Source organism: Prosopis cineraria, unplaced genomic scaffold (genome assembly GCF_029017545.1).
Source record: "Prosopis cineraria cultivar Desert tree isolate PC_DT_omini unplaced genomic scaffold, ASM2901754v1 PC3, whole genome shotgun sequence".
Lineage (NCBI taxonomy): Eukaryota > Viridiplantae > Streptophyta > Magnoliopsida > Fabales > Fabaceae > Prosopis > Prosopis cineraria.
Window position 1 is genome coordinate 14,153,117 of NW_026555334.1, and position 71,751 is coordinate 14,224,867.

General features: G+C 33.2%; 6 protein-coding genes across 7 annotated transcripts; 4 read left to right on the top strand and 2 right to left on the bottom strand.

Annotated features, from left to right (window-relative positions):
• Positions 1–18,205: 18,205 nt before the first annotated feature.
• On the top strand, positions 18,206–22,817 carry LOC129304573 (uncharacterized). The gene is made up of 4 exons (XM_054944281.1): positions 18,206–18,599; positions 19,384–19,518; positions 20,748–20,834; positions 22,438–22,817. Exons 1-4 carry the CDS (start codon positions 18,471–18,473, stop codon positions 22,594–22,596), a joined length of 510 nt encoding a protein of 169 aa, XP_054800256.1. The 5' UTR covers positions 18,206–18,470; the 3' UTR covers positions 22,597–22,817.
• Positions 22,818–28,217: 5,400 nt separating this feature from the next.
• On the top strand, positions 28,218–33,177 carry LOC129306577 (transcription factor VOZ1-like). Of its 2 annotated transcripts, XR_008592230.1 has the most exons (6): positions 28,218–28,395; positions 29,070–29,326; positions 29,534–29,683; positions 31,531–32,026; positions 32,155–32,766; positions 32,880–33,177. XR_008592230.1 is itself a non-coding variant. In XM_054947254.1 (5 exons), the coding sequence occupies exons 2-5, from the start codon at positions 29,099–29,101 to the stop codon at positions 32,706–32,708; spliced, it is 1,428 nt and encodes a 475-aa protein (XP_054803229.1). In that variant the 5' UTR covers positions 28,219–28,395; positions 29,070–29,098; the 3' UTR covers positions 32,709–33,177. The 2 variants fall into 2 exon arrangements, 1 of the variants encoding a protein (XP_054803229.1); XM_054947254.1 differs by having other exon boundaries at positions 28,219–28,395; positions 32,155–33,177.
• A 584-nt stretch (positions 33,178–33,761) lies between these two features.
• LOC129306342 (transcription elongation factor 1 homolog) lies at positions 33,762–36,608 on the bottom strand. Its single transcript, XM_054946886.1, has 5 exons — positions 36,474–36,608; positions 35,604–35,726; positions 35,318–35,388; positions 34,128–34,149; positions 33,762–34,038 (listed from the first exon to the last, which is right to left on the bottom strand). The coding sequence occupies exons 2-5, from the start codon at positions 35,714–35,716 to the stop codon at positions 33,978–33,980; spliced, it is 267 nt and encodes an 88-aa protein (XP_054802861.1). The 5' UTR covers positions 35,717–35,726; positions 36,474–36,608; the 3' UTR covers positions 33,762–33,977.
• A 3,254-nt stretch (positions 36,609–39,862) lies between these two features.
• LOC129304894 (uncharacterized) lies at positions 39,863–45,319 on the top strand. The gene is made up of 8 exons (XM_054944731.1): positions 39,863–40,365; positions 40,755–40,958; positions 41,108–41,599; positions 42,447–42,557; positions 43,515–43,700; positions 44,239–44,469; positions 44,696–44,816; positions 44,907–45,319. Exons 1-8 carry the CDS (start codon positions 39,961–39,963, stop codon positions 45,017–45,019), a joined length of 1,863 nt encoding a protein of 620 aa, XP_054800706.1. The 5' UTR covers positions 39,863–39,960; the 3' UTR covers positions 45,020–45,319.
• A 9,815-nt stretch (positions 45,320–55,134) lies between these two features.
• On the top strand, positions 55,135–63,218 carry LOC129305024 (leucine-rich repeat receptor protein kinase HPCA1-like). Its single transcript, XM_054944923.1, is given in 22 exon segments — positions 55,135–55,603; positions 55,919–56,018; positions 56,779–56,899; positions 56,983–57,053; positions 57,435–57,509; positions 57,670–57,741; positions 57,926–58,087; positions 58,196–58,270; positions 58,448–58,519; positions 58,619–58,690; positions 58,801–58,828; positions 58,830–58,870; positions 59,078–59,152; positions 59,316–59,387; positions 59,529–59,666; positions 59,796–60,004; positions 60,142–60,279; positions 60,373–60,519; positions 60,612–60,748; positions 61,128–61,347; positions 62,035–62,270; positions 62,549–63,218. Coding segments are annotated over 20 exon segments (2,544 nt in total). The 5' UTR covers positions 55,135–55,603; positions 55,919–56,018; positions 56,779–56,872; the 3' UTR covers positions 63,026–63,218.
• A 6,453-nt stretch (positions 63,219–69,671) lies between these two features.
• Positions 69,672–70,771, bottom strand: LOC129305412 (ubiquitin-like-specific protease 1A). Its single transcript, XM_054945447.1, has 5 exons — positions 70,687–70,771; positions 70,296–70,613; positions 70,103–70,206; positions 69,924–70,014; positions 69,672–69,839 (listed from the first exon to the last, which is right to left on the bottom strand). The coding sequence occupies exons 1-5, from the start codon at positions 70,753–70,755 to the stop codon at positions 69,672–69,674; spliced, it is 750 nt and encodes a 249-aa protein (XP_054801422.1). The 5' UTR covers positions 70,756–70,771.
• Between the last annotated feature and the right edge of the window lie 980 nt (positions 70,772–71,751).

The window sequence follows — 71,751 nt, forward strand, 5'->3', positions numbered from 1 at the left end:
CAAACTCTTGAGTAAGTTTCCTGCCCATCTCTTCTATCTTTTCATATCATTTTCCATAGGATTTGGAAGAGTGAGAATTTAGTCTGATTGGATTAAGCGATAAGTCTATGTTTTAAAGGTTGCTATTGACTTTAAAGGTTTGATTAAGTTTATTAATCTTAGATACATAGTAATATGAAGCTACTTTATTGTTTGATAAAAGTTGGATCAAGCCCTAACTTAATCATAAGGTTTTGATGTATGATAAGTTGAGATATTAAATGTTATGTTGTGAGAGAGTTAGGGGGAGGCTTAAAGGGATTGTATAAATAAATTCTAATCTTAACAAGCCTCTTTGTTGAGAATATAAGTGAGAAGTGGGAGAATTGGGAGGTTATTAGTAGCTAATAGTGCTTGTGTTAATTTAAAATTAACATATAGTACTTGTTGATGTAGATTGTGGTATGAGAAGACTTACCTTGACATAAGAAGAAATTTAGTACCACGGGTAACCCTATTAGTAACAAAAGGGTTGAGGTAACTAGATAATTTGCATTATTTATTACCTTGTATAAGTTATTCTCAAGTTGCTTTTCTATAATTTATTGAGTATATATGTATAAATTCTTTAAAGGTTAACTATTTTAGAAAATGAGTGAAGTATTAGTTTGTGAAATTCTATATTTTTGAAGTAAATGGTAAGATTTGTTATATTTATTTGAAAAGTTGTTTATGCATGGTCAAGTGAAGATATATAGTGAATTGTGACATATTAGAGGATATGAGGTCACCCTAGTGGAGTTAGTGAAGATTAATTTCATATGGCACTGCTAGCACCTTGGGACGCCAGGTGCAGCATTTACTCTCTTTAGTGCCCGAAAATAGGTACGGTGTTGGAGACTTACTCTCCTTAGTACCTAAAAGGGTACAGAGTTGGAAAATATGCTCCTTAGCATCCGTAGGATGGAGTAACGACACCCCAATTACTTGTAATAGGGGGAATCAGTAGTCCAGAAGTGACTTAGGACACCTTGGCCGGGTAGTCCGACCATGAATGGTGAGCTTGGGGACCATACATATAGTTTGGTTTTATAAAATAGCCTACCGATTCGGTCGAGAGTATTGGAGGACCGAGTGGTTAGGGATCATACATGTAACTTGTGGTGATTTTATATATTGTGCTTATTTTACTTAATTTATGGTTTGTCTATAACTTAACATGTTAATCAATAATGTAGATTATCTTAGTTACTAAGATTTTTATCTCACTCCGTGGTTATCATTTTACAGGTTCTACTGCTGAGACTGAGCGAGGGAAGGAATCGGGCAAGGATTAGTAGATTTGCTACATCGAATAGTAATGCTCGATTTTGATTTGAGTGGTGTACATAAACTTATTATATGATATTATATATTGCTAACTAGGAATGCATATTATTTTGATTGGTTGTACTTGTTTCATACTATGTTGTTTTGTATTTTAGCCGAATATTGTATATGATGTGAATATGTGAAAATTTTTGTGGTGATGGGCTAAAATGCTATTACAAGTGCAAGGAATGTTTTATCTACGTGGTGATAATGTATATGTAATGTATTATATGGCAATAGAGGCGAAATAGTCCTTGTCATGTTAATTGTGTATTCTGGCCATTTTGAGCAAAAGCGCCATTGAGTGGCCAAGTTTTGTGTTTGGTATGTTTTTGTGTATTTGATTAGTCACTCAAGTGTATTTTAATCCATTGGACTTGGTTCAAGTCTCACAATGGGTTAATGGTATAAGTTATGAGTTTTGGGTACTTGGATGGTTGAATTTTTTTTTTAAATTGACTTTTGAATCTAAGTGTCTAAAATTCTCATACGATGTCGGATCGTAACGAAACTTATACCATTAGTTAGCATTTTGAATAAGCTTCGTGTGGGTACTTGAATCACTCTAATTGGACATCAAATGCGAAAATGGTGCACATATGAATTTCGTCCAGAAAAGCTGTCATTGTTGTCATGGACACGTACGCCATGGCACATTTCGCACAAGCCACGACGCATGGTACAGCGAGAAAACTTGACTTTTTGTGTCACCTGCCCGGTGCATGGACCAAAACACTCAAAAATGATATTTTTGGCCCTCTTTTGAAGTGTTTTACTTCCCAAAACTTTTTCATGCTTCCAATGCCTTTATAAATCATTAAATTTGAGCTTAAACTATCAATTTAAAGGGTTTTTAAGGGATCTCAAACATTTCATAATTATTTTTAAAAGATTATTAGTTTTAACCCTTATATAGATAATGTGAGCTTAGGAGCAATCATTGCTCCTAATTATGAATGTTTGTTATAATTATGTGGTGAATTTTGATAATGTTAAGGTGGATATTACACTTAGAACAGTTCTTTAGGCAAGATATTGTAGGCAAATTCCACTTGTCTGAACTTTAGCAAACTTGGAGCCTTGCCTTTCTAAATTTCTTAGTGATCAAGATGGTGGGTTTCATACCTAGATGACAAAGAAGAAAAATATTCCAAATCCTCAGAGATGGAAGCAAAGGATGTGTGCGCTACCTTCAAGGCATTATTGATAAAGAATGAAAGTTGAGAATGAGATTGTGAAAGAGAGAGCTTGAACTTGTTGAAGCTAGTGGTGTTTAGAAAGTAAAGAACAGAGGATTTTGAAGGCAAAGAAGATGACAAAGTAAAAGTAGCTGGAAAGGAAGGTTTGATTGAAGTAGCAGTTGTGGCACTCATAGCATCTCTTTGGGCACTCATGCACTGGATTCTTTTAAGGATCGAAAGAAGCCCCCTTAAAGGTTCAAGCAAGAGTTTAAAGGCAAACTTGGTCAAATTTTTTACTTTTTCACCAACTTAATAGTCAAACATTTAGATTTTAAATGGTGGAAGCAATATTATTCTAATTTAATTAATTTAAAAATTACATTACTGAATAGTTTAAGAATAACATCATTCTTTCGTGAATAGGTTTAGGATAAAGATGCAGCTTAAATAAATATCCACTCACAATTTCACCCCCGGCCAGTTCTTCGAGCGACTTTCTTGATTTTGGTCCACCCTTGGCTTCCTCTACCTTTGATATAGAAATACATGAAAGTGGCCATGACAATCCATCCATCAAATATAAGGTAAATTACAATTTATCTCCTAATGGTTTGGCCTGGAATCAAATAACCTCTTGCGGTGTTAAAAGGGTGCCCTAAATAAAAATTTAAATCATTACACTAATCATAATTAAATAAGGACTAACCCAAAAGAATTATCCTATCAGAGATTAATCTAAACAAGTCATTACCATGTATTTTCATAAACTATTTAAAACAAAGAGATCTCAGTTTTTAAATTATTTCAGGAAATCAAATCATTCAATTAAACCTGTGTGGAAGCATGAGATTGGTTAAGCATTAAGAAACACATTTCAAGATGAGATAAAAATTCCCCCTTATTTCATCGTTATGCCCTACTCCACATAGTATATATATTCACCAACATAAAATTTGGCCATTCAAACCTATCCATAATCGGCAGAGGGGACCAAGGTCTCAATCACATTTATCACAATGACTATGACATAGTCATCATACTATATATATCATCTGTTCATTAATAGCTCATCACATGTATGAATTTTCCTTTTCATTCATTTATAGTTAATATCAACTACTCACCTTTGGATGTAAAAAACACAAGGAGAGACCATAACAATAATTAAGTTCTCAAATCATGCATATAATTACTATTTTCACTTACACAAGTATTTTGACCCACTAATATAAATATAAGTACCAAGACACATTCCCAAGGGCCCTAAATACATTTTCACCAAACACAAAAACCCATAATATAAGTGGATTAAAAATATATTGTCCTAGTTAGTAATATCATAAACTAAATACACATATCAAAATAAAAATTAAAGGCCTACAGAAGTAATTATTATTGTTTAGCCTAATTTTTCTTTCCTCTGTTCTTCCTAAATGAGCTAGCTCTTATAATATATTAAAAGAGAGGGGTGAGTACAAGTACTCAGTAACCAAGGCTAAGTTATACAAATGCATAATAATTAATCATGAATACAAGTGGCTAATAAAGTAATCAAGATAACCATGTAAACAATTATATTAAGATCATGTTAATCATATTAACATCTAACTCATGTGAATAATCTCAAGAATAAAATTAAGTACAAAATTGGCAAGACTACTCACAAGTACTAAATGTTCGTATAAAATTTGCACAAGTGCTCGCATATACATTACTCACATATTTACCATATGTTCTCATTTTCACAATTACAATTATAATATCAAACATAACAATAATGAAATGCATGATCAATCTCTTCCTTATATCCTCCCATATTTCCTTTGACGTGAAATCCTTGGGCTAACAATTAAAAGGGATCGTCCATGTGGTGAGACTACCTAAGCCCTTAATTATATCGTGAAGGGCTACTAGGCTATGGTTACCTTACTATAAATACAGTTTCCTTCAAATTATTCAATATGGAATGTCATACCCAAGAAACGCTATAGTATCCTATAAGGTAAGGAGTAGCTATGACTCTTAGGATTAACTGTTAATAGTTAAGTATGATATGGATTTTGCACAACTGCTAACTCCTTTACTAAGGCAAACTCTCGCCATATGATCATACTCATGAGAAAATATATTTCAATAACTCTTATATATGTAATTCATAATTGTCCCACATGTTCATCAATTTTCATGCACAACAAGCATTAAGAATCATTGTATCTCAATCATGCCTCATGCATCAATTTTCATATTACCACATAAATCACATTAGCATCATATGAAAACTCAACATGTTCATATACAATTCATCACCATGTATAATCCACAATGTATGATCAAAAGTATGTACATCATCATCAACCCTCAATCTCGTTACTCAAATCTTGTCACATTATCCCATGATAGCATAACTGATATTAATATTCCGCATTACAAGCAAGCTTTCATATTCATTTTTTTTCTCCACATACGGCCATCACATTCAAATTCTTTACGTGTGTTACAAATAACTTTGTCACAAATCATATAATTTTAACAAGACCACATATGCATTACAAACAACAATTTCAAGATTTAATGATACATATATATATATATATATATATATATTTGTTTGTTTTACAAACACAAACAATTAATTAACATACAAATACATTAATTAGATTTTTTCTAGTTACCTCAACCTTTGAGAGGTCAAAGATTACCCCTCAAATCATTACTTTTAAAGCTTTTCAAAGATTAAATGGTTCTAAATGACAATTATTCTATAATCAATCATATTACAATGTGTCACTAATATTATTAACACAATTTTCACTCATGTTCCAACACTTAAGCATTTTTTTAAGACCTTAATTTAACCTCTTGTTCTAAAATTCAATTCCACATAATTGAATCTATCTACTTAGTTCAACAGCTTTCTTTACCATAGTTTCATTGAAGTTTTACCTAAAATTATAATTCAAACAATTTTCTAATAGCAAAAATTCCATTTTTATTCCAAAAATTTACACCTAAAAATATCCAAAAATTGAAAACTTAATCTTAAGGCTAGAATCATCATTTTATAGCCTTAATATTATGTTTCTACTCCTAAATAACCTTCTAGCCATTAATAAATCAACTTATAATTTTAGATTTACCAAAAACCTAACTATAAGAGTCTAGGGTTTAATTCAAAAGCTTTAAATTCAAATTCTATCAACAAAACGATACTCTAGAATATTTATATATTATCAACAATCTCATTAACCATATTTATTCATAAAAATTCATCCCCCTTCAAACCCTAAATTTTTCATAATTTTAAAATCAGAAATTAAAGAGAATAGATAGTTAAGAAAAATATTTAAAGTACTTAAATGGTTTTAAAATGCTCGAAATCTCACTTAAAATATCTTAATATGAAGCTCTCTCTTCCACTTAGCTTCTCCCTCGTCGATAAACTCACCCTCTTACTCTCCGTTCGTGTCTCACAGGAAAGGGAAAAAGGAAATAGAGGCTTATGTACGTGGGTAAGTGAGATTGGCAATTTAATTGCCAAATTGTTAGGCCCCACATTCTTTTCCTCCTTACTCTTTCTTTTTAATTTTGGGAAGAACTTACCAATATAATTTTGTTCACTTATCAATAAATTTTATAATAATTAATTTTTTTATTTAAAATTTTAATGTAATTCTCTCTTTATTTTGTAATTGCACATCACACACACGGGTTTTCTAATCCATTTCCCCCCGTGTTCTTTTTTTTTAGTATATCCCTTTTCTTCTTTTAATAATGATAATAATAATAATATTATTATTTCTATTTTCTAAAAAAACCATAATTTAAGATTTTTTAAATTAGATCCAATAATAATTTTTTAATTAAAATTATTTATCTTTAAATATTCCTTCAAAATTACTCATTTATCCTTAATTAGCTTAATTAATCTTAAGTTAAATTTTGGGATGTTATAGGTTTGAAGTGTTTGATTTAACTCTATCATATAAACATTTTAGTAATGACATAAAATCAATAAGATATATAATTTATAATTGAATCTAGGGCTATGTAAAAATTCTCCAATCCTGTTCGACCCAATTTGACCCGAGAAGGTATGGTCCTGTCCAATCTTGTTAAAAACTGGTCTTTTAGGACTAAAAAGACTAAAAAAAATTAGACTATTTCTTTGAGGTGGATTAGGCAGGAGATTGAGCATCTAAAACACTTGGTCCAGTCTGGTCCCATTAAATTTATTTAATATGATTATAATTAATTTATTAATTATTTATAATAATAAGTTAAGACTATTAATAATTTAATAAGTCTAGTTCCTTGTATGGTTGCATGCTCAAACTAATAATTTAATAATCGAGACCACTTAAACTGTAACTGAAATTTTTTTTTCTTGTTGTTAGAAATTATTATGGATTTATTATGATTATAAGTGTTTTTATTATCTTAATTAAGTTTATTATGTTGAAATGAATTATTGCTTCTCATAGAGGAAAAAAGAAAAAAAAAAGCTAAGTGAATAATAGACTAACAGGACCAATATTCCAGTCCTATGGACCAAATCTGACCTTATTAATCTTTGGGTTATCACTGGACCAAATCAAACTATAAGTTACCTTATTCAATCTTTTCATGAAAAAGACTAGACTTAGGGTTAGGTCAAAATTTAATCTTATCCAGTCCTTTGTGTAGCCCTAGTTGAATCTATCACTTATACCATAAACAGTTCAACACTCTATAAGGCTATTACTAGGATTAAACAACATTTTGAAACCTATTCACTTAAAATTTAGAACAAAATAAAAATAGAGTATAGCACTTAATGGTTGTGAATACTGTATTTTGTCTAGATATTTTTTAAAAAATTTAGTAAAAATAATAATAATTTTAACACAAAAAATGAAATTTTAATAATATAGATAAAAATAATAATTAATAGAGTTTAATTTTATTTTAACCTAGATAATCATTTATTGGTTAGAATTTTATTTTGTTTAGTTCATTAAAATAATCAAAAATATAAAAATAAAATTTAATCCTTTTTAGGATTATATTTCCAAAAATATAATAACAATAATAATAAAATAAAGAAGATAAATAAATTTAATCTCTCTTCAGAATCAATTTTAAAATAAAAAATTATCTTACTTAAATCTTTAAAAAATTTCTCCCAATTATCTCAAAAATTCAAAGATAAGGAAAATTGTTTTTTTTTTAGAGTTCAATATATTTTAAATTTCTTTTTTTAAATCTTGTTGCTTTCCAATAAAAAAAAAGAGATATCCCCATTTAATTCAAAATAAAATTTTTCCGTTTAATCTAATTTTTGAAAGTACTAAATATAATTAACAAGAAAAAAAAGTTATGGTTTTTTTTTAAAAAAAAAAAAGACAAAAACGAAAGGTTTTCGTTAGAAACCAGTGTTTAACCATCGACTTCTTTTCCTCACCACAGGGAAACAAAAAACCCAGAAGCAGAGAGTAGAGCGAACGCGCACACATAAACATTTTCGGCTGCACGTAGAAGAGCAGAGACGAAAACACAACTGGGCAGCTGCAGACATGGGGAAGAGGAAAAATATGGTTGGGCTTTTTTGGTCTTTGTTAATTTCACATGCAAACTGAACAAAAAACAATTCCCTGCTTTTACTTTCAAGAGGAGAGCAGCGGCATAGATTTCTGGAGGTTGGAGTGAGAGAGAGACCGAGTGTGGGAGAGCAGTGGCAGAGATGGAAGAGGTTGGGAGAGAGACCGAGAAGGGGAGAGCAGCGACAAACATGGGGACTTCTTGCCAACTTCCACACACTTGTTGTTACAGCATGTCGAGTTCTTGCCTGGCTCTAACAAGTAGCAGATCTCGTTGTCCTTCTTGCAGTGATCGGCGGCGTTAACGTTCCTCGCGGCCACCGACACTGGGTTGTTCGCCGCCAAGAACCAGCTCACCCTCTTGGAAGAGTGATCGAGAGAGACAAAACCATGGTCAATGCAATGATAAGCAGGATGAGTCCTTTGAAGAACGCCATGGCTTTGCCCTCGAGTGAGATGATTCGAGAGCTAGAGACATGGATTGTGATGAGTAAGATTGTATTGTTGGGCTGTGATGCAGAGAATGATGATTATGATGATTTGTGATCGTGGGTAGAAAATGGTGGGAAACAGTATGAGTTTATAAGGAAGAGATGAAGGGAAGGGTTGATGCGAGGAAGGAGAGAAAAGACCAGATCCGTAGGTTGAAGAAAGGTGGTGTTATAGAAGAAAGACTCGGCCACGCATATCGACTCATCACTACTTAAGAGGTGATGAAGGTCTTGAAGGCCAAGAAGCTTGCAAAGACACGAGGAAGGAGAAGTACTGTGCAGGAGAAGCAGCATTTGTGACTGTGAGCGAGGAAGGAGGAGAAAAGCAAGATACGAGGAACACACACGAGGCAATTAGAGCAGAGAGAAAATTCCAAGTAAAAATTTAGTTGCCTTCTTAATTATTTTGATTAATCCTATTACCTTGAAGAACGTATGATGATCATTGTTAAAGTGAAAACTTTGAATAAAATTCTTGTTTGTTGTCTGATTTACCTTGATCTGATTTCAATGCATATTCCCATCATGGTTTTGTCTCAAGCAAAGTGAAGGAATTCTTATACTTGTCAAACTAAGGTTAAATTAAATCTAAAATATATTTTTTTAGCATAAAAGAGCATATGAACTGAATCTGATTTTTTATCTCTTTATTTCTTATGGTTAAGACATTAACTTGATTTTGATTTCTGTGGGAGATAAATTGGGTGTTGATGATAGTGATGATATGTGAATCTTGTTTAATTTAATTGTTGGATACTATTACCATTACTCTCATTATTTCCTTTCAAAAACCATATCTGAGCATTAAGCTAATTTAAAAAATCTTGAAGAACACATCTTCAAATCCAAAGAGGAGTGAAGTGTCAAAATGGTATTTTTTTTCTCTATTCCTTTGAATACTAAATTCATATTATATACCAAATGCAAATATCTTAATTACCTATTTGTTGTGTGAGATTTTAAGAATTTTCACAGGCATTTAGAATGATCTCATACCGTGTAAATTAATAAAATTTTATAGGTGTGAGTCAATAAGATTCTGCAAGTATAACGATTAGTTTTTACAAATTATTTACACACATAATAAGAAATAAATTAAAATATATTATTTAATCTTTTATTGTGTGCAGATTTTAAATCTCCAAGATATTTAGGATAATCATATTATTGTATAAGTCAATAAAGCTTTACATGTATGATGATTAAGAGTCTTTTAAAAATATAAATATGTATATACACGCTTAAAGAAATTATTATTAATATATAAGAATATAAATAAATAAACTCTTCTATCACATGAGATTTCAATTTTTTATAAATATTTAGAATAATTGCATTATCATATGAGCCAATAAGGCTCTGCAGATATAGTGGTTAAATTTTTAATAATAAAATAAAAAAATTTAAACTCTTTACCTTTTTCTTATTTCAAAATTTTAAAAATTGAAAAAATAATTAAAATTAAATTAATTTTTGTAATTTAAAACATACTTATCAAAATTTTAGAAAATTATTTTATTTGCAAAAAGGTGAATTATTTTTAATTAATTTCTCTTCAAAACCAACAACTTATAATCCTGAACTACGTGGACTTTGATTCTTATCGTAGGGTATATAGGCCTCAAAGTCTAATTTTAAATCAAGTCCTCTCTTATAAATAAATAAATATTTTTACTTAATTATTATCATTTTATATCAAACATATGAATAAGAAAGAGATAATTAAAAGAACTTTAAAACCATATTAATTTAGCACAATTAACTTCAAGTAACCGTTTTGACGAATGGCTGTTATAAGGTGTCTAACACCTTCCTCATACTCAATCAACTCTCAAACATGTTTTTGATTTCATAGACCATCCTTACCTCCATTAATTGGTTTTTTAAGATTTTCTTCAAAATTTTGATGGTGACTCTCATTTTAGTCGGTTTTCGCTTTAAAGGCCAAAACTTCTGTTCTTGCACCGTTTGCGTCTCATTTTTAGGTGCAACAATGGTCCATCGAGGAAAAAAATAAGGAAGCCACTTGGTTCATGAGCACAATAGAATGAAGAAGGCAAGGAAAAAGACATACCTGGTTCATGAGCTTAATGAATTGACAGACAAGATGACCTAGATGCATGAAGTGATTTTTCCTTTTTTGAGCTTTGAAATGTCTTCATAATACAAGAAGCACCTCAATTTGTGACATAATGAAGGTCATCGGTGTGATAGCCTCAAATTTATTGAAGTTGGATGAAGAACACAAGAACATAGCAACAAGAGAAGAAGAGCGTTTCTCAAATGAAAGAAATCAAGGGAATGAACTCCAATCTATACTCACCAGATATAGGAGCAGTGATGGCAAGTTGAGGGAGAGGGTAGGACTGACAAATGACGACAGTGAGTTGAGAGAATAAGAGAATTACACATAGTAGGGAGAATTTGAGGAGGAGAGGACTATTTGAAGTTATGTGAGAACAAAGGGTATCATGGTCATTTAAAAATTAGGTACACAATTATTCCTATCATAATTGCTCCTAACTCCCAGCTCTTATTTGAAATCCACCAAAAAATAGAATTTCATAATCCACATTTTAAACCCATTTCAACCCCCTTTTTAAAATTCATTTTGCTCCTTAAAAAATTACCAAACAACTTTTAACATCCCACAAGTTCAAAAGTCCATTTCAAATGTTAAATGTATGTTAACAAACACACTCAAAATACAATAATTTAACTTAACTATCAATTGGTTCAATTAGTGGTCAAGTTCTCATATTATGCTAGCCATTCCTAAAAATAGGAAGTCAACCGAGCCAACCATAAAACTCACGGAACCTCGCTTTATTTATTTAAATTAAATAAAGGGTTAAGGTGCAATTTTGCTCTTAAACTATTCATGAAGGAACAACGTTTCTCGTAAACTATTCAACGTAGCAATGTAGCCCCTAAGCTAATTAAATAGGAGTAATGTTGCCCCCACTATTTAAAACCCAAAAACATCCGTTATCTGAAGCAACTGGGTCTTATTTGGCTGGCGTACATGGCAATGATCAAACACTTGTAAAATAGTTCTTACCCATACTCCATATCCTTGGCCCTTTCGCTTTATGTCACAAACACACCTACGCAATTGCCATCCTTGATCTTCACTAGAACCCTAAGCTCCATTGTCCAATACCATCGACCATTGTGTATTCATATTAGGTCATCATCAAACACCAGGGTGAGTCACAATAGCTGCAGTCAACCTTGATGAGACCATTATTTCCAAGGCCTTGGACTCCATTTTAGATGTCCCTCACGACTGCAAGCTCAATATTTGCATGACTTGCCTTACTCATATTCACAGTGGCTCTGTCGATCAAAGCGATGTCATGCTCAAAGGCAATGATGGTATTGGCGGTGGGAGCGTTAACTGTAACACCAAAAACTTTAAATATGAAATAAATTGTTAATTAAAGGATAAATTAGTTAAAAATGATTAATTAATTTAATTATATTTTTGGATTGTTAATTGGCTTTTTAGATTATATTTGACTCTAAATTGAGTTAGGATGGAAGTTAGATTGAATTGGGTGGCATCGAGAGAAGCAAAAATGACTTTTTATTTATTGCATCATGAGCCACAGCTTGTGTGTTATGCGCTGTGGCACACGGCACAGCATAGACAACATAAAAAATGAAAACGATAAAAAAGGCAGTTTTGTGGGGGGAAAGCCTAGGACATGAAGGGGAAGGCTTTGGGTATTGTTAGGGCTTTATTTTGGGAGGATTTTAAAGCTAAATTAGGTCTTCAAATTCTTGAGTAAGTTTCTCACCCTTGTCCTCTACCTTTTCATCTCATTTTTTCTAGAATTTGGAAGTGGGATAATTTGCTTTGAATAGATTAAGCTTTGGGTCTATATTTTAAAGATTTCAATTGACTTTAAAGGTTTGATTTAAGTTTCTTAACCTTAGATAAATAGTAATATGAAGCTTAATTGTTATTTGGTGTAAATCGGATCAAGCCCTAGCTTGATTATAGAGTTTTAAAGTGAGACAAGTTGAGATATTAAGTGTTATATTGTGACAGAGTTAGAAGGAGGCTTGAGGGGAATGTGTGGACAAAGTGTAATCTTAACAAACCTCTTTATTGAGAATATGAGTGAGAAGTGAGAGAATTAGGATGTTATTGATAGCTAATAGTGCTTATATTAATTGAAAGTTAACATATAGTATTTGTTGATATAGATTGTAGTGTGGGAAAACTTGCCTTGACACAAGAAGAGATTTAGTATCATGGGTAACCCTTTTGGTAACAAAAGGATTGAAATAACTAGATACATTATTTATTACTGTGTATAAGTTATTCTCAAGTCATTCTTCTATGATTTGTTATATGTATGTATAAATTTTGTAAAAGTAACTATTTTAGAAAATGAGTGGAGTATTGATTTGTGAAATTTCATGTTTTTGAAGTAAGTGGTAAGATTTGTTATAGTTGCTTAGAAAGTGATTTATACATAATCATGTGGAGGTAGTGAAATATGATATGTTAGAGGGTAGGAGGTCACCCTAGTGGAGTTAGTGGAGATTAAGTTCATATGGCATTGTTAGCACCTCAGAATGCCAGGTGCAGTTCATATTTCTCCTTAGTACCTAAAAAAGGGTGCGGTGTTAGAGACTTACTCTCCTTAGTACTCAGAAAGGTGTGGAGTTGAAGATTATACTCTTTAGCATCCATAGGATGTGGTGTTAGAGTAATGACACCCTAATTGCTTGTAATAAGGGGAACCTATAGTTCAGAAGTGGTTTAGGACACCTTAGCTGAGTAGTCCTACCATGGATGTTAAGTTTAGGGACCATTAATGTGGTTTGATTTTATGAAATAGCCTACCAGTTCAGTCAGGAGTATTAGAGGACTGGATGATTAGTGATCATGCATTTGAATTGTGGTATATGGTGTGTTTATTATGCTTATTTTAAAGCTTGTTTATAATTTAGCATGTTAATTAATAATGTAGATTATCTTAGTTACTGAGATTTTCATCTCACCCTGTGGTTATTATTTTACAGGTTCTTCCATTGAGTCTGACTAAGGGAAAGAATTGAGCAAGCTCTAGCATACTTTCTATATTACCATTGTAATGCTCGATTTTATTTTGAGTTATGTACATAAACTTAAATAGATGATAACATGAGTTGCCAACTATGAATGCATATCATTTTAATTGGTTGCACTTGTATTATACTATGTTATTTTGTATTTTAGCCTAATATTATATATGATGTGAATGTGTGATGATTTTTGTGATGATGGGCTAAAATACTAATATAAGTGCAAAGAATATTGTATATATGTGATGTATTATGTGATAATAGAGGCCAAATGGTATATGTGGTAGTAATTTTGTGTTTTGGCTATATTGAATAAAACCAGTATTAAGTGGCCAAATTTTATATTTGACATGTTTATGTTTGTTTAAATACTCAACTTAGAGTATATTGGTCCATTGAACTTGGTTCAAGTCTCAAAATGGGTTAATGGTATAAATTTTTAGTTTTGAGTACTTGGATGCTTGAAAATCCTTTTAAAAAATTTTACATCTGAGTGTCTAAAATTCTCATATGGTGTTGGATCATAGCGAAATTTATATCATTAGGTAGCTTATTGAGTAAGTTTTGCGTGGGCGCTTAAATCACTTTAAGCAAACATCAGATCTAAAAATGGTGCGTGTTTAAAGTTCATCCTGAAAAGTTGTAATGATAACATTGTTGTTGTCATGACAAGGGCATGACAACAGTAGCTAAATTGGCCTTTCTATGCCACGTGTCGCAGTGCATGGACCACGAGCCGCGATGCATGTATCAAAATATTAAAAATAACATTTTTGGCCATGTTTTTAAGTATTTTGCTTCCCAAAACTTTTCATGTTTCACATATCCTTATAAATTATTGAGTTTGAGCTCAAACTACTTATTTAAAAGGTTTTATGAGATCCCTAAATATTTTAAATTATTTCTAGGGATTATTAGCTTTACCCCTTCTGTATTTTATTGTAAACTTAGGAGTAATTTATAACTCTTAATTATGATTATTTGTTGTGACTGTATGGTGAATTTTGGTAATGTCAAGACAGACATTACATTAACGACGAGGCAATTGAACTCAATGGAAGCTTGCATATCGACATTGTTGTTTCTCATACCAGCTTTTCCCACAATCTTCAACCTTTCTTTTCCTACTTCGAACACTTACCTTGTAACCTTCATCTTGCTTAGTGTAACATCCGAAAACTTTAAATATGGAAAAATTGATTAATTAAGGGATAAATTAGTTAAAAATATGATTAATTTATTTAATTATGTTTTTGGGTTGCTAATTAGATTTTTAGGTCATTTTTGGCTCTAAATTGAGATAGGATAAAAGACGGATCAAGTCGAGAGGCATGGGGGGAGAAAAATCAACTTGTTGCTTGTTGCGTCATGAGCCACGGCTTGTGTGGCATGTGTTGCGGCGCACGGCATAGCAAGTAACTTAAAATTTTGAAAAAGATTAGAAAAAAGTCAGATTTTATGGTGGGAAACCTAGAGCACGAAGGGAGCAACTTTGAGCACTGCTAGGGCATCATTTTAGGAGGATTTTAAAGACAAATTGAGCCTTCAAACTCTTGAGTAAGTTTCCTGCCCATCTCTTCTATCTTTTCATATCATTTTCCATAGGATTTGGAAGAGTGAGAATTTAGTCTGATTGGATTAAGCGATAAGTCTATGTTTTAAAGGTTGCTATTGACTTTAAAGGTTTGATTAAGTTTATTAATCTTAGATACATAGTAATATGAAGCTACTTTATTGTTTGATAAAAGTTGGATCAAGCCCTAACTTAATCATAAGGTTTTGATGTATGATAAGTTGAGATATTAAATGTTATGTTGTGAGAGAGTTAGGGGGAGGCTTAAAGGGATTGTATAAATAAATTCTAATCTTAACAAGCCTCTTTGTTGAGAATATAAGTGAGAAGTGGGAGAATTGGGAGGTTATTAGTAGCTAATAGTGCTTGTGTTAATTTAAAATTAACATATAGTACTTGTTGATGTAGATTGTGGTATGAGAAGACTTACCTTGACATAAGAAGAAATTTAGTACCACGGGTAACCCTATTAGTAACAAAAGGGTTGAGGTAACTAGATAATTTGCATTATTTATTACCTTGTATAAGTTATTCTCAAGTTGCTTTTCTATAATTTATTGAGTATATATGTATAAATTCTTTAAAGGTTAACTATTTTAGAAAATGAGTGAAGTATTAGTTTGTGAAATTCTATATTTTTGAAGTAAATGGTAAGATTTGTTATATTTATTTGAAAAGTTGTTTATGCATGGTCAAGTGAAGATATATAGTGAATTGTGACATATTAGAGGATGTGAGGTCACCCTAGTGGAGTTAGTGAAGATTAATTTCATATGGCACTGCTAGCACCTTGGGACGCCAGGTGCAGCATTTACTCTCTTTAGTGCCCGAAAATAGGCACGGTGTTGGAGACTTACTCTCCTTAGTACCTAAAAGGGTACAGAGTTGGAAAATATGCTCCTTAGCATCCGTAGGATGGAGTAACGACACCCCAATTACTTGTAATAGGGGGAATCAGTAGTCCAGAAGTGACTTAGGACACCTTGGCCGGGTAGTCCGACCATGAATGGTGAGCTTGGGGACCATACATATAGTTTGGTTTTATAAAATAGCCTACCGATTCGGTCGAGAGTATTGGAGGACCGAGTGGTTAGGGATCATACATGTAACTTGTGGTGATTTTATATATTGTGCTTATTTTACTTAATTTATGGTTTGTCTATAACTTAACATGTTAATCAATAATGTAGATTATCTTAGTTACTAAGATTTTTATCTCACTCCGTGGTTATCATTTTACAGGTTCTACTGCTGAGACTGAGCGAGGGAAGGAATCGGGCAAGGATTAGTAGATTTGCTACATCGAATAGTAATGCTCGATTTTGATTTGAGTGGTGTACATAAACTTATTATATGATATTATATATTGCTAACTAGGAATGCATATTATTTTGATTGGTTGTACTTGTTTCATACTATGTTGTTTTGTATTTTAGCCGAATATTGTATATGATGTGAATATGTGAAAATTTTTGTGGTGATGGGCTAAAATGCTATTACAAGTGCAAGGAATGTTTTATCTACGTGGTGATAATGTATATGTAATGTATTATATGGCAATAGAGGCGAAATAGTCCTTGTCATGTTAATTGTGTATTCTGGCCATTTTGAGCAAAAGCGCCATTGAGTGGCCAAGTTTTGTGTTTGGTATGTTTTTGTGTATTTGATTAGTCACTCAAGTGTATTTTAATCCATTGGACTTGGTTCAAGTCTCACAATGGGTTAATGGTATAAGTTATGAGTTTTGGGTACTTGGATGGTTGAATTTTTTTTTTAAATTGACTTTTGAATCTAAGTGTCTAAAATTCTCATACGATGTCGGATCGTAACGAAACTTATACCATTAGTTAGCATTTTGAATAAGCTTCGTGTGGGTACTTGAATCACTCTAATTGGACATCAAATGCGAAAATGGTGCACATATGAATTTCGTCCAGAAAAGCTGTCATTGTTGTCATGGACACGTACGCCATGGCACATTTCGCACAAGCCACGACGCATGGTACAGCGAGAAAACTTGACTTTTTGTGTCACCTGCCCGGTGCATGGACCAAAACACTCAAAAATGATATTTTTGGCCCTCTTTTGAAGTGTTTTACTTCCCAAAACTTTTTCATGCTTCCAATGCCTTTATAAATCATTAAATTTGAGCTTAAACTATCAATTTAAAGGGTTTTTAAGGGATCTCAAACATTTCATAATTATTTTTAAAAGATTATTAGTTTTAACCCTTATATAGATAATGTGAGCTTAGGAGCAATCATTGCTCCTAATTATGAATGTTTGTTATAATTATGTGGTGAATTTTGATAATGTTAAGGTGGATATTACACTTAGAACAGTTCTTTAGGCAAGATATTGTAGGCAAATTCCACTTGTCTGAACTTTAGCAAAACTTGGAGCCTTGCCTTTCTAAATTTCTTAGTGATCAAGATGGTGGGTTTCATACCTAGATGACAAAGAAGAAAAATATTCCAAATCCTCAGAGATGGAAGCAAAGGATGTGTGCGCTACCTTCAAGGCATTATTGATAAAGAATGAAAGTTGAGAATGAGATTGTGAAAGAGAGAGCTTGAACTTGTTGAAGCTAGTGGTGTTTAGAAAGTAAAGAACAGAGGATTTTGAAGGCAAAGAAGATGACAAAGTAAAAGTAGCTGGAAAGGAAGGTTTGATTGAAGTAGCAGTTGTGGCACTCATAGCATCTCTTTGGGCACTCATGCACTGGATTCTTTTAAGGATCGAAAGAAGCCCCCTTAAAGGTTCAAGCAAGAGTTTAAAGGCAAACTTGGTCAAATTTTTTACTTTTTCACCAACTTAATAGTCAAACATTTAGATTTTAAATGGTGGAAGCAATATTATTCTAATTTAATTAATTTAAAAATTACATTACTGAATAGTTTAAGAATAACATCATTCTTTCGTGAATAGGTTTAGGATAAAGATGCAGCTTAAATAAATATCCACTCACAATTTCACCCCCGGCCAGTTCTTCGAGCGACTTTCTTGATTTTGGTCCACCCTTGGCTTCCTCTACCTTCTTCATCAAGAAATGCCGCCTCCTTACCGGTCAAATCAGCAACGACCCCTGTTATATTCATTGCGATCTCTTTTTAAGCTCGAATTCTTTTAGTTCATAACTTCCCAAAAGCTGGGCATTTCATTCGAGTTTTAGTTAAAAAAAAAGTGGTGTTCAAGATCGGATCGCATTCCCACAAGCATGATGCTTCCGCTTTTGAAGCTAGGGACGCTCGCTTTGAAGACCCTGAGCAAACCCGTTGCTAGCAGACTCAAGAAGCAGGCTGCCATTCACCCCAGGTTCCGTCAATACATCGTTAGGATGGCCCAGGTATTCTATAATAGTCCCATTTCATTGCATCTGCTCTCGTTTTTGAATAGTTTGTTAGTTTTATGTTGACAGTGCATAATGTTTACGGGATCCGTATGGAATATGAAATGTTAAATGTGTTTAAGACGCTTTCTGTTTTCCAGTTTATATTGTCAATGTTAGGTTTTAGGATATTTTGCCTCTGAAGCATTGCAATGTTTGCGCTGCAAGAGTTTGGAAATCGGAACCTGCTGTTTAGCGTCTCTTGCTGCTGTAATTGGGCCTTAGAGCAGGAGAAGGAACTAACCAGTGTGGGAATGAATCGTACCATTTAATACCACTTCGTGATTTCAACCTTCAACTTTTGGTCCAAGAGAAAAAATCTTACCATTTCTTTTTGGAAATACAGGGAAGCGTATGAATGTCTCTGCATTGCTGTGCAGTGCTTGTGGTCTAGTCGTCTCTCTATTTGGTTATGAGGGTTCTATTTGCTTTCTTTTAACAAGTTGAGCCTTGCCTCCAGCTTCTCTAACCTACTATTAACATCCTGTGCAAAACAGAGAAGCTAAAGTTTTGCTGCGATTGTGCGCAACGTATCTTTGCTATTCACTGCTTTGTAGAGTTTTGCTGATGCCTCCTGATTTGTGTAAATCATGTTTTAAGTTCCGTAATAGACAATCCTTCATTGCTGGTCTATATATGTATTGTGAATTGTCTTGCAGTTTGGTTTTCTTGTGTCTTTGGAGGTAAAAGATCAGAGGGGCACTAGAACATGTATTCTCACAATTTTGCATGTTGGAAACAGGCTAACCATAGAATTACAACAAGGATGCAAAGGCACATCTATGGTCATGCAACGGATGTCGAGATTCGGCCTTTAAATGAGGAAAAAGCAGTTCAAGCTGCTGTAGACCTTATTGGAGAATTCTTTGTCTTCTCGGTACTGTATGTTTACGCTTGCTAACACAGTTTTGTGATATTGTTTATACAATTAAATTCATACATTTTTTATGATGTAGGCAATACCACTACTTGCTTAAAGCATGTTAAAATAACGGTAACTATTCTGCTGTGATGCTTTCTGCTACTTGTGATTCAAAGTATGGTGGACATGGTTGTAAGCAAGATACAAGATTATTCTGTGAAATAGGACTCAGCAAACAATCTGATTCTGAATGTATTGCACTGAATCCAGCTATTACTTCTAATCTTCATAAAGTTTGAAATTCTTCCTTGAGCTATACAGATCAATCACAACTTTACTCTTTTCCTTTCATTTGTGCTTTTAAGATCTACACTGCGGCATTGATATTGAGCTTTGAAACTGAGGCAATATACTTTGTGTGACCTGTGATTTCTTAAAAGTCGTTGTGGTTGAATAGTAGTTATTATCTGTAGGCCTGGCCATATTGGTAATTCCAAAATAATTATATATGATTGCCATCAGATGGCAGATGCAGTGCAGGAATTGCAGACATGATTCAAACTCTCTAGTTTAAACTAAGTTTTAACGCATCATCAGTTCTTATAACATATTTAGTTCTATTTATGTTTAGAAAAAGTTTGTTAGAAACAACTATCTAGTCAATGTTTAGATGAACTGATGGTAGAGGGAGACAGAAAATTGCAGTTATCTAGCCAAATATATTGCTTGTGCAGAAGATGAAGGAGAGAAAGAAAACATACATGAATAAAAAGAAAAGATGTAACGAGATAGAAGCATTGATAGTTCAAGTGTCTCTTTACCCTAATTTAAGGAACCAACTTTGGCCTTTCAAGCGTTAAATAAAAGGTAGCTAATACAACTATTGCGAAGTTTGAAGCTAAATGTCTTCATAATTTTAAAGATATATCCGGAGTACTTACCTCTCTGAAAACACTGTCATAAATGAATACAATTTGAAGTTATCTTTAAATAAAATAATGTGATAAATTAAAATACTAGTCAGTGAAGTGTCTAATTAACTGGCCAAAAAAAAAAAAGAAGTGTCTTATTATATAGACTAGAAAAAAAAAGAAGCCATTATTGAAATTAAAGTTTATTACCATTGTGCACAAGATGTAAGAATATATACTATTTTATATTGTTGGGCTGAAGAACAGTTTTTATGCATGCTCAGAAACTTGTTCTTAAATGCCTGCTTCTTTGAAAATTCCTTATATTCATAGGTTGCAGGAGTTCTGTTGATCGTTGAGGTACAAAGGAGTGCAAGATCTGAAGCAAGAAAGGAGGAGAGACGCAAGCAAGAGGTGGAGGTAATGTGACCATAAACATGGTGCATATATCTGTTTTAGAGTGTGGTTCCACTTGGCATGCGTTGTTGAATAATTTTATTGTGACATGCAAAATAACTTTTTGAATATTTTAAAAAACTGCTCTCTGTGATATTTTGTTTTTTTTATTGTAAATCTGTAACAGTTTCTTTCTAGTTCATGATTCCATTTTTTCTGTCTATGGTATCTTTTACCCAGGAATGACATGACGTGACCAAATGAAATATGTCATTACTTTTGTTCTATTTTTGGAAGTTTGTTTCTACTTTATGCTGATTTGCAAATATATGGTGCATATTGTATCGTGGTTGTTATTTTGACATGTTAAGCTCTGAGATAAATGCTGAGTCAAATTCTGCAAGTTTTAGCTTAATCATAGTTTCACTTGGATGACTTAAGCGAGGAGTGGAACTGTTTTCCTCCTTCATCTTTTGAAACGAAACTAAACATCTAGGGCGGCAGAAATGGGATTTTGATAGGTTAGTATGTATAAAGTCACATTTCCTTTGCCTTTATAATAGGGCCTTCCGTTTGCTGAAACATAGCATATACCGAACAACTTGCATTTTCGGACTTTAAAAGAGAATCAATTCCTATAGTCCTTAGATGGCGGCTCCATTTCTTAATTGTTGTATTGTTGACCAAATGTAGAGTATAATGCTTTGCGGTGTATCTTATCCTTATTATAACTTTGCCTGTGATGCTTAAATTGACCAAATGTATACGGCTTTCTGATGTACTTTATTTGTAAATATTTTTTCGAAGAGAACAATAAAAAAGTGGCCTATGTCTGAACTTTCATGCAAAAGTGATAGGTGCTCAAAATAATAAAATAAAACAAGAGAGATAAATTAATTGAGATGATATAAAACAAGAATCTCGTTTTATGCTTTTTTTCAATAGCTACGCTTAAAAGAATCTCCAAAAGGCTTAAAGGAATTATTTTATTGATGATATGCTAGCTTTTGAATTGTTAGTCATATTTATAAAGGCAAATACAAATGAAATCTAGATAATTAGATAATAGATAACTAGATAATGGAAGACTAAATAAAATCTAAATCTAATCTAAATAAGATCTAAATGAATAAAATCTAAATCTAGATAAAAACTAAATATCTAAATGAAATCTCATAATAAATTAAATTTCCTAAATAATATTCAAAAAATAATAAAATCATATTTAATTTATCTTTTATCGCTTTTTCTCAAATAAGTCTTTACGGGAATCTTATCAGGAATCTTATCAAAAAGCTTAGTCAAGATTGTCAATATGCTTTTGGGGTTGAGGTGGGTGATCAAATTGATCTTGTTCGAATGAAGGAGGGTTAGATATAAGGCATGGGACATTATTTTCATCCGATCTGAGATTTTGTGGAAGATTAAATGCCTAAATGATAGAGGATTATGACATTTTTTTCCCTGGCTGTCTATTTTCTTTCCTATGCTCAAATATCCAATCACAGTGAACAATGTATCTTTTGGTTCAATGCTTGTCAATTCTGGTTAACTCAGGGAAGTTATCAGTTTGCCAAGGGCACATGATCCACCACCAACCTCTGTTGATCACTTGATTGTTATTCAGGCTGTGAGACAAAGAAATGAAGAAATTGCGGAAGAAGTTGAACTTCTTAAGCATAAAATTCAAGAACTGGAAAAACTGGCCAGGGGACAAGGACTCAGTGGAATCCTGAATTTTAGACTTGGCAGTACAGAAGATGGAAAGACAGGAAAAGTTGCTTGACCTGATGAATCAATATTGTTTCGGGGTAAATATCAATTTAACTTCCTTGTGGTTCGGGTTATTTGCACGTCATGATATCTGATTGTCACCTTGAGCTTATTTCATTCTTATATGCTGAGACAAATAAGCTCACGTGTTATTTTTTTGCCTGAAATAAGGTCAAGTTTCATTGGAACAAATAACATGGGTAATTGAGAATGCAGCTAAGCTTTAAAATCTTATAGTGTAGTGTTTGATTGATGAAAGTTTTTAAATGGAAGGATGACAGGTAAATCTCTCTAAAATAAGGAAATGACAATTTGATCTTGTGAAATGTGATAATCACAGTGAGGTCTCAAGAAATTTATGTGAGATTAAATTTCTGTATGAAATTACTTTAGAATCAAAGCACGATTTAAAAAAAGTTGTAATTTTATAAATGGTTGGTGCCATTGGTGGGATCAAATTTATGAATATTTAAACTAAATTTATAAATGATATAAAATTAGTTGGACTTTGTTGATATAAAGTTGTAATTTTTTAAATCGTTTTAATCATTAGTGAAATCAAATTATAATATTTATATTAAATTTATAAATTATATAAAATTAGTTGAACTTTGCTGATTGAAGAAATTGTTGATAGAAAGTTGTGATTTCTTAAATTATTTTAGTCGTAGATAAAACCAAATTTGTAAATGTTTATACTAAACTTGTAAACCATATAAAATTAATCGTAAAAAGGTAATAAAGTAATTTTACTATAAATTTAATATCAAAAAAATCACTTGAAACTTTATATTTTATAAGATTAAATTATTATTATTTTATTTTAAGGAGATTTATTTGTCATTTTCTAAAAATTTGAGTGAATGGTTACGGCAGTGGAGTACGGTACACCAGGTAAAGTGGGGCACACAGAAAATGCCATTACGTCGAGTTACTTTTATATTGGAAAAAATGTATATATTTACCTTTAAAACATAAAAAAGAACGGGAAGCCCACTCAACCACTTCTCTCCCAGCTCCATTGAGGGAGTGTCTGCATGACACGCGGCGATTATGGCATGGAAGAAAAAAATTATATCCAAATTCTTCAAATTTATTGTTAAAAAAAAAACTGATTTAAAAATGTCTTGCTATAAATTTTTTAAACTTAAACCATGTTTTAATGTTCTATTATGTCCCTTTAAACCCATCTCCTTTCTTCGTCTGCTGTCAATCCCCAATCATAGCGTAGCAGATGAAGCAGACAGTGGAATGCATTTTGACTCCCTTCAAAAACTACTATAATATGTGTTGCGTGTCCACTAAAAATTAAGAAAACAGGGTTTCAACTTTCAACCCCAGAGAGATTGATATCCTAATGGCTAATTGCAGTGAATTCGACCCAAGAGCATGATGAGAATGTTTGTTCATAATTCAACAAGACATGAATAAACAATTAATTGATAACTGAAAAGAGGATATTTGTTGTCTTAAAGTTGGAATCCCTTGCCATGTCTTTCATGCCGAAAGATGGTGATGGGTTTTGATTTATGTGGAGAGTCGGAGAAAGAGGAGGTTGGGGTGGTGTGCTTTATTCTTTTGGGCTACAGAATCTTGAAAAGGCAATTCCTGTGATTGTGAGTTGATGAGGGTCACCAGTTCTGGTTTGGATTGCATGCAGCAGCTGATGCCATTGCCTGATCTTAAAGTTTAATATTTGGTGATAATAACTCCCATTACTTTACTTTTTGCCTTTTGCCTATCCGTTCCATTCTTGGTACGACGTCTCCACCAATTCCCATCATAATATGGCCTGCCCCATGTGGGTTCTGTCACTGCCCACACATTTATTTTAGGAAAAATTAGTGTATCTTGTGAAATTTAAAAACCACAATCATGTTTGATGGTTCTTGGATGCAATTTGAAATTGAGTAAAAAAATAATAATACCTCTATTAAATATGTGAAGTTTCTAGTTGTAAAATACTCCAATTTGGCCATTTTACTGATGAGGTAGATTTGAAATTTGAGTATTGAAGTGATAAGATAGTTGTAAATAATTAATATTAAATTTTTGTTAGTAACACGTAATTGGTTTAGTTATTAAATATATAAATTTATAGTTATAAAATATTAAAATGATAGTTGTAAAATACTGATGAGATGGTTATATACAATTAGTACTATTAAACTTGTAACACGTGATTAGTTTAATTATTAGATATATGAAATTACAATTATAAAAAGTTGAAAGGGATAATTATAAATTACTGATAAAATAATTATAAATTATTTAATTAATATAATATATTTTTAATATGGGCATTATTATCTTTGCATTTTATTTTCAAATTACACTTAGGTTTTAAGGGATCAAGTCATGGTTTCGAATTTTGTAAAACTTATTTGTAAATAAGTTTGCTTCATAAGACCCATACATAAATTTTCCTTCATTTTATTTTACTTTCCTCTTTATTTCGTTTTGAAAGTTTTAATCCAATCGTTGTTTACTCAATTTCTTTATCATATGAATATTATCTGCTATCTTAATATTGTGAACACGCATAACTTAATTTTTTTAAAAAATACAATATATGTTAAATTACCTCTGTGAGTTATATTTATCTTAAATCAAAATCATAATGTTGAAAATATTACTCACGCTGTTTTATCATATGTGTCGTTTGAGAGGGAAAAATTGGTCACATATTACACGCCATTTTAGACTTTCAAAATAACTTTTAATGACGTTTTCATGTTTTATCTTTAGAGCGGTATTTTACTCCCGCATGCATGGTTTTTAGAGGCTTTGAAGTACTAAAAATAAATGCAGGGCAAATTTAGTAAGCAATGCCATATTTCTACATATTTATTGCATTTTTGTAATGTGTGTGCAACAATAAAATGGAAGGAGTAAGATTATGCGTGGCTAACCATATATATGTGTCAGGGAAAATCTTTTATCTTTTACCTTATATAATTAAGATATTTATTTTCAATTGAATCAAGATATGTAAATTTTTTTATAAATTATTTATTCTATAATAAAAAAAAACTATCATCTACTGAGGGAAAAAATGATAAAAAAATGTTAAGGTGATTTAAATATGTGCAAAAATATTGCGGAACAAGAAGTGAAATAAATAATTTTAAACTTTATTAAAAAGATTAGAGGAAGTCCAAAAAAAAAACATTTATAAAAGTTATTAAATTAGACCTTTTAGTTAATATTTTTAAAAATTTAATAAATAATAGAGCACAATAATATTATATAATTCATGTAGCTGACCTTATTTAATAAAATAAAATTTGTCATTGTTGTTGTAGTAATATTTATTCTGTGATAAATTATTATTATTAATATTATTAACATATTAAAATTTATTTATTTTGATTTGATTAGATAAAAATATATCCAGTAGATAAGCACATGATTCTTAACTTATATATATATATATATATATATTCCTTTCATTTAAAAATGTATGATATTTTTAATTAAATCTCACCTCAATAAAATAGTTAATTATTTTTCAACTAATTCTATCTTTTTATATTTATTTTTATTAAATACTTTATAATAAATATAAAGTTGTTATTAATATAGGTACTTTAAAAAAAGATAATAATTATATCTTAAAAAATTAAAAATATTTTATATTTTTAAATATTTAATTTTTAAAAAATATTTATATTTTTATACAAAAGAGCATGTAACAATACAAAAGGCAAAAATAAGTAGAGGGATGAAAAGGATGGCAAAAGATGGGAGAGGTGGCAATTGGAAACAGGATCGTATCAAGGTCGGTCCAATGAGAGAAGCATCGATTCCAGAATGTGTCGGGAGCTAGTGGAGCTGTACTTTATTCCTTCCTTACTCTCCTCATCTTCCCCCCTTCAGCGCCACTATTTCTTCATTAACGTAATGTCGCTACTAGCCATAAATAATTGCACGTAAATCAGTGCCCAAAAAAAAAAAAAAGCAAGAAGAAGAATGACACTAAAATTCCTAAAGAAGGAATTTGCAATAGTTAAGTTGCGACAAATTTTTTTTTTCAAAAATAAATTACAAGCAAGAATTCTAATTGAAAACTAATGGTTATGTTTATAATTTAAATGTTTTATTTGTAATTAAAATTCTTGAATTTTTAACTACTAGAAGTAACATTTGTAACTTATTTTAAAATTATATCAAGAAATTAATTGTCATCAATTTACTATTTTTTTGGACTTAACTATTATTTCTCTACAGGACACTATGTTAATCACTATATTCACTTGCCAACAAAAAATCTAGTTAATAATAATTTGACCAATAATTTACAAGAATATGAGTTCAAATCTTCTTGTTGATGTAATGATATTTTCAATGAGTCATCTGTAAATATTTTTTGAATGTAGAAATATGTTTTGGATTCTAATGAACTTTTGAGACTCAATTCACTTAAATTTTATTGTAAAAAAATCACTTATTTGAAAAAAGAGGTGCGAAATTAACTATCATGAAACATGATGGCTTTTAAATTTTATCTTCCATGATTTCTTAACTATTAATTTCATTAGTGATGTCCTTAAAGGCTTAAACACGTCAGGGCATTCCACATGACGTGTTGCATTTTGCCAAAAAGATTCATTCACATTTTAATGTGCTTTACATGGAATTACTTTTTCAAGGATAACAAGGAAAATAACATATATAATATTGAAACCCCTTGAAAAAGTCAGGAAGTAAATTATTTTAAAAAGGGTGAATCACATTAAAAAATCTTTTAAAAAAATTATTTATAAATAAGGACCAGCAACAAGTTCTATTAAAAAAATACTAGTCATATTCTCATTTTTAATAACAATTCATTTTGTATTGATTCTTGTCTGTGAATAATTTTCTTAAAGGATCATTAAATGGGATTCCCCTTTTTAAAAAAATCTATACTATTATAAATGGTTTAGAACATAAAATTTAGCTTATGCCTTCATGCTTTGGCATAATTAATTGATTAATTACTGAAAACATTGAAATCGTTTTATAAAATAAAGAATCTATCATCCATCAAGTTATTAATTTTGTTAGGAGGGGAGAGAAGTTGGTTCTTGGTAACAACAAACTACTTGGAAACACCTTATTTGATGGACCACAATATTTCATGTCTATTGTCGCTATTTGAAAGCCAAATGAGTTGTGCTAGTTTTCTTTTCTTTTTTTTTTATCAAGACATAACCTTTCAATTGCAATAATCTTTCCACTAGCTTAAGATTTCACAGTTATTTTCCATGATGTCATTTTAATAATTGCACTTCATGAAATAAAAAAAATCACATGCAATTATTTATAGATTTATTGAAATTTTTTTAATGAATTTGTAATGGACAGTTTTTGGTCAACTGTAATATTTGATGATTATATGCATACCCTCCACCAAAAGAAAGAACAAGAGAAGAGGAAAAATAAAATAAAGTAAATCATCACATTGTGTCTGTCTTTTGCATCCGACAGCAAAAATATTTGTGAGCCAGTGATCCTAGATTATTAGTGCCTCATATTTTAACTTAAAAAAAAATGCTGGTTACGGCAGTCATTTTGGTGAATACGGAGGGTGTTTTTGGAGTAACAAATTCTGCACAGTAATAACCCTTGCCTTTTTGGCCCCTCGCCCTTTTTTCCAGCGAGGGAAGGAGAGACTGAGGTGAGAGCCTCTCAACAAAAAAGTTGTCTCTCTCTCTCTCTCTCTCTCTCTCTCTCTCTATGTGCTTCTCTGACCTTCAAGCATTTTCAAGAGGGAAGGGGAGAGCCAAGCCATATTGAAAACCACCACCAATCTCCGAAACTTGAAAAGGTAAGCATCAGCCATGGCTTCTCTGTTCCTTTTGGGATAAAAAACCTCAAACTTGTTATCGATCTCGTGTATCCTTGCTCTTTCTTTCGTTCTGCAATTACTTATCCATGTTTAACTCTCTGGTTTCTGTTTTCTACTGAATATTGTGATCTTCGCTTGGGTTAGTTCGAGTTTCCAGTATATCGGTGGTGTTAGTAATATAAGTTAATTAGTTAATGGTTAATTGATAATTGGAACTCTGATGCTTTCCTTTATCATTTTGTATTGTTTTAGTGTATTCTATTTTGTTTCGATTTTTCGATATTGTTTTTGAACACCAGCAATCTAGCATTATCATGATCTTTTTCTACTGGCCAAAAGCATTATTATGATACACAATAAGTTTTATTTCATCAGAACTCAAATATGAGTCTGTGCTCCTACTGTTATGTTCCCAATTAACTGATAATGGGGTGAATCTCTTGCTATGGTTTGTTTTTAATCTCAGATGAGAATCTTCAATTCCTAAATTCTAGACTTTGGGGAGTGGGGATTTGAATTGAACATTTATGGCTTCTTCTGCTCGTAACTAATGCAAAATAAATGTTGGATATGTCTCCTGGGGTTCTCTCTTTTAATGTTTATCCACGATAGATTGAAACTGAAACTCAGTGCGCTGTGCTGGCAATTTCAAGGTTTTGCTGCTACAACTTGTGGGTTTACAATGAAGAAGATTTCTAAGAACAGCTGCAAGTCAGCATCCCACAAGCTCTTTAAGGACAAGGCAAAGAACCGTGTTGATGATTTGCAGGTTATATTCATGGATCTGCAGTTTGCTAGGAAGGAGAGCCGTACAGTTGATGCTGCAATTCTTGAGGAGCAAGTCCATCAGATGCTTCGTGAATGGAAAGCAGAGCTCAATGAGCCCTCCCCTGCTACTTCTTTGCAGCAGGTAAGCTTATACAGCACATCTTGTCTACAATATACTTGATGTGTGATTTATGTTATAATTCTTGTCAGACCTATACTTTCTACATTTTGATGGATTTATGTGTAATTGAATGGAAATATTAACTATTGTAAAATGATGTTTTGATGTTCTTGGTTTGGGCCTTCAATCAGAGTATGATTTAGTTGTGATAATTATGGGCGAACACAGGGTGGCAGTCTCGGGTCATTTTCAACTGATATCTGCAGGCTGTTGCAGCTCTGTGAGGAGGAAGATGATGCTACCAGTCCATTAGCTGTGCCTAAGCCTGAACCAAGTGATCACAACCTGCAAACTGGGTGTAATGTGATATTCCAAGAGGTAAGCATCTTTGTGATTTTCTGAGGTTCATTGTTATCTATGAAATAATGTTGGGTGTTTTTATAGGCTTAGGCTGTGACTGTGTCAGCATTTTACGGTTTGTTATCTGTAGCAGGCAATCGCTATAATTGTATAGATGCTTTAGCAGTGGTTGCTATCTTCTAATGAACTGCAAAATGATTTTCTCACATTTGTCTTTCACATTCGCACCATTGTCCTTTGCAAATCCTTACGTTTTGCCTCCACTATGAGTTTGTTGGGCCCTTGGACTTATTATTGTCCATACAGGATGATGATGCTATGTATTTGGTGCAGACTTGGTGACGTATATATATGTATGTTATTTTTGGAACAAATTGTATTCTTAGTAGTTCTCTTGTGAATTTGTTTTATTGATAATGTTTTCTTAGAGATTAACTTGTCTTGTTCTGGAGGATGGTATTGGTTTTTAATCTGAATGTTAAGAGAGTGTGTATTGAGATTTATATTTATCATTGTAATCCAGACATCTGTATTTTACTAAATTAAAGCACCAAAAATGATAATAAATTACCATCTATATAGTTCTGTCCTTTTCCTCTCCTTCTCATTTCCTGTGTTTCTTTTACATTTCTGATTTTTGGAAGTGGAAAGAGTTGAAAGTAGAGTAGGATATGAGGATGAAGCTAGTAATAATATATACATTTTGGGGGTATGTACTGTTTAAATGTTATCTCTACTTTATTAATGTAGATTTTGGTAATGTTAAATATCAAAATGTATGGGTTTTATTTATGAGACCTCACTACCGCAGGTTTGTAAGAAATCCATCTTCTAGGACATTACAGTATTCTATTTTACAGCTAGAAGGAAAATATATAATAACCATGAATGTATCCTATTAGCGCATAATTAACAGATGTAATGCGCATTAGAAAAAAGGGGAAGGATAACTGATTAAATTAAGTAATGCTATAATTTGTTCCTCTGATCTAACTACAATAATTATCAGTTTATTTGGGTACCTTAAAGCTAGCTTAAAGGCATGAGCAGCAAGACTTGGAAGTCTTCAGATAAAAAAAATATAAGACAACCTTGTCTCCTGAAATAAATGACTCAAGGACTGGCAGGGTGCTTATGCTTAAATGGTGAGGCAAGACATCGGCCATTGCAGGTGGGAGAGTCACAAACAGGGATATGAAATTCAATTGCAAGGTGGAGAAAGGGGAAGGGGCGGGTTTGATGCTCCAAAGCAGTGAAGTGGTGGTGCTCCACTAAGGTTATGCTCAAAATCTAAAAGAATGGGTGCAAACTATGGAAACCATGAAAATTGACATGATCACCTGATTTGTCACTGGTTTAGCTGTTCCTCATAGAGCAAATTTTTGGAGGTGCAAGGAATGGCAAGTGGACCGGTTCTTGTTTTTCTGGTCAAACTGTCCAGTCTGGGTCATGTTTCAGAACATTGCTTTCTCAATATATTATCATTTCTCAGTCATATAAAGAACATGATGTTGGAGACTGGAGGGTCTAATAGGTTTACAGAATGACTTTTTGCTTCTAGCAAACAAGGTTAACAGGGCCACTGAGTCAGTTGTAAATGTGCTTTCTTGGCATGCCAGTCAGATGATATTTTCTGCCTCGATTGAAGAATGATTATATTCTAATTTTAATGTGGTTGGCTACTTGTTTCTTCTTTCCTTTTCATTTATAAGAATAGCATGCTTCTTTGCTTTTCAAGACTAGTATATATGCTGAAAGCTCATAGTCATGAATTATAGTTTCATTCAGTGTCTTGATGCTGATCAGGTATCAATATTGGATCTCACCTGTAATTGTACTAAGTTTTATGTTTAACTGTGTATTAGGACCTAAAGCAACATGAATTCCCATTGGTTGATAAGCGTAAACACTCTACCTCAGGAGCTTGCTGTGTGGCAAATAACTTTGAAGGAGCAACTTCAGAATATCAATTTGATCCAAATCAGGATTTTGACCGCAGCATTTATGCTACTTTTAATGATTCAGCTTTTTGCGAGGAGGATACCATTCCTGATGTATCTAGCTATGTTCCAAGTTTCTGCCCTCCTCCTTCTGCTTTCTTAGGCCCAAAATGTGCACTCTGGGACTGCCCAAGGCCTGCTCAAGGATTGGAGTGTTGTCAAGACTATTGCAGCAGCTTTCACGCTGCGCTAGCATTGAATGAGGGGCCACCAGGTATGGTTCCAGTTCTACGACCTGGAGGAATTGGTTTGAAGGATAATTTGCTTTTTGCTGCTCTTCGTGCAAAGGCACAAGGAAAAGATGTTGGCATCCCAGAATGTGAAGGAGCAGCAACTGCTAAGTCTCCATGGAATGCACCTGGTAATAAATGTTTGCTTGCATCTCATCCTCGATTAGTCTACTTTTCTTCAGAAAGGTATCTTCTTTGAAAATGAATAATTATTTTTTGTTTTTCCTGCTAATATGATTCATTTCCTATTTTACTGCAGAGCTTTTTGATCTTATTTTTCTTGAGGGTGAAACTATTAGGGAGTGGCTCTTCTTTGACAAGCCACGAAGAGCATTTGAAAGTGGAAACAGAAAGCAGAGGTCCTTGCCGGATTATACTGGACGTGGTTGGCATGAATCTAGGAAGCAAGTAATGAGCGAATTTGGTGGTCTGAAGAGATCCTATTATATGGACCCACAACCGCTGAACCATTTTGAGTGGCACCTTTATGAATATGAGATGAACAAGTGTGATGCATGTGCATTGTATCGGTTGGAGCTGAAGCTTGTTGATGGAAAGAAAAATTCCAAGGTGAAGTTAACGAGTGATTCAGTTGCTGATCTGCAGAAGCGGATGGGAAGGCTTTCTGCTGAGTTTCCACCTGAAAACAAACGGCATGCCAAAAGCAGGGCCAAACTTAATGCGAAGGTTGGCATGAGTGGTGTATATTCTGCTTCTAACAGAGTTGCTCCACTTAATGGAACATCTGAGTTTGGATTAGCTGCACCATATGACTATCTTGTTGAGAACATCAGCGACTATTATATAACATGATTGTTCTCAGAGGGATGTTGAACAGGCTGCATTCAATCCTGTTTCGCATAAAATTATGGTGGGTCATCATTGTCTTTCCTCATTGTTTTGCATCTATTTTCGCATTTTAGTAACTAGCACCCGAGGTCACTATTTGCCTTGGTTAGATATGTGAATAGCTCATTCTCACAGAAGTGCTGCATTAGAGACTGCTGGACGTGGGATTCTAACCTTGGAAGATGATCACATAGAGTGAAAATTGCTATATAGCATTATGATTCGCAATTTGGTGCATACTAGCACCATCAAAATTGACCTAGTCTTCAGGCGAAATATTGTTATGATACGGCACCGAGTTTTCATTTTCCAACATTATGCTGTTGTAAGTTACTCTTATTTGCTTTTTAAAGGCAAAAGCTGCAGGACAGACTCTCAGGAGGTGGTACATAATATTGGGTGTGTAATAAATGATTTAGTTCCTTTTGATTAATTTTTATGACTCAACATAAGCAATGAAGTCTAACGGTCAGCAGCGATTCAATTTTTTGTTTTGGGTGATCTTACCTTTACAATTGAGAACGATTCAGTGTTCGTTTGCCATTTGTAAATTAACCTTGCTCAACGTAAGATTTGCTTCTAAATATCATAATCATTTTGCCGTGAACCCATGGGTGTAAAATCTCGTTCTCCGTTTCGTTGATATCAATGATCACTGGAGACTGTAGAGAATGGAATAAGAAGCAGATCCTATCATAAGTTGATTTGGGCATTTCTACTCACCAAAGAATCTATGAATCACAAATAATGTTAACTTAAATCCACCGGCGGAGTGGGTTTTGAGTTGTTAACCTAGATAAACTTGGTGATAAACAGCTCTCACTATACCTAGTGGAAGAGTTGATACTTATCGAATAATATTCTTTTTTCTTAAATTAAGATATAAAGAAACTGTATATAAAAGAAAACGTCAACTGCAACGGCATTAAAAACAGAGGCCCACAAGTTTATTACCGGTGAAAATAATACGTAATCTAAATTCTAAATTCACAAACTTTATAAAGCACGCACGTGAACTTCTTATCGAGTTTGCTTCATTGAAACAAGCGATTATATGGTATTCTTGTACATGCTATTGCTAGGAGTGACTAACACGGAAAAACTAAGCTTATACCAGCACCAGTACACAAAACTGGAAGTGACATAATTACAGGTGGGTGAAAGCAGAGTTGTACAGATAACAGATGTTCCCTCGACTACCCTAGAATAACATCTAGACCCTGAAGACCGCAGCTAAGCACCATCATCTTCCAGGTTGTTCACCCTTTCACATTCATCAATCCATTCGCTGTATCTGCGCTTAGATGCAACAAAATTTCGTCAGATACATTAGAGAAAGAGAAGGCGAGGGAGGGATAGTTTCACCGTATTCATATAACTTACATGTCTATTGGCTCAGATAAAGCTGCAAATGCGCAAGAAAAGTTGATCATTAGAGATATCTTCAAAATAATATCACTTGGATAGATATCTAAGCAAACTTTGTTTCAACTCACTAAGAAATAACACAAAAAATTAACAAGACAAAAAAAATCAGAAATGGGGTGGAGTAGGAAGTACAATCCAAGGATTGGTAGTGAAGGGTGGTGTTTCGCAAGAGAAAAAAGGTGTCACCAATAAAAATGAAGTCTATCGCAATAGAATCGATATCTGAAATGGATTCAGTGATCATGGCTCGTGATCTGCAGAAAGCGTGCTTTCATTGGAATGGTGTCATTTGGGACCAATGTCCCTTCACTGGAGATATATTAAAGAACGTCACTTAGCCAGCTTGGCAAACGGGCTACATTAGGCTGGTATTTTGGCAGGTTGGATTCAGGCCAGTCCGCCAGATATACAGGCTGGGAAAACCCAACCTGCACACTAATAGGCAGGTGGGCTGGCCTGCAAAATATATCCTGTTTTATTTTTTTCCCCAAATCAGTTAAAAAATTCATATTGCCAATAACCAAACTTGTATAAATTCAAAAAAGTTATACAGGCTGGCCCCCATTAATACAGAAATTAACACCTACATATAAAATAAAATTACTCCTAAGATTTGCAAGACCCAAACATAAATATTCACATTCCACAAATCCAGCACAAATTAAATTTTAAATCCAATACACAATATTTATTTGACTAGCTAGCAAGTTGATTTGACAAGACGCAAAAACCTGATGAAGAAGTTTATAAAGCAAGTCTTTAATTGCGTCTTTATTCCTAGAAAATGGAGATTACTACAATTGTGGCGTTCAAGAAAAGTAAAATGTCGCTTTAGCATGTGATGTAAAAGAAAATTCAAGAGCCTAGAAAATGCTTGCTGGACCTGGATTAAGTTATGGTTATGTCATTCCAAGGAATGCATGCCATGCTTACTGTCAGGGAAATCACTGAATCCATTTCCCATCAAATATCAAATTGATTTCATCAGCATCAATGAACGTAGAACACACAACTATAATAATGAGGACACAACCTTCAATTAAAAAAAAAAAAATGAGGACATGAACATATAAAAGCCACAACAACATTCCATCGTAAATAAATAGCTTAATTATTAGATGATTAACACAACTCCGAGAACATACCTGTGATGGTAGTGCTAAAGCTCTCTTGGCATATCCTGCAAGAAGCTTCTCCTATCAAGTTCTTCATATCGCTGTAACAAGAACCAGAAACAAACAAACAAAAAAGAAAGAAAGAAAGAAAGAAAGAATATCAGGAACAATAAAAATAATCTTCATTAAGTAAGATCAAAGGATTCTTTAATGATCTCAAAGGCATATATAATATAGGATGTACTTAGAAGCATTTGCAAATAAACAAGCAAAAAGCACAGCCCCAAAATGATAGTTAAGGGGAAAAAAGGCTTACATGCGGCATTCAACACCGCTGCCATGATTACAGAAAGGGCAGCTGAAGACAGTATCAAGCTTATCCATACGTTTCTTGGGAGGTGGCTTTGCTCTTGACTTTCTTTTCCCCATTGCCTAAATGCTGCTTTCAGAATAAAATTACAAATATCCAAATTGAAAACAATTGAAACTTCTCTGCATCCTGCAGGCATAACAATGATTCTATGCTTTGCCATATTTCAATCTACATAATAATTGGAGTTCACCAGCACATCAGTGCTAATTAAACAATGTTATATTCATCTACGCAACAGAATTGCAAGTGATCACCCAAATTATTATCATTTCATGCCAAAGCGAAACAACTGTAAATAAAAATCTAGGGGAAAATATTAGGGCTCCATGTCGATTTCAGTTAAACAAAAGTCCTAGCAAAAAATTATGTTGCATCCTTGAATTAACCATCTACCAAAGGTCAACAACCAAGCCATCCAAAACTATGAAAAACAACACAACGTTTTTGAAAAGTATTTAGAGGTTGGAACTTATTTATCTGGCAATTAATTGTTTTAATACAGACTAAAGAAAATACTTAGGCAATTATTCACAGATTAATCCTTACATCCGATCCAAGTGATGATCCCAACTTTATTTCCGTTTTACACATGCTTCGCTGAAGGTTTCACGGGCAAAATAGCGAACAGAAACTCAATTTAAAATATTTTTCATTTTCAACGAAAAAAGGGCGCAGCATTATACAAAGCAAAGCTGTGCCCTAGCACACTTCCCTCCTAATGTTCAAGTCAGCGTAACGGCTGAAAGGGAAGAGGAAAGGTAATCAAAACCCTGATCGACCGAGAAAGTCACGAAACGAGAAAGGAAGACATACCCGAATCGTTCACAAAACGCAGCTTCAGGATGCAGAAGAATGGAACAGAACTGCGTGAAAGGCACGAACGGAGATTTTATTTATGAAGGGCGTGAAAATACGTATGATGCAATTTCCCTTGGTGTGTGTGTGTGTTAGATAGAAGAATAAGACACGCGTCCTTAAAAAAAAAAAAATTATTGCCATTTCATGTTACATAAGATTGGTTTAAGAAATTAATTTTAATTTATATTCTTATTTTTATTTTTTATTGATTTCTCAATACTCACTCTCATTAGTTCCATTCTCATAATTGTAACTTCTATTATCTTAACTCCCTTATTAATTTTCTCATTTTTTATCAACTTTTCTTTCATTATTTTTATTGTCCTAACTTCAATACCACCTTATTTCATTATAAAATTTAAAATTCCTAAAACAAAAATTTCATATTAGCTCATCTTTATTCTTATTAAAAAATAAAGAAAAAGAAAATGCCCATGATTTAAAAAAAATTAATTAGAGTTAAAAATGAAATTTTTGAACTAAGAATAACTTTTGTATTCCATGATCTCTATCATCTAATATCATTATTCTTTTATTTTTAAATTTCAAAATTTGTGATGTATCTTGTTTTAAAATTATTTAATTTAAATCAATTTATTTAATTATATAAGAGATTTTCTCATTCCAATAACTACCCTTTAATTCCTATTAATTTAAACATTTTAAATTTATAAAATTTAGATTGAAATGCAAAATTTATTAAATAATGAGTAATTTCTATATCCCATGATATCTATTATCTAATATCATATCATATTCTGTGTGATTTTGTGAAGTTTGTGGTGTATCATATTTTATAATTATTTACATTTAAATTAAATTTTTTAATAATTTTTTATTCTAATAACTACCCCTTAATTTAACTTTCCCTACTTTTTAGGTCTCTGTTTTTGCATGTTGCTTTTCATGTTAACCTCCTTATGTTATCTTAACTTCCCCCATGATCTCTCAATTTGCAAGATATGTCCCCTCAATGCCTCCCTCAACTATCGTAATGATTTTCCCTCCCAATAGAAGCCTTCTCCTTGCTCTACTCCCAACCACATGAAGATGTTTGCATAAACATGAGGAATCCCCTCATGTTATTTTAAACTAATGTACGGGATTTGATATCTCATTGTGAGCACATTGTTAGATATACAAGTCATACACTATATATTAAAATTTATTGATGAAGTTGTGGATACGTGCAATGGTTTCCTTTAGCATTTCTATATTATATAGTGTTATTTTAAAATTCTTGTGTTATTCATTCTACTTGAAGATTTCTTCTTCTTGGATAAGGGGTACTAAGAATTTCTTTTCTTCATATTTATATATTGTAAGAAGATGTGCCTCTTATGGTAAAAAGAGGCCTTAATGCCTATAGATCAATGATGCAAGTCTTTTTTTTTTTTTTGTGTGGTAAAAAATGATGCAAGTCTTTTAGTAACTCATGTATATTATATTGAAAAATATTTTATTGATTTTTAACATTTCTCTATCATATATTTCACTTATTATTTTCTCCGATTTATACTTTAATTATCTCTAGATTTCTTTTTTGTCATTCTCTATATATAAGCATTATCTTATTTTAATTTGTAACCATTATCACATTTGGTGGGCAAAAAAATTTCCTTGCAAATCTTCTCTTCAATGTTCTAATTCAACTTGCTCTTGGATTATTTGGATTGTCATCCTTTTCTCTTATTTTATTTTATTTTTAATTAAGTTTTGTAGCATGGACACTTGATAATTCTTAGTTCTACTTGGTGTTGATCTTTTCATATTTTGTGATTAAGATAAATGATATTATCTACCAAAACGAAATGTTAAAATTTTTTTGGTTTATATGAACCTTTACATATGTATAGCCATGATTGATAAAATATTTTCGTTATATTTCAGTTTCATTCTATGCCTTTTGGTGAATTATATTTTTTTTTTATTTTAATTATATAAAAATTATATGTTCAATTTTTTGTATCTTAGTTTTCCTTTTTCCTGACTCCTCTCCCATTGTCCCTACAGTTTTGTTATCATCTTAACTTTCGATAATCTTATTCTTATTTTTAAAAGTTAAAAATTGCTTTGGACAGTGATTATTTGATAACTGCACTTTTATAAGAAGAACGTGTTAAGCTGCAAAAAAATTCACTTTTCATAACCTAACGATTTGAGATTGAGGCTGTTTAATTAATTCTTAAAAAATTGTTTTCATACATCCCGTTCATTGCACAGGATACTTATTAATTAGTACGTTTAGAAAAAAGAGAGCCTGGCTGTTAAAAATGTATACTTTTTTCATTTAAAAATATTAATTATTTTTAAAAGAGTTGAATGTTTAAAAATATAAAATATTTTTAATTTTTTAAAATGTATTCATTGCCTTTCTTTTAAAAATGTCCCTATTGATAAATGACTTTATATTTATTGTAGAATATTTAATAGGATAAATATAAAAAGATAGGAATAGTTTGAAAGTAAATAATTAATTTATTGAGGGTGAAATTCTGTTAAAATTCTATTTGCTCTAAACAACATTTAATCTTATCAATATGTAATTATTTAATTCTATACTTGTATTTATTAATTATTTCTTCTTTTAAATCTAAAATCTAAAGTATTTATATTACCTGTATAGTTTTTTTTTCCCAGTTATCTTAATCTCTAATTTAAAATATTCAATTTGAATTTAAAATTCATCTTATCATAAAATAGATAAACACAAAGGTAGAGGTAAGATGAATGATATTTTTTTAATTGATGAAGCATGCACCTATTATTAAAATTAGGCAAATATATATATAAAATAAAAATTCTTCAAAATTTTATGTCAGTTGCACATTAGCTCTTTAATATTTTAATGTTGTATGTTAACCCAGGATTTCTTCATTATTGGTACACCAAAAGCCCCATTATCTATATTAATATCGTCAATCAATTAAAATACAGAAATCAAAGTATAAAAAAATCAGGTGAAATTTGTAAACAAAATATTTCATTTTACTGGTTATTTAAAATGAAATATGAAATATCATAATCTTAGTGGGCTCAATTTCATGGACCAAGAGAATGAAAAATGTTAGGACATGTTGACAACTTATTTTAGGAATGATTTTTTGTTCTCTAAAAAACAAAAAAAATTATTTGATAACATATTTTTGAAAAAAATAAAATATTATACTTAAGAATAGAAAAATAAAAATATTTTTTAAATATTTTAAAATTATTATTTTGAAGGAAAAAAATAAAAAAAATATTCATTTTGATTTTTTTTTCGTCTACAAAAAATATTTTATAAAATATCCGTGTCCAAATAACAAAATAAAAACAATTTCAAACGGGGTGCGCTTATCGACCGGAAGGGGAAAGAACTCAGAAAGTTCACTTGCTTGCGGGGTTCGAGAGCCAAATCGAAAACCCCAATTCATCACCTGGGAGCTCAGAATTCCTGCCAATGGCGTCTGTTCGAAGTCCCTCATTGTTCTCTCCCCTTCTTCCCCTTCGACCCAGTTCTAAATTCTGTTCATTTTTTCCAGCAGGAAACTTTATTCACTCAAAAAACTCCATACTCGTCCTCTCTTGTTCTCCGCCGAAGACCATACCATTCACTGAGCAAGAAGTGCTTCAAGCCGTAGCTGAGTCCGATGACAAGGTCCTTCCTTGCGTGAGGACATACGAAAATGACTTGGCTCGCCTAACTTTGGTCGGAGCCGTGGATTTTGAGCAGGCTTTGACGGCGGCTGCGGCTGATGGCGGTGAAGCTGCCTCCGAGCACATTGACTCGGGCATGCCAGCTATGGTCGTGGAAACCGTCTTTCCAGGCCCTTCTGATGAGCACAGCACTGTCTCTACTCGACTGGTTCGCTTCGTTTATTTAATTTTGTTTTGTTTGTGTTTTCGAACTTTGTTGAGGACAATGGTTTGTTCTAAATTTTCTTGATACTATGAGACTAACCGAATTTACAGTTGTTCGGGTCGTTCAAGAATACATAGATTTTCTCTGAGCAATAAATCAAACTAATATACATATTGGTTCATTAAAAGATATAAAGGATTGGAGCAGAAAATGTGCCAGACTTTATACATTCAAGAAATTTACAAACATATATTCGGTGTATCCATTATAGTGTTTATGGATTATTTATCTGAATTGCATACTTCCTCTTTAGGAGAAATTTGTTGCAATGAAAGCTTATGATTGAAATTGAAACTTCCTGTTGAATAATTATACCATGTTTGTTTTTACAGTTCTTACCAGCCCGAAAAGTTAAAGAAAAAGCTGCTAAACTCAGGAGGCATCTCTCTGAAGATATCCTGTCCAGCACAGGATCAAAGAATATACTTGCAATGACTTTTAGGCAAGTAGTTTTGCAGCAGCTTTGGAATGCTGACCTGATTGTCTTTCCACCTGGAGCAGCTAGAAACATGGAGGATCTTGAAAAATCAAGAGAGGTTTGTTACATTTGATTTCTTTTGATTGATTATTGATTTGATATCTGAATCACTTTTTGTAAACTGTAATGTCATATTAAAATGTTTGTCATGCAGGTGGCCCCTGCTACTGATACGTTCAGTTCTCTTTATGCATTTCATATAAGCAGGTCCCTGCATCTTTCACGCTCAGCTTGCCAGATGAATTTCTTGTCTCCATGCTTGCTGAAGTTGTTTGCATCTCTTCTCTTCAAGACACTAAAAGACAATTTGCTGATAATGTATGGGGTGGTAATTCAAGCACTCTATTCGGTTGGTTTCAAAAGTCTGAGAGAATAGTGTCAAAAGACCACTCTGTGGTCATGTACAAATTATTTGAAGATGACATTGTAGAAAATGCCAGGAGTCTGTTGGATAATTATAATTTAATGAAGAATAGCCTATTGCCTGTGAAAACAAAGCCAAAGAGCCACTGGTGGAGTCCATCCTGTTATGCAAAATTAGAGAAGATTGGTGGTTCTGATTTTAGTACCTGGACAAGCGAGTATTTACCAGCTTACCGATTAGAAATTGACACCGAGAGAATGAGGAATGCAAAATTTGAAGGCTGGAAGAAGTGTGCAGATAATAGGTGGGAAGTTTATTTGACCCACTCTCAAATGGTACTTAATCCTTTCCTTTTGCTTTGACTTTTTCAGTGATAGCCTTATTCAAGTGTGTCTCATCTCTTTTTAAATGGGAATTCGGTAGTGGAAATTATGACCTTATGGCTCCAGTATGTGAACACTGAACAGGCTCAATAATGCACATTATTATGATTTTTCCTTCCCCCTCCCTCTCCCTTCTTCTCAAGAAAAAGTGTGATAAAATGAGGAAAAGAATGTAACACTTTCCAACCTTTAGGTCAAGTCAACGTTATTGTTATGGGCTGTAGGATGCCTGTGAGGCACTGAAGGTGAGAGAGCTGAGCCATGGTCTGTTTTGACTACCCAAGAGTAGGGCATTGACTATGTTTTTAAGTGAAAAGTTGTAAAGTGAACTTTGAGACCGCCTGGTGGCTGTTGCCTTGTTTTTTGTTTTTTTGTTTTTTTGGGGGGGGGGGGTGAGGAAGTCTCTAATTTCTGGGTTATCAAATCCCCAAAGGCATGACTTCATGTGGTTCTCTCTTTTAGCCATGTATATGTCAAGTGGATGGCAATAGCATAACATCAAGACAGCAGTAAGAGAAAACAAGAGTCAAATGAATAAGCTAAAAATTGCTAAAGATGGGGTGAGTAAAAGAAAGAAAAAAATGGAATGAAACTATGAAAAACTGACCACTTCACATTTGATGTTGACTAAACTCCAAAGTTGATGTTTGCAACTATTTATTTATATTCTATTTATTGTTATGTTTACGGCTATAGCTGGGTGTAATTCTTAGTGTTTCTATATGTTATTTGAAATTCATGCTTCTACTATGTTGTATACGATTGATGCTCATTCTGATATAGTTTAACAAAATTTCAGGTTGGATTGGCAGAAACATTAGATATGTACTATGAGGATACTTACTCACTTCCTGATAAGCAATTATCCTGCGGCATGGCTGCCAAATTTGCTAAAGTGTCAAATAAAAAGGTATTCAAATGCTTGTTGTTTGTTCTCTAAATTTTAGCAAAAATTAGCATTGGAAGCTTTGATCTTTTGCAGTATGTGAGTAACTGATAAGATTCCGAATATAATTTAGACTTATTCAAGAAGAAAGAGGAAGGAGATAAATTAGGATTAATTTCATTTAATTTAGTATTTTATTTAGTTTTTAATATTTCTTCAGATTTTATTTAGTTATTTAATTCTTTAGTTTTAGATTTTATCTAGTTAGATTTTATTCAGTATTTTAGATTTTAGGAAATTTTATTTAGTTATCTAGTTATCTAGATTTTAATTCATTATCTTAAATAGTTATTTAGATTTTATTTTAGATTGTATTTAGCATTATAAATATGACTAGCAACCTTGAAGCTAGCATATCATGAAATTAATAAAACAGTCTTTCAAACTTTTTTATTCTCTTGAGCATGGCTATTGAGAAAAATATATAACGAGATTCTTGTTCTATATTATCTTAATAAATTTATTCTTATTATTTCTTCCAGTTATTCTGAGTGCCTATCAGTAACCTATATCAAGTCCCCTTATATAGGTTACTAACGTCTCCCAACTCAAAACGGCTATAGCCTGTAACTACCATGTTATATAATAATTGTAATTTATACATTAGAGGCCTTTTCTGGCTTAGGGCCTTAGCAGTTTCCCAGTACCCTTATGTATAATTCAAATGTGACTAGTATTTTATTGCCTGCTAGAGCTCTCTCTATAGCCTGTAGCATCCATGCCTTGTTCTGGTCTTGTTTTGGAAGTATAGGTTAGCTATAGTGAATGCTACATGTCCTGCATGAAAAACAGGGCAAAATTCAACTGATTCATACTAATCTCTTCATTTCATTAATAATAAACACAACTTGAGAGTTTTGTTCTTTCATTGCTGCATCGAGTAGAGTATGTCAATAAGCTGACTAATCTGGTTTTCTTCAGGGGAGCTCTTTATTGAAACTATTGTCAGTCACCCTTGCAAGTGGCATCTTTCTTGTAGCAATCAATGCTCTTGGCCAACTTTATTTGCCTCGCTTACCCAAGGGAGGAAAACACCTTGGGGAACTTAGATCTCTGTCATCACCTGAAGTTCACAGTACATTGCATGAATCTTTGGACGCAAATAAGGTGAGCAATCTATAGCATTTTATTATTAAGTGGTAAATTTAATATATGCAGATTTTGCTTGCTGAAAGAATTGGAAACTATAAAGCTTGTCGGAGATGTAGCACCTCACTTGCTGTTTTTTCCATTATGCTTCCACATAGTCTTCAGTCTATCGGCTAGAATATTTGAAGTCCATCTTGATGATTTAGCTTCAAAAGATTGAATCTAGATCATGTTGAGCTTTTATTAAGCACTGTAAATTGTATTTTACACTAACCATGGGAGAGTGTTGAAATGGTCTAAACTAGTCCATAAGGTCAAAATCTGTGTTGATCTTAGCACTGTAGATGCCCTGTCATTGTTATTTTTGACACTATTTGTGTGCTAGGACATATACTTAGGCAGGACCCTGCAATAATTGCTCTTGGGGAAACTTCAGTTATGTTTTTATTCATTTGTTCCTCATAGTATTTATGCTTACCGGTCATTCCATGGTTTACGACACCTTTTACTTTGCTTTAAAGAGTAGTTTCCTTTTTTGAATCTTTTATATTGACAGTTGGAAGAGTTTTGCATCTCAGCTGTTATGAAAGTCAAGGATGCTTTCGGCTGGTCAGGTGATATTAGGAAGGAAGATGGTATTGGTGTTTGGACTGGAAAACTGCCGGCTTACATGAGAACATTGGGGGAAGATAAATCTGATGGTGAAGTTGTTTCAACTCTTTCTACTTCAGAGAATATGGATGCAGATGATGCAAAAGTGTCTATGCAGGACATCGCAAGTTATCAGGTACCTCATATTTCCAACTTTCTTGAAGTATTATGCTCTTGCACCGGAAAATACATTTTTTGGTTGCAACTTGGAAGTTTATACACTGTTAACTATGTTGCTGGTATGGGATTAAGATATTTTTGAAAAATTAGGATGCAGATAGGGAAGATTATATCGTATAAAGAAATAATTTATTATAATAGATAATGTGAAGTTAATATTCATAGGGTTTTGAAAATTTCAGGTGGTTTTCTCTGGTGATGGGAAAATTATTGGTTGTCAACCCTTGAGTAGGGTGGCTGTGAACCAATGGGCTGCCAACCCTCTAGCAAAGGAGCTATATCAAGGGAAAAAGCTGTCCCCCGGTTGGTCTTAATCGCTTTTATCAATTGGTTTTGTCTTTAGCATAAACTGATATTGATGCTGTAATTGGACATTTGGATGTTTGCAAGCAGGTATTCTTGAACCGAGTCTCAAAATTTCTCATCCAAGTGAGATATTTGTTTTAGAGTTGCTGATGTCAGTAAAACCAGATGCCTATTTCGCCTTGGCCAGGCCATTCCGGTGATCCCTGTGTATGAGTCTGAATTCTTTATAGGCGCAACTTGATTGTGGACGTAGTGTGATCCGGTAATGATGGATAGAAAGGAGGTAACAAGCATAGAAAAAGTGCACTCTGCACACATAACGTTCCTCTCTCCATCTGCTTTCGTAGCGGCAAAAGATTTAATTTCATGTGTGTTATTACTTTAATATGAATCTCATGGATCGCCTTTTATGTTTCTTTGACAAATTAGTTCAGTCGTTTGCAAAATGTTCAGACTATAAAAACTATTTGTTTAGTTTTTTTTCCCCCGGTTGAGTATAATAGCTTCTTTAAATATTTTTATCTATCTATGTTCTTTTCAAGACTATTCCTTTACCATACCATGTTCCGGAACGCACCCGTGATTTACCCCCTTTAAGCACAGTCGTTCTTGACATGATTTATTGGCTGCTCACGAGTGCGAATTAGTTTAATCCACAAATTGAACAATAACATATATGGCTTATGGAATTAAGCTGGGATGTCATTTGTACCCAAGAAGCAATGGCACCGATAAGAAGTCAATAGATGCACAAATGATTCAAATGTAAAAGCGTGTTACATTATGTGTGCATCGATTAGAGCATTCGATTTCAATGGACGAATGTATTATTTGTGGCTGAATCACGTGAAATATCAACTCTGAAACGTCCTAATTTTGTGTTTAATGGTAACAAATGCATGGACCCAATTTTTCATTTCTTGGACCTCTTCCCCTTGGATGAAATTGGAACAATGCAAAAGACTACTTCAATCCCCATTATTTGAGCTTTTAAAAGGACAAGCATTACCAGACTTTAACTTATATTCTCCCTTTGATTTCATTAGACTGTGCAATTTGTCTACATATGCCCTATATTCAGATCACTGAAATGCCCTTTATTCGTTAGACTGCAATTGTCTTTGTCTAAACATGCATTTGAATCCTCTTGACTACTCTTCCCAGCGTAACTAAGGCCTATTACTTTTGTCCCGTCCTTGAGGAGCCAACTTTTCCTAAAATATTGTCGAATCTGTGTGGGCTGAAGGAAATATGGGCTGGGCTGGAAAATTTTTTAAGACTTAAAATTTGAGTAATTTTCAAAATGATTTATATTTAATCCGTTGGGAAAAGGACAACAACAAAACAAAGCGCATTCATCGAGGAAGATGGATGATGATGTCATCATCTCTACAAAACATGGTTATGCTTATTTGTTGTGATGTAGTTTCAAACCATTCCACCAAAAAAAAAAAAAAAAAAAAGGAAAAAACCAGTAATAATGATAAGAAAAATTCAGCCGGCGGAAAAACCAAAACCCAAAGCCGGCACAAGAATCCAACAAAACGCAAGTCACATTTTTATTTTTTTAATATCGAAAATGCGATTCATTATTTGAAGTTTGGACCTAAGCCTCGTAAAATTTAAAAGAAGGAAACAAGAATGTGATTAAATAAATAAATACAGTTTTCTTTAGTAAAATGATAAAAATATTACATAAAATGTCTTTCTTCCTTGTACGCCTTTCCTTTGCATTTTCATCGCAGCCCTACACCGACTCAGTGATAGTGACAAAAAAGTAAGAAACTACGCTAACACTGAGATAAAAGTTATTATCATTGGGTTGCATTACAGTTGAAAACCAAGGATTAGGGAAGTTAATGTAATCTCAAATTGTGCCAATGTTATAAATATGATCTTTTGGGACTTTTCACATAATCACCTCTACCGGGATATCATAATGGAAACTAGAATGATTCTAAGTAGAGATTGGTTTATAATTTTATGTCTTGAGATTTTATCAAGTATGTTGATGTCTTAGCCAAGTTTGTTCGGACACCTTTTTAGAAAGGCCATTTCTTTAACCATGCTCCCCTGTTTATTTGAGAAGAGGAGGAAGTGGGGAGAAATGATCTATTAAATGTATTTTGATTCTATAATCTTGTGCTATGGATGAATAAGCTTTTCAATAAAAATAAATAAATAAAGTCCTAAATATACAATACTATTGTAATAAAAAAAATTTAACAGAGCTTCTACCTAAATGATTATTAGGACCTAGGAGAGCTCGGTTAACATTGGAATTTTTTACTTTTATCTAACTCAATTTTTTTAATGGAAAAAGATACAAACGGATTACAACATAAATCAATTTATTTAATTGGTCCTGACATCAACCGCCACTTTCTTATGATAAAGTGGGAGTTGTTCAAAGATGTTAAAAAAAAAAAAAGCTAATCTAATTGAGTAATTTATTTGAAAAAAGAACTCACGTAGACTGCAGCAAGCAAACTGGTGGGGAATTACCCTTGTTCTCAAAATCACAGTGGTATATGTTTATCCTTGCAAAATAAATATTTTCATTTGTGTGTCAAAGTACTGGCTTTAATTTGAACCTTTATGAACAGGGTATTTCGGTTCAATTCATTTTGTTATATAAATTCTTTTTTCAGGTTGTTAAAGCTTTAACTTGTTTACAAGACTAAACTGCTCACAGAGATCCCTTCAACAAACGTACATAGATAAAAGGGAAAATCAGTCTCAAGTTTCATGGAAGCACTTAAAATACGCTGAAGTCTCATAAATTCAAGAAATAGCTGCCAGGTCCCTAGGGACCTAAGGGTGAATAAGTCTAAAAGTAAAATTATCCATTTGCCCTCTAGCATTGAAAAGAAGATTTTGTTTTTGCGTGCACGTCTCACGAAACCCATGATCAGCAATAGTGAAGATTGCTGCATATCCATAATTGTTGATCATGATAGGATCATCTTTACTTCCTCATATCTATGATTACAGCCCTTGTCTTCATAAAAGTGAGTTGGGAGTGTTTCTTCTACAATAGCAGCATTTCATCGACACAAAATAATTTTTCTAGGTAAATGATTGTTGGCCATAAACGATTACGTAAATTACCGATCAACAGTAGCATATCCATTATTAGCTGGGTAAACGATTTCTTGTGTGTTAATGATTTTATTATTGTTTAAGGGTAGGATAATGCTTTCTGGGTAAACCTGCGATTATTCAGTTTGCATAGCTAATATATAGAATAATCTGGCGTAACATTGATACGTTGACAAATATTTGATATGAATATCTCTACATGTTATCAATAATGTTTTTTTGTGTTGTCAATATGGTATGAAGAGTTGTCAAAACACTATATTGTGCAGGCTAACTAATAAGAATGCAAGTATTACCAAAAAACATGTATTATGTTATGTTTTTTCATATCGGACAATTTATATGTTATTCCCAAGCATCTGAGGTAAGCTTGTTTTGTTGAAAAGTCTCTGCTATTAAACAACCCTGCATCTTGTCAATAGTGGATAAATGTGTTGTCAATACACCTTGTCTAGTTGTCAATATACTGTGTGTGGTGGAGGTTGAATTGTAAGATGGCAAGTTTTTCTGGAGAATATATATTATGTTTTTTTCATATAGGGGGTAGTTTCAAAATGATGATCAAAGAAGTATGCAATATATTAGGGGGAGTGTTAGAACAAGAACAATAAAGGAAGGGATAACATATGAAGAGTTGACAAGAATGATATCATCAATTATAGGGAATGAAAGTAATATAATCTAGTTAAAATTCACAGTTAATGTTGATATAAGCACACTTGTAGATCTAGTTGATGATGATGGAGTAGAACATCTGATCAAGTATAACCAACAAAGTGGACATGTGTATGTAGTTGCAAATGGGAATGACACCATAGAAGCATCAATAGATTGCCCATTAGAGAACCAACATGTGTAAGTTGTGTAAATTTTTTTGTTAATGCAAATATGTTGAAAAGTACAATTCTGATATTGTCATTGAATGCAAGATTGATAATTTATTGAGAGTTTCAACTCTTTCTCTCTACCAAGTATCTATCTTGAGATTGAAGACTCAAAATTGACATGCGCTGTACAAATAGTACCTACACCAATACCTGAAATGAGTTCTATGAAATGGAAGGATTTGTTAGTAGGTAAAGGGTAGTTTTTTTTTCCTAATGTTGATGCCTTTAGACAAGCATTATACAAGTATAGCATCTCCCACAAGTTTTTATACAAGTTTAAGAAGAATAACAAAGAGAAGATCATTGCATATTGCAAGGTGGAGGGCTGTGAATGGAACATTATAGCATATTCAATAGGGAAAGATAATGATATTTTAATGATATTCAATAAGAAAATTTTAGCACAGCATTTACAAAAATCAATAGAGGTAAGAGGCGTATCTCAAGTAACATGAAAGATAATGCGTTGAAATTGCTTGATGCAATTGCTTATGCAAGACATGAGGCTGAATTTAATGTTGCAATTGGGAATCTAAGAATGTCTTATCCACAGTTAGCACAATGGGTTGAAACCTAAGGAGATGTAGATTAATGGGCTCAATGCAAGTTTGGATATAAATAATGGGATAATATCACAACTAATCTTACAGCATCCTTTAATGCTTGGATTGTGAAAGAGAGAAAACACAATGTTGATGTCTTGATACATAAATATAGAGAGAAATTGGCAAAGAAGATGGTCGCTAGTAAAGCGGCTATGGGAAATTGGAAATACAGTGTCGAGCCTAACATTGAGGTAAAAGTTATGGAGCAAGTTGTGAGAGTTGAAAATTTACACGCACAAATTTATGGAGAAAATTTAATCTCTATGCAAACTATATCACTTAGTGGACTAATACGCTTGAATGTTGATCTTGCAACACGTACATGCTCTTGTTTAGCATGGCAAATGAATGGAATACCTTGTGCACATGCTTATGCAAAAATTAAGCTACTTCATGGCAATGTGTACAATTTTGTGGATGAATGTTACAAGTTTACTGCTCAAGAAAAGATATATGCCAGCAGCGTGAAGTCGATAGCCACACATGACTGTCCACATCCAGAAGCATTGACCGTGATAAATTTGTTAACCCAAACCTTCTTAGAGCCACCAATGACTAGAAGGCCTCCTGATAGGCCAAAGAGTAAAAAAGAGAATCTTAATTCCAAAGAAAAAGGTTTATCATTGTGAAAGATGCCATGAGATTGGTTATACCTTCAAGACTTGCAAGAATCCTAATTCATGCTAGAAAATGTTACAAACAAGTGTATTTTTTTGTTTATATATCTAGAATTTGTTTTTGTTTACTTTTTAGTTTATTATACATAATGTATTAGTACTTGTCAATAGCAAATGCATAAATTGAAAATAAAGTGATACCTTTTAGTTAATGACTAATGGCAAGTAGTGAACAGGTTCTTGCACCTGGTTGATTTTTAAAGGGACTAACAGCACCAAGTGCGTCATCACTTGTCAATGGAGAATTAACACCTTGTCAATATAGTTATATCCACTTGTCAATAGGCAATGGAAGTAGTCAACAGATTCTTACACCTAGTTGATTTTCGAAGGGACTAATAGCACTAAGTGCGTCAGCACTTGTCAATGGAGAATTAATACCTTATCAATATAGTTATATCTACTTGTCAATAGGCAAAGGAAGTAGTCAACAGGTTCTTGCACCTGGTTGATTTTTGAAGAGACTAACAGCACCAAGTGCATCAGGACATGTCAATGGAGAATAAGTAGTGTGTCAATATAATTACAACTACTTGTCAATCGCTAAAGTCAAGTAGTCAACATTGACATCCCCAGTAATCTGCTTACCCTCACTAAATAAACCCATCAAGTCATTTACATCCTTGGGCTTCATTTGCTTGATTTTCTCCCTTATGCATATTTCACGAGTTAGGGGGTCAAAGGCATGCATCAACTCTCCACAAATATCTCTTTGAATTTTTTTACAAGACACATTAAGAAGCCTATGGAATCCTAGCTTCTCAACCCTTTTCTGTAATTTCTCATCTTTCTTAATATACTTTGCTACTTCACCAAATTAGCTAGGAGAGCAGCGCATATGAAATGGTACGGTATATCTCTTCACTGTTGTGTTTGCTTTATCTTCCATCTTCCTTTATCTGGAAAACAAATAGAAAAGTTCAATTAGATATGTTGAAAAGAGATATATGCATACTAATCATTACTAAGTTCCAACTTAAAGATTTCTACACTGGCATTGTTTATTAATAAGAAAAAAACACAAGTCACAAAGGCATGACGGTTCACTAGTCAATGGAGCATACTGTTGTTGTCAATGGAGTTTATGGTTGTAGTCATTGAAGTAATTAGTTGTCATTCATGGAATAAATGATTTTGGTTAATACAGCATATGGTTGTTGTCAACAAAGAAAGCAGTTGTCATCAATGAAAAAATTCGTACATATTTAAAATTACATATTTTTAAGCAGAATTGGAAGTTAAACATACTAGAATAAAAATATAAAACGCAAGAGGAGTAGTTGAAAGTTGAAACATGCAAATACGTCCCTTAAGTAATTATAAAAATCTCATGTATAGCTACACTTTTGCAACATATCAGAAATATACTTGATCATTTATCGTCCCTGAAGATGGAAACTTTAAGCAGTAATTTCAGAAACTACTCACATAACCTTAGTCATTATACAGCTAATCATTATCTCCTTTCCTCTTTCTATTTACAAATAATTATACCAGTATCCTTAAGCAAGTTAATAGTAGATCTTTAGGTTGCATGTATATCCAGTAATCTACTAACTCTAGGTCTGTCTAAATGACATTTATACAAAAAGTTCAATGTGAGGTGTATGTATATCCAGTCAAGGCAACACTTCTAATTTTAATAACTGCTTGTCATGCCTAAGTGAGAGTGACAGTAACACAAACCTCTTCAAACTATGAAAATACAATAATCTTCAACCAAATTTAATTCAACGGATGCTAGCCAATAATATGAAGGATGAGAAAGTTCAACACGTATTGAAAATGGCTTGTCAGACCATTTCAAAGTTAGAGTGGGGAAAAATCAGAATTCAAGTGGTGACGGTTTGGCAAGTAGACTCCCATTTGGCTCATCCTTTAATGGAGTAGGAAGTCAAGGATTATGTGACTCTATGACAAAAATTTCCCTCTAATTGTGATGGCGGAGAGGGTTTGGCAAGGAGATAACAGAGAAGCCTCTGTAATGTGAAGATTGGGACGTTTTAACTTAATGTGGAGATTACTTCACACATGTGAAAAATTAGGTGACAAGAAAACTGACATACGAGCAAAAAAACAGAGACGGAAAATTACAGTGATGTGTGAAAACAGAGATGCGAAAAATTAAAGTCACAACCGAGATACCAGCAAAAAACAAAAGAACAAAGAAAGGAATAATGGGAGAAGAAAACACAGAATCAATGGCAGTTGAACCTGTGGTGGCGAGACGGTGGGAGAGGACGGCAAAGACAATCCGATAATGGCGATTAGGGCAAATATGAGTCACTGAAGAAGGAGTGAGCTACTCTCGTTCTTTACTCCTTCAAGTTTTTCACTCTCTGACGGCGCGACAGTCTTCTCTGATGGAATGCGATTGCGAGAATAGTGGTTGGCGGTTAGCTCTGGAGCATGGCAGAATGAGGAAGAGAGAGCTGTTTTCAGTTTCGTAGGTTACTGGGAAGCAGACTGATTTTTTCATATTTCAAATAGAGGGCAAATGGATAATTTTACTTTCAGACTTATTCACTCTTAGGTCCCTAGGGACCTGACAACTATTTCTTAAATTTATGAGACCTCAACGTATTTTAATTGCTTCTATGAAACTTTAGAATGATTTTCCCTGGATAAAATAATAATTTGTCCTTTTTAATGTCAATATTCCAACGTTGCAATTAGAGAAAATCTTGTAGGAAAGAAAGAACTGTATTGACTTTATTGCAGTGCTGAGTTTAAATTCAGTTTTTAAAATGCAATGTTATATGTTAATTTTCGTCACATACTCCCTCATAATCTTGCTGTTACATATTAATTTCAACTCAACAATCAGGTGGTTTTTGAGAGAATTTCAATTAAGGGATATGAATATGACTTAATTACTAGTGAGTCCCAAAAAAAAAATCTAAAACTTTAATTTAGTTCAGAAAAATTAAAGTAAAAATAATTTCAATGGTAAAAAAATCAAATTACCCTTCATTTGTTAGGTAGAATTATTAATTATTAATTTTCTTACTTTATTTGTTAATTTATTAATAAAAGTTATAAATTATATCTATTGTCAGACAAGCAATAACATCAACTGTTAATTTATTAATTTACTATCATCAGTTATAAATTATAATACTTGTCATTAATTTACAACATTGTAATTCACAACTAATATTAGTAAATTAATAAGTAAAGTTAATAATTTAATAATTGATATTATTCTTTGTGATTGAACAACTGATGTTGAATATTATATAATTATTAATATGTAAATTCATATAATTTACAAATTATATTAGTAAGTTAACAGATGCACTAAAAAAATTAACTAATGATTTTACATAATAAGGATGATTTAGTATTTTTACCATTAAAATTATTTTCACTTTAATTTTTTTGGACTGAATTAAAATTTTAAATTTTTTAAAACTCATTAGTAATTCAGTCCTATTCATAATCCTCAATTGAAATTCTCCCTATTTTTCCTGATTAAAAGCATGCACTAGTTACCAACCGAACTAGCTTGTCCTTCAAAAACGGTACTCATCAATATAAAGTACTATTTACAGACTATGAATAATTATTTGTTTTAATCTATACATTGCACAAAGATATATTCTCTTAAAAAATATAAAATATTTTTAATTAAATTTTATTTTTAATAAAGTAATTACTTACTTTTAAACTAATTTTATCTTTTTATATTTACTCCTATTAAATTAAATATCTACAAAATAAATATAAAATTATTCATTAATAGGGACACTTTAAAAAAAAAAAAATAATTACATATCAAAAAATTAAAAATATTTTACATTTTTTAATATTTAACTTCTTAAAATTTTTTTTATATTTTTAAATGAAGGGAGTATTTAATTTGAATTTATACATTGAGTTTGGTCTAATTCAAATAAAATCAGTTTTATCCATGTTCGGTGTAATCGTTATTAGCATTTGTCAATCATATTACGAGGTTTTGGGATACTTCTGGATGCTCATCAATGTGGACCCATTTTGTGGGATGAGCATCAATTTAAATTGCCGAAATCAAATTTAAACAGTTCAGAATCATATTATTTTTATATTTTTCATAAATTGTTATTGCAATAGGTGCATAATTTAAAATGAAAATAATTTTATAATAGCTATTTTGACAAAAAAATAATTTTTCACATAATAAATCACAGGCTAAAAATTAAAAAAATTACACCTAAGTTTCACATATAAAAATTTATAATTAAAAGATCCTATAAAATTTATAAAATACTTTTAAATTTTAAATGCTGCATATTTATAACTTGATGAAGAATATTGATAATTAGATAATAGATATTTATAATTTATAAAAAAATAATAATTTATAATAATAAATTGTAAACGTCTGTTATTCAATTATAAATCTTCTTTATTAAATTGTAAATCTAAAAGGTTTAAAATGTAAGAGTATTTTATAAATTTTATAAGATTTTTTATAATAAATTCTCTTTTATGGGAGTAATTTCTCCTTTAAAATTTTCTGCATCGTTAAAATCAATTTCAAATAGTCTAATCTCAGTATCTTACTACAATAATAAGCACTGAAACTCAACTCAGTTTTGGGCATGGATGAGTCGTAATATTTACATATTGTTATTTAATAGAATTCTTGGCATCATTATCTTAACTACATTTTAATTATAAAATTAGAAGCCGAGATAATCTTGATGCAATATGAAGTTGAATTTTTTAATTTCCTCGTGAAATGAGAACTTGTATCTTGGGAGCAATATGCTTCTGGCTTACTCTTCAGGTTCAGCCATGAAAATCAAAGAGACTGCTAGTTAATCGTGACTTGTTCTAATTTCTAGAATTAGACGCAGAATGAGAAGAAGAGGAAGCTATTTCACTTTCGACAATTTTTTATTTCTTCATTTTTGTCTTCTACGAAACTATGATACTATATGCCTCCGGCACTCCAGCTCCGGCTGGCTGCCACCTCAACGCGTTTATTTACAAAGAACACAGGCTGATCCAAGCCTGTCCCAACTACGAGGCAGGTTCCTGAGTATTTTGAAATCTTTTAAGTGACCATTTTTTGTCTGTACTATGTAATGTTCGATGCATGGTTTTGCATAGGAGAATTTAGACAATATTTTATGCATATTAGAAAATTCATGGTTCATCCTGGCTCTAACCTGTTAACGGAGAAATAAAAGTGACTCAATTCTTGGCAATATATTCAGCTGATTAGATTATTTTAATCGCCTTGGACGGCAAACAAAGTGGCCAAATGTCTCATTGTATATGATGATTTAGTTCTGTTTTTTTTCACCTCAACAAAATTGAAAGAACGAGTCAGCTTGCGATTTTGCTCTTACAATGTGGTTGTATTATCTTTCCTTCTTGTTTTAGAAATGGTTCATATCCAACCTCTAGCAATTTTATTTATCAACAGTCAAATGTCTTGTTCAAGCTTTCTTGATTTTTGAGCTATGCTTTAAGAATGAAGGACCGGAGATGAAATGGCAGTTGAAGATATCCTTTCTTAGGTGATTGTTTGCCCATTATATGCATGTTAACTTAGAGCTTTCTTCTTTTGTAAATATGAGAAGGATTCAGTCAGAAGTCTTTATACTTCCCATGTTCTGGGCTACAATTATGTATACATACTAGAGACCGGAATTGGCCTACTAATGCCGCTGACGTAATCAAAAGTACTAGTAAGCCATCCTGAGCAAGTGTCTATTGCGAATTCAATTTGGTTGTGACAACAAAGGCTCTGTCTCCCACGTAATTAGATGGTGCTCATTTTATCTTTTTCCGCTATTCCATGGTATTAACTTTAAACTGAAAGTTTTGAACAGATTGAGGATCTTTGAGAAATGGAACAAGCATTTAAATTGTTTCTGCTACTGCTTCTATACCAATCTCTGCTTGTATCAGCACAGAGCTCCTACCAGGACTGTAAGTTCTTGGGATATTTTCAACTGCTTTACACTTTCTTTGGCGTTTGAACTATATTTTTCACAACTATTTCCTGTCTCTTTTCACACTTATGCAAAAGAGCAAGGCCATTTCCTCATTAGTTTTATGGATGACATGTTGGTGCTCTCAGGGTGAGAACGACATGACTAATGTTTGTTAGTCTATTTTGGGCAACATTTCAGGGAAGTTGTATCTTGGGGTTTTTATTTTTAGGGAAAAGAAACTACAAGTAGCTAAAATTTGTTTATGTTTCTGTTGTCTTCATTTCCAAATAAGGAGTGCGGAAATCTATGTTTATGCATTCAACTCATGAAAGTTCTCGCACTGGAAATTTCTACCATCAATATCCTCAGACAAAATTTAATTTGCTTATGACGTTCGTAGAATTTTCTTCATGTTGAGTGACATGATCTAGACTCAGCCTGTTTGATTGGCTACGATATTAACTGCTTATACTTTGCAAAAGCTCAATTATTGATTTGAACTTGCATGTTTAAGCGAATAAAAAAGGCTTAGGAAAAAATGACAAGAATAATCTCTTGTAATAGGACTTCCTTTTATTATTCATTTGTTTTTGACGTGATCTTGAAAGCTTTATTCTGTGGAATTCATTGCACTGAGGGGTCTAAAGATAAATGCAAACTTTCAGAAGATGTATTTGTTCATTTGGTATTAAGAAGATTTACTTGAGAATTTAGCATTTGTTAACAATATTGTTATGTATGCTGCACCATTGCAGTTATTTCCCTGCAATCTCTCACAGCATCTTGGCAGAACAAACCACCAAGCTGGGTGGGCTCGGATCCTTGTGGCAGTGGTTGGGAAGGAATTCAATGCACCAATTCAAGAGTGACCTCAATGTCAGTGCATGGATTCTTTGGCTCCTTCAATATAATTTTTATTTTTTATTTATTTCTGCTTCTGTCTTGACTGCTTTATTCAGAATATTAGCAAGCATGAATTTGGAGGCAAGCTGTCTTCAGATATCCAGTTTTTATCTGAGTTAGAGACTTTGTGAGTTTACTACTTGATCTTTTTCTGCTCTTATAATGACTTAAAATCAGCTAATTTGATTAAATACTTGAACTACCTTTTGTCTGTTTATCCTTTTTTTTTTTTTTAACACTGGAATGCTTAAGTGCCAGAAAGTTCTGAACTTGAGTTTGGGTATTTCTGATTTGTATGCACATTTTGTGGCACTTGTTACACACACTGCCAAATTTTTATCCGAATTTATAGAATGCAATGTTCTAAATTACATTTCATTTGCACTCAATACTGAATTCATAGATAAATTTTGAATGCAACACTCATTAGTAGTTGCAACATGTTTTTTATCTATGAATACTTTTTTATCTATGAAAAGAATTGAATGAAAAAATTTGTTAATAATAGGGATCTCTCTAACAACAAGGGCCTGACAGGAACAATTCCGAAAGAGATTGGAAATATGAAAAAATTAAAAGCCCTGTAAGGAAGTCAATTAGTACCCAACAGTAAATAACTGTAATACTCTGGATCTTCTGTTAGTTCCTGATCATTAATTTTTTTTCCCCTCATTTTCACCTTTTCTTTTCCCTTGCAAAATTTTGTCCTAAACTTATCCATTGCATTTCTCACTGTTTTCCAGTATATTGGTTGGATGTAATTTCTTTGGCAGTATTCCAGATTCAATCGGATCTTTGCAGCAGCTGAATTTTCTGTAAGGATTTCATCTTTAACAATTCTTTTGTTATATCTGAGAATGTCTACACAAATAAGAACTGTCTCAGATCCCAAGTCATATTTATTGTACCAAAATAAGATGTTTCACAATGTTTCTGCTCTGGGCTATCACCATATTGATAAATTCTGAATGACCTATCATCTTATTGCTTTCCGTGCAGAGCTCTGAACTCTAATCAGTTCAGTGGAAACATTCCACCTACCATAGGCAATCTATCCAATATTAATTGGCTAGACCTTTCTGATAACCAGCTTGAAGGACCTATCCCTGTCTCTGAAAAAGGAGTGCTTGGACTTGACAAGCTGCTTAAGGCACAGCACTTGTATGTCAACTCTAATCCTCAATTTGGGCTGATAGTCTCTTGTATTGCCATGAATGGATAGTTTCTGGTTCAGCGCAAGGATCTAAAGATTATGTCCACTTTTTGCAGTCACATGGGAAACAATAGGCTCTCGGGTGGAATTCCAGCTGAACTTTTTAGTCCAAATATGAGTCTCGTCCATGTGTAAGATCTACTAGACCTTTACAGTACCTTCTTTTCTCCCCACGGAATCTCTCACTAAATAAACAGCTTGAAAATCCCCATGTTATAATGTTTTATATTTTCAATTTTTCCTCATAAGGTGAGACCAGCAGACATGTTGACCTGACTGTCCATCCTCTCCTATATTCTTTTGGCCAGGCTTTTCGACAGCAATCAACTAAGTGGCAGTATTCCTGGTACCCTTGGGCTGGTGAACTCTTTGGAGGCGGTGTAAGTATCTTATCACAAGTGAAGTCATCAGTTCACATATTTACTGTTCCTGAAATCCTTTGGAGTTTTACTGTGATTAATATTTTCCCTTTTCAACAGCCGTTTTGATAGGAACCAATTAAGTGGGAGAGTGCCTTCAAACATCAGCAATCTCAAAAATCTTGGTGATCTGTAAGAGGACAAAATAAACATGCCAATTTCAACTTGAGGACTATCTGTAAGCTACTCTTTGTATTTAATGATCATTTGACTGAGGGGAAGCATTGACTTTATATTTTCAGGTATTTATCAAATAATAGGTTGAATGGTTTCTCTGCCAGATCTTACTGGAATGAATCTTCTAGCCTATGTGTAAGTAGTAAAGCAGTAATATGTGTTAGCTCCTTTGAAAGTTGGGGATTAAGTAAAATTTGTTTCATTGAGAAGTAATTGTCACGTATTTTTCCCTCCATCTTGTTCAGAAGTCCTCCTTGAAAGTCAAGGATATGTGTATACATATATGCTTGAATATCTGTTCAGTGCTTTTTCATTTTCATGTTTTCTTAAAATTTTCTGCAGGGATCTGAGTAACAATAGTTTCAGTTCTTCTGTTATTCCTTCATGGGCTTCAAGTCTGCCGTCTTTGACAACATTGTATGCTATCTGTATCTCTATCTCCCCGATTCCTCCAATGCTTTTCATCCTTTCCCTTTATCTCTTTTCTTTGAGCATATTTGTTTGTATCTGAGCATGGGTTTGTTTCAAGACACGAGATTGTTTCAAGTATTATATATTGATATAGTTTAGTGTTTGTCAGAAAATTGGAGAACATCAGCCTTCAAGGGGAGATTCCTGTCTCCTTATTCAACCAATCCAGTCTAGAGTCTGTGTGAGTACTACTATCTCATTAAATAAGATATGGAGGCACATAATGACAACAACATGCGCATATTTATCCAATTAATTCTTGGATTTATGTATTGACTACTGATGATGGTTATAAGATGATTATGTTGAATTGTGGGAACAGGGTATTGAGGGGCAACCATCTCAATGGCACCTTAGATATTGGCAATGCCAACAGCAACCGCTTGAAACTCATTGATTTGGAGCATAATTCAATTACTGACTTCACGCAGAAAAACATGAACTATAAAGTTTCAGTAGTGTAAGTTTCATCTCACGTATTCTTTTTTAATTGTAACTTCTGATTTCATGTTAACTTCACCCCAGCTTAGACTCAAACTGCTGTTTTATGGTTTCTCTCCTTTGAGGCAGTTATCTAACAATTTTGCAGACTAGTTAGCAACCGGATTTGCCTTGAAAACGGAGCTTCTGCTAAAATCTACTGCCAAGAACCCCAATCCAATTCCGTATATTCAACACCACCAGATAATTGCGCACCTCTTCCTTGCAGTTCTGGTCAGATTTCTAGTCCTAGCTGCAAATGTTCATATCCCTACACTGGAACTCTATACGCCAGAGCTCTTAGTTTCTCAGACTTCGGTAATGCAAGTTATTTTAAGGAACTCGAGCTGTCTCTGATGACTGCTTTTCAATCACAAAATCTTCTGTGGATTCTGTTTCTCTAAGTAATCCATTCAGGAATCCATCTACTGATTATTTTGAATTGTCCCTGAAAGTATTCCCGTCTTCAAGTGATCGTTTCAATAGAACTGGAGTTTCAAGTATTGCTTTCGTGATTAGTAGCCAGCTTCTTAAGTTGCCAAAATTTTTCCTTCCTTACTTCTTTATTGGTGACGACTACGGGTACTTTGCAGGTAAATTTATGTCTCGGCATGAACTGAAAATTCTAAGCTCTATAATGCTTGTTCTTCTCTCTCACTATCCTTCTCATGTTTCATGTCATTTAGGAGATAAGTCAAAGTCATCACATACAAGGGTTATAGTTGGTGCAGTTGTCGCAGTTGTGGTCTTTTTGGTACTAGCACTCATTGCGGGGATATATGCTATACGCCAAAAGAAAAGAGCAAAAGGAGCTGCCGAACTAAACCCTTTTGGTAAGATATGTTTGATACACTTTTGGCTAAAATTTGTCCCTTTTAAAGAAATTTTCTAGCAGCCTTATTAATCAAATGCCATGCTAATTCAGTAAACTGGGAACTGAACAAGAACACTGGCAAGGCTCCTCAGTTAAAAGGAGCACGATGGTTTTCTTTAGAAGAGCTAAAGAAATACTCCAACAACTTCTCAGAAGACAACACCGTTGGATCTGGAGGCTATGGAAAGGTTTATAATAGTAACATCTCATGGCTATCTTTTTCCTTTTATAATTTTGGTAGACCAGAATCCCTTAAAATCTTTTTTTAAATGAAAAAAAAGCTTCCATATATCTTCTGTTTGGTTGTTTGCTTTTGGCAATCGAGCAGTGCCTGGAAAAGCTCGGCATCTCACTCTCAGTCACCAAATCATGCCTTGAGATCCATGCTTAGTTAAGAAAATATGTTTTTAAGTTTTCAGATGATTGCACAAATCTCAAGATGATCGGACAACCGGAGGCTTGAGCTCTCTTATGGCACCGGCTTTAGTAACATTGCTCTATTTTCCAATTCTATCTTTTTGTTTAATGTTGTTCCGCAATAGCTAATAAATCCTCATTATTAATAAGGTTTACCGAGCTGTTCTGCCCACTGGAGAATTTGTTGCCATCAAACGGGCCGCAAAAGAATCCATGCAGGGTGCTGTAGAGTTTAAAACTGAGATTGAACTTCTATCAAGGGTCCATCATAAGAATCTTGTTGGTCTTGTCGGTTTCTGTTTTGACAAAGGTGAACAAATGCTGGTGTATGAGTATATTCCAAATGGCACTTTAATGGATAGTCTCTCAGGTACCCTCAAATTCCAACCCCCTCTCCTTATGAATGATATCATATTGTCTCATAGAGGTGAATTTAGAAAGAAACGGGGCAGAACAATGACAAAAGCTTGTTCAAGATGTACATCCCCCTTTTGATCATTGCCAAATAGACTGCCAATCTGCCCATTGGCTTTGTAAATTACCATGTAGTTCCAACATATATATGGTCCATCTTTCAGTTGTCGATTCTTTAGATCATATACTTGATATTTGTTTACCAATTCTGAATTCCCACAATAAAATGGACATGTAAATACCCTTATTTTTGCACACTACATAAATTTGGAGATGAACTTGATATTATTAAAAGTGCCCTTACTTGCTTGTCTTATTTATTTAAAAGCTTAAAATTAGTGTTTTGCACACATATACTAAGTTTCTGGTAAAGATGTCAAGATTGGTAGCAAATCCCTATATATTCCTACATGGTATTGATTTGAGAAAGGAACGAAGTGTTTTAATGCAACTCACATGCATTTGTCAGAAAATATGTAAATGGTTGATAATCCCCACATAAAATCTCTTTGGAACTCTGATATTCATCTGCCTGAATGTATGAGAATTAGTTTGAAGTCTAATATATCAAAAATTGTCAGAAAACAATTCTTTAGGCTGGGAAATACATTTCTTAACATTTTATTTGACTCGGTCCATATAGGAAAGTCTGGGATCAGAATGGATTGGATGAGGAGGCTTAAAGTAGCCCTGGGTGCAGCCAGGGGTCTGGCCTATCTTCATGAACTTGCCAACCCACCCATCATACACAGGGACATAAAATCAAGCAATATTCTACTTGATGAGCACCTTAATGCGAAAGTTGCAGATTTTGGACTCTCCAAGCTTCTTGTTGACAGTGAAAGGGGCCATGTCACTACTCAAGTCAAAGGGACAATGGTTAGTGAATGCTTTAAACACCATCTAGTTTATGAATCAGTGTCCATCTTTGTTCATTGAGAACTATAGGTGATCTCTATGAAGTCCTTGTCTAGTTGTCTGGCTCCCCTTTTACATTTGTAGCGAGAACTGTGAATAGTATGTCTTAGGTTCAAAGTTTCATTTTAACCATAAAGAAAACTGAAGGAAACTTTCATTCTGAAATATATAATAGAATTTCAAATGAATGCAGACTTTGCAAAGAAATATCTGACGAAAATCTCCCCCCCCCCTTGTAGGGTTACTTGGATCCTGAGTATTACATGACCCAACAGTTAACTGAAAAAAGTGATGTATATAGCTTTGGAGTGCTGATGCTGGAATTGGTGACGGCAAGAAGGCCAATAGAGAAAGGGAAGTACATTGTGAGAGAGGTGCAGAAGGTGATGGACACGTCAAAAGAACTATTCAACCTACATTCCATCATAGATCCATCCATCAGCAAAGCTACAACTCCACATGGTTTGGAGAGGTTTGTGGAAGTGGCAATGAGGTGTGTCAAAGAATATGCAGCAGAGAGGCCATCAATGGCTGAGGTGGTAAAAGAAGTCGAGAATATAATGGAGCTTGCTGGTCTGAACCCCACTTCTGAATCAGATCCAACTACAGAAGAAATTGATGTGGACGCAAGTGGGGGCAATTTACGCCATCCTTATAGCCATGAAGGTTTTAGCTATAGTGGAATCTTTCCTTCAACAAAGGTAGAGCCTCAGTGATACTTCGCTTTGTTTTCTTTTGCCATTCTTTTTAATTATGGTGCTATCCTTGCGTACTGCTGTGTGAATATAAGGGCTACTCAGACTCTCCTTGCCGCAAATGGTTTTCCCGTTTGTTGTGTTATGAATGGCACATATTTTGTGAGTCAAGGTTTTTCTTTTTTGGATAATGTGGATCAAGTTATTTTCAGTTCATAGTTTGTCAATAAATGTGTGTGTGTGTGTGTGTGACGTGTCAAGTACACACTGAGATGCAATTTTTTGAATTTCTTGTCCCACACTCCCACTATTTTTTTTTTTTGGCCAGTCAGTCCCACTAATTGAAGCAAACATTCTATGGTTTGCCTGATTATTTGCAACTTGACAAAAAATAATTTGTGGGGTATCAGTTAGTGTTTAATGTTTATACCTGCCATTTGTTGCAGACTAATTATCTTGTAGTAACTTTTATATCTAAACTTTAACGAAAATAATATATTGTGATTAAAATTTTTGTTTTAAAAGATTATTTTATTTATATCTTAAATATTTGAGCAGTGTTTTGACTTCTGAGACTACATATTGACAAGATTAAGAGGATAGTGTTAAATGAAAAATATCAAATTAATTTTTTGGTGAAAATATTCAATTAACATTTTAATCTTCATGGTCCTCAGTCGACACGAATGTTTGACGTCAATCACATTCGAGGACCGAAGACACCTAATAACTCAAAATTACGCGTGATGTGCACATCTCATCATTCATCAATTCAAAAAACCTGACAATATTAAAACTATTTGAAACTTTTCAAACAATAATAAATCAAAATAATGAACTTATGTAGTATATATAAACTTAATTGAATAGGCTTCTAGGAAAGTGAAACTTTGCCCATGTTCACCTTAGAAGCAATTAACATCTAATATTTATTTAACGCTGTGAATTTCGATAAGATTTATCACTCATTTGATGAATTTCCAATTATTTCACTACATCAAAACAGTAGCAATATGTTTAATATGATGGAAAGAATTGGATGAGAATTGAAATGAGAACGAGTTGTCTCATTTAGTATGTTTTAATTAATTAGGAATGGGAATACCATTTCAAAAGAATAGAAATGTAATAAAAAAAATGAAATAACGTGGCAATTGACTAATTTCTCTCTCCACTCAATATACTTTTGTTTTAATAGATAAACAAAGAGTATATTGGACTTTTTATATCTCATTCCATAGTGATAGTGTACACTCTTTTAGTCTTATTTATAAATTATTTTACTAATTTTATCAACACTAATACAACAAAAGTATAAAATAAAAGTAAATAAAATTTCAAACATAACTCCCAAGTAAAAAAGCAAAAAATAAATGAAAAAATGATAATTAAGTCCTCAAAAGATCAATTTTATACCAGTTAAGTCCCAACAAATTCTAAAAGGCCAATCAAGTCCCATGTTATTTTTCTCCAATCAGAATAACGAAAGAAATGACGAAAATGCCCCTATGAGTAAATATAACATGTACACTCATCATCTCCAACATTTCCCTCCTGATTTGTTTCTTTCCCGCCATTAATGAGAGGTGCATGTAAGAGGTGGAGCTGTACGTTGAAGAGTACCCATTCCTGAAACAGAGTTATGCTTGGAAGAGGTGGAGTTGTCTTAATTATTGACTCAAGAAAGCTTAAGGTTTTGTGCTGGTGCGTGTAGACAGGTATTTTTTTTTTTGCAAATCCTTTCATCTGAACAAAAAGGTTTACTCCATGAAGGTCTAATTTCTTGCAAAATGGCTTTCGTAAGGAAAAAGATGGAATGGTTTTCTGCAACTGAACATGAAAGAATTTTTTTTATTTGACGTTATAAAATATTTGGCATGAAGATTCGACATTTTGCAACTGAAAGTGTAAGAAATTATCATCGAGTGTCCATATTTTAAGATGGAACGCTGTCACTGTTTGACTGATGCAAAAATCACTTATGTCAAAAGTAACTTGTTTCTAAGTGATATATTATTACATTTTATTTTGTTTCTTGTAGGTTGATATTATTGGGTACGATGGAAAGTAGTTGTGTAAAGAAATTTTTTGTTATTTTCATTTTGGTGGAGATATTGTAAAAGATATGCATGGGACAATGTGTTATGATGGGGGGAGTTGTAATGGAAGAATGATTAGAGAAGGAATGTCTCTTGAAGGACTTGTTAGATTGATTTCATCATGCTTAAATTGTGATTTAAATGGAATAGAGTTGAAGTACAAAGTAAAATTTGATTGCAATGCTCTTTTAGACCTTAAAGATGATGAAGGGATAAATCAATTAATGAAATTGAATGATAATTTTGCTCATGTGTACATAATTGGAAGATACAGCAAAGTACAGAGGCAACAAGAGATTCAATTGATGGGTAAGTTTTTTTAATAGTTGCATAATTAATATTATGCTAATATAAATATGGATGGTAGTAATAAACATGATTTGAATGAAAATGCAGAGTAGGATGTTCAGCTGAGAATTCACATGCTACACAAGATCTTGAAGTTCTACCATGTGCAATACAAAGTATCCCAACACCAATGCCTGAGCTAAATGCAATAAAGTGGAAGGATTTGCTAGTAGGACCTGGGCAGATTTTTGCGAGTGCTGATGATTGTAGACAAGCAATCTACAAGTATAGTATTGCACACAGGTTTGAATATAAATTTGTGAAGAACAACACAAATAAAATAATTTCAGTTTGCAAGGCAAAAGGATGTCAATGGAAGATAACAGCATATTCATTAAGGAAGTCTATGCCCTTACTTCGTGTAACAACTTTCAAGAATGAGCACTTACATTCTGCCCAAGAAGACCTTGAAGTTTCTTACAGTACAAGGTGCACACTGACTTCGTCTATAATTGATGACATAGTAAGGTCTAATGTGGAAAAAAGACCCAATGAAATCAAAGCTGACATATATAGAGACTATGGCATAAGTCTAACTTATCGTCAAGCTTTAAGAGCGAAAGAGAGGGCATTGGTGGAAATAAATGGGCTTCCTGACCAATCATATATGCTTGTTCCTTGGTTGTGTAATAGACTAATGGAGACTGATGCTGACACTGTAGCAAAATGGGTGGCTTCTGAGAACAATAGATTTGAACGTTTATTTATTGCATATGGTTGTTCCATTAAAGGATTCTTGCTTGGGGCTAGGCCTATTTTATATGTGGATGGATGTTTCCTCAGTGGTCCTTATCAAGGCACCTTACTGGCAGCTTCAACATACGATGCCGATAATGAGTTATTTCCATTAGCTTTTGCAATAGTTGGGAGTGAAACTCATGATGATTGGACTTGGTTTCTTAAAATATTAAAGATATCCTTGGTTCGCTACAGGTAACTATTGTTTCTGATAGAAATAATGCTATTATTGGTGCTGTTAGAGCCATATTTGATGGTGATAGACATGCATTTTCTATCGACATGTTAAGGAGAATTTTAGCTCTGAGTTTAATAAAGTTTGTAGGGGAATGGGAAGGAACAGCAAAGAAGAGGCACTAAAGTTGCTTGAACAGCAAAGAAGAGGCACTAAAGTTGCTTGATTACATTGCCTATGCAAGGCATGAGCACGAATTTCATATAGCCATGGGAAATTTGAGGATGTTCTCTCCACAATTAGCAAGATGGGTTGAAAATCAAGGCGATGTTGATCGGTGGGCACTATCGTTGTTCCCATTTTGAAGATGGGATAAGATAACAACCAACTTGGCCGAATCATTCAATGCATGGATTCTTGAAGAGAGGAGGCATAATATATGTGTTCTTATAAATGAGCATAGAGACAAGTTGAGCAAGAAATTTTTTGCAAGTAAGGCAGCCATGAGTAAGTGGAAAAGCATAGTTGGTCCCAATGTTGAAGCAAAGTTGAAGGAAAATATTTTGAGGGCAGAAGTTATGATAGTTCAGCTGCATGGCTCACATATTGCATTGGTTCGGACACCGTGTGGAGATGTATGTGTGAATCTGATACTAAGGGAATGCACATGCAAAGTTTGGCAAATGTCTGGCATTCCTTGCCCACATGCTTGTGCAGCCATTAAAGAAGTGCATGGTAATGTGTATAGCTATGTCGAGGAATGTTATCTTCGTAGCTCACAAGAGAAAATATACAGTGGCATTATGCATCCTGTTGAGACCCATGACATGCCAAAGCCAAATGCGTTGACAGTGTCTCAGCTCATGAACCAAACCTTTTTGCTGCCTCCTAGAACATCTCGACCAGCTGGCAGACCTCGTCATGTGAGGATCGAGTCTCAACATCAACAAAAGAAGGTTTATCATTGTTCTCGCTGCCATGAAGCAGGTCATACGAGGAAGAGGTGTAGAAATCCAAATCCAAGTTGATGTTATTGTAAATGGGTTACCACATGAACTTGGATTTGGGTGACATAAACATAATGGTTGTTTTAGGGGTTTTTTTTGGCATATAGCAGCCCTTGTTTTGTAAATCCAAGTTGATGTTTCTATAACATGAGACTAGATCAACTTGGATTTGGTTGACATGTATAGGTTTATGTAGATATATATTGGTAGTATTAGGGGTTTTTTTGGTACATAGCAACCCTTCGTTTGTAAATCCAAGTTCATGTCTTTATGTATGTGGACAGCTGATATGTGCAGATGCATTAGATGAATTAATACATGTTTCTTACATGAACAGTTCATATCTTCTAGTTCGACGATCCAAGATTTCATGTACGAGTTGCCAATTTTTCGTAAGGAATTTGCAAAATTTGGTATCTAAATTGCAAAATACTTCACGAATTCAATAGTTCTTTGATCCAAAATTTCGAGTAGTAGTTGCAAATTGTTTCTAAGGACATTGCAAAATTTGGATTCTCACTAGCAAATTACTGGAGCTTTGTCCTAAAGGATTTAACTCTCCAACGAATTTAATAGTTCTTCGTTCTAAAATGTAGAGTACCAGTTGCAAATTGTTTCTAAGGGCATTGCAAAATTTGGTTTCTCACTTGCAAATTACTGAAGCTTTGTCCTAAAGGATTTAACTCTTCAACGAATTTAATAGTTCTTCGATCCAAAATTTGGAGTACGAGTTGCAAATTGTTTCTAAGGACATTGCAAACTTTGGTTTCTCACTTGCAAATTACTGGAGCTTTGTCCTAAAGGAGTTAACTCTTCAACGAATTTAATAGTTCTTCGATCCAAAATTTAGAGTACCAGTTGCAAATTGTTTCTAAGAATTGCAAAATTTGGTTTCTCACTTGCAAATTACTGGAGCTTTGTCCTAAAGGAGTTAACTCTTCAACGAATTTAATAGTTCTTCGATCCAAAATTTGGAGTACCAGTTGCAAATTGTTTCTAAGGGCATTGCAAAATTTGGTTTCTCACTTGCAAATTACTGGAGCTTTGTCCTAAAGGAGTTAACTCTTCAACGAATTTAATAGTTCTTCGATCCAAAATTTGGAGTACCAGTTGCAAATTGTTTCTAAGGGCATTGCAAAATTTGGTTTCTCACTTGCAAATTACTGGAGCTTTGTCCTAAAGGAGTTAACTCTTCAACGAATTTAATAGTTCTTCGATCCAAAATTTGGAGTACCAGTTGCAAATTGTTTCTAAGGGAATTGCAAAATTTGGTTTCTCACTTGCAAATTACTGGAGCTTTGTCCTAAAGGATTTAACTCTTCAACGAATTTAATAGTTCTTCGATCCAAAATTTGGAGTACCAGTTGCAAATTGTTTCTAAGGGCATTGCAAAATTTGGTTTCTCACTTGCAAATTACTGGAGCTTTGTCCTAAAGGATTTAACTCTTCAACGAATTTAATAGTTCTTCGATCCAAAATTTGGAGTACCAGTTGCAAATTGTTTCTAAGGACATTGCAAAATTTGGTTTCTCACTTGCAAATTACTGGAGCTTTGTCCTAAAGGATTTAACTCTTCAACGAATTTAATAGTTCTTCGATTCAAAATTTGGAGTACCAGTTGCAAATTATTTCTAAGGGTATTGCAAAATTTGATTTCTCACTTGCAAATTACTGGAGCTTTGTCCTAAAATAATTACTTTGTTGAGAATTCATTACTTACCCCACCCAAAATTTTGACACACAGTTGCGACATTGGCTATATATAATTGATTTGGTTGCTTGTTCAGCTTGCTTGATAGTCACACCGAGTGTTTTATTTAGAAAATTGCATGATTCATTTGTTACATTGAATTGGATCACCATATGATTAAAGTAATATAAATAGCAGCCCGGCTGTATCAATTGGCAGGAAATACATGTTATTTTAATTTGTTGAAAATAATAAGTATTAATTAGTACCTGTGATATAAAATCCAAATGGAGGTGTTGGCAATCTTGTTTACACAAAATCATAATTCAGTTAGGTAAAATGCATGTATGTGACCAAATTTTGATCAAATAACATGTTTTGGATACAAAATTAATCAAGCATATCCCACAAAGGCCAGCCTAATTTTGCAGCCAAAAATTCTATTCTTATACGCCCTGCAATATATTGGTAAAAATATTCTTATAAGCCCTAAAATTTGGATACAGCTTCAAATTCAATTGAGCATGTCCTCACTTGTACAAATTACATAGTCAACCTTCAGCTAAAACACGTGAGGGAAAAAATTGTAGAAGAGGCAATTTCTACAAAATCAGAATGGTGAAAACATGTCACAGACTAAAAATTCATCTACACTCCTTTCCTGCCCTCTTTGGTCGATTAGCTGCTGAGACAGAGGCAAATACTTATTTCTTACTTCATTTCTCGTGTGATTTACCAGCCACCACACCACATCCACCCTAAACTGTCTCAGTTGTTCCTAAAAAAACATAAAGAAAGTTTAAGTTTCACATTGATAATTGGAAGAAAAAAATTAGAAAGATTATGGATCACATATACATACGTTTGAAAAGTCCTCCATGGTCAGTCCTCCTTTTCTTCTTCTACCATCCCATTCTGTACAGTACTTTATGACATATACCCCACAATCATCTCTACAAATATGAGCAATTAAGGTAAGGCAAATTGTCTACTAGAAATGAATACATTAAAAGGTACTTGTTTTCATAGATAGTTACTTACACATTACTCTGTTTGGGAAGTTCTTCAAATATCATCTCCATCTGAAAATCCTCTCCATATTTCTCCGGGTCACATGCTTGTAACAACTCAATTATGCTAGTTCTCTACAAATAGTTCCAGAGTTAGATAACCATTCCCATGTAAAAATTTAAGTCACCTAAAGTAGTTATGCAAAAGCACTAATAAAGCATACCATAAATCCGGCCATCATCTTCTTCTCTTTAAATAACTTCCCAGCCAATGAATCAAGGATGAAAAATTTGTCATTTTTCAAATCAGCACAATAACAAAACCAGTGATTGAACACAAGCATGGGCAAGAAGAGGTAATCACAATTTCCAAGGTTATATCCAAGTTGATCGGGCATGAGCATCTTTGCATCCTCAAAGACAGACCATCTTAACTTTTTATCCCTTAGGGTGGCCATAAATTCTGAATCAAATATGTACCTCCGTACCTTCCCTTCACGAAGTTGCTCACCAACCATCACTTTTGCGACCATGCTCATGACCTACAAGGATCACATCCAACACTCAATGTGCTATCCAATTAAGCAACTAATGAATTAAAACTATTAGACATACCGCTGTACTTATCCATTTTTTAGGACCAAGACTTTGGCATTCGACCCTAGTTAAGTAGTAATCGTACATCTCAACGACACACCTACCAAAAAAATGTGTTATTATATCAATCATAATGCACCATGATTATCGAAAAGTAATATCACATTACTTACTCTTCACCCTCTGCTTGATTGGTTCGCCCAGTGCAATATTCATATATTTGTTGTTCTTTTGTAATTCTCCCTTGTATTGGTTCTTTCAAAAAAGGTGACCAATTTACCTCAACCCTTTTCCTCTCAGACCTTCGAACCATTGGGCTTTCATCTATTCTCCTCCTCTTCTTACCATCTTGTCTTTCATCACTTTCTTCCTTACTATTGGAGCCTTCATCTTCATCTTCTTTAGATCCAGCTCTAGCTGCAGTTTCATGTCCATCGTCATCCTCATCCTCATCCCCATCTTCATCCCCAGCTTCATGTGCATCTTTAGCTTCATCTTCGCCCTTGTCTCCATCTTCATCATCTTCTTCAGCTTATTTTTATCTCCATAGTCCTCTTCCTCTACTTCTTCTTCGCTTGGTTCGCCAACCCGCATGATAGCTTTACTATCAGATATTTGAAGCTGGTTAAGACTTTGTTGCAACTTCAGCACTTTACTTGCAAATGTATTAGCATATTGCAAAAAGTCTTCATATATCTCCCTCACACCCTAACCAAGTTTCAACACCAAGCTTATTAAGTAAGTGAAAACCAAAACATAGACAATAAAGTATAAACATTTATATACCGGGTGAGTTATCGTTGCAAGTGGAGGTAAAACTTCAGACACTTCATTAGCCTGACCACCGTAAAGAATACCATGGATGCTTTCTTTTTCCAGCTTAACCCGTTTCTGCACCATGTGTTGGTTCCACAAATGCATCACAGGCGTTCCACCATCTATTGACGGTGTTTGGCCTAATGGAAAGTGGTGCATGTAAAATATCTGCACCACAAGGATAATTATAATCTAATCAATAACAAATAAACTGGAACAAAATATAGAAGGATTTCAAATAGACTATACCAGTAAGAAAAATAAGCA

Bases quoted from the DNA above. Each gene is read 5' to 3' on its own strand.
- LOC129305412 (XM_054945447.1), bottom strand. From the start codon at position 70,755: ATGTACGATTACTACTTAACTAGGGTCGAATGCCAAAGTCTTGGTCCT. The intron at 70,015-70,102 runs GTAAGTAACTAT...TCATATTTGTAG, and splicing joins CTTCCCAAACAGAGTAATGT to AGATGATTGTGGGGTATATG. The intron at 69,840-69,923 runs GTATGTATATGT...ATGTTTTTTTAG, and splicing joins CCATGGAGGACTTTTCAAAC to GAACAACTGAGACAGTTTAG.
- LOC129306577 (XM_054947254.1), top strand. From the start codon at position 29,099: ATGAAGAAGATTTCTAAGAACAGCTGCAAGTCAGCATCCCACAAGCTC. The intron at 29,327-29,533 runs GTAAGCTTATAC...GGGCGAACACAG, and splicing joins CTGCTACTTCTTTGCAGCAG to GGTGGCAGTCTCGGGTCATT. The intron at 32,027-32,154 runs GTAATAAATGTT...ATTTTACTGCAG, and splicing joins GTCTCCATGGAATGCACCTG to AGCTTTTTGATCTTATTTTT.
- LOC129304573 (XM_054944281.1), top strand. From the start codon at position 18,471: ATGATGCTTCCGCTTTTGAAGCTAGGGACGCTCGCTTTGAAGACCCTG. The intron at 18,600-19,383 runs GTATTCTATAAT...TGTTGGAAACAG, and splicing joins ACATCGTTAGGATGGCCCAG to GCTAACCATAGAATTACAAC. The intron at 20,835-22,437 runs GTAATGTGACCA...ATTGTTATTCAG, and splicing joins GACGCAAGCAAGAGGTGGAG to GCTGTGAGACAAAGAAATGA.
- LOC129306342 (XM_054946886.1), bottom strand. From the start codon at position 35,716: ATGGGGAAAAGAAAGTCAAGAGCAAAGCCACCTCCCAAGAAACGTATG. The intron at 34,150-35,317 runs GTATGTTCTCGG...GCGCATTTGCAG, and splicing joins CTTTAGCACTACCATCACAG to CTTTATCTGAGCCAATAGAC. The intron at 34,039-34,127 runs GTAAGTTATATG...ATCTAAGCGCAG, and splicing joins TTATCTGAGCCAATAGACAT to ATACAGCGAATGGATTGATG.
- LOC129304894 (XM_054944731.1), top strand. From the start codon at position 39,961: ATGGCGTCTGTTCGAAGTCCCTCATTGTTCTCTCCCCTTCTTCCCCTT. The intron at 40,366-40,754 runs GTTCGCTTCGTT...TTGTTTTTACAG, and splicing joins GCACTGTCTCTACTCGACTG to TTCTTACCAGCCCGAAAAGT. The intron at 40,959-41,107 runs GTTTGTTACATT...TCATATAAGCAG, and splicing joins ATCTTGAAAAATCAAGAGAG to GTCCCTGCATCTTTCACGCT.